The sequence below is a fragment of the Apium graveolens genome, chromosome 6 (genome assembly GCF_009905375.1).
Source record: "Apium graveolens cultivar Ventura chromosome 6, ASM990537v1, whole genome shotgun sequence".
Classification (NCBI taxonomy): Eukaryota; Viridiplantae; Streptophyta; class Magnoliopsida; order Apiales; family Apiaceae; genus Apium; species Apium graveolens.
Genome location: NC_133652.1, coordinates 247,733,564 through 247,805,652, shown reverse-complemented (window position 1 = coordinate 247,805,652; position 72,089 = coordinate 247,733,564). Strand labels below are relative to the sequence as shown.

Below are 72,089 nucleotides of genomic sequence, written 5' to 3'. Positions count from 1 at the left end.
ATTCATTACAGCTTCTATCTTGGCTGGGTCCACTTTTATTCCTTCTTTATTAACTACATGACCAAGAAATTGCACTTCCTTTAGCCAAAATTCACACTTCGAAAACTTAGCATACAGACTCTCTTTCCTCAGAATTTCCAAAGAAATCCTCAAATGCTCCTTAGGATCTTCTTCCGTCTTGGAGTAAATCAGTATATCGTCAATAAACACAATAATGAACTTATCAAAATATTGCTTAAATACTCTATTCATAAGATCCATAAATGCGGTTGGCGCATTCGTCAAACCAAACGCCATTACCAAAAACTCATAGTGTCCATATCTCGTTTGAAACGATGTCTTGGGTATGTCTTCCGCTTTAATCTTTAAATGATGATACCCCGATCTTAAATCAATCTTGGAGAACCATGAAGCTCCTTTTAGCTGATCGAACAAGTCATCGATTCGCGGTAGAGGGTACTTATTCTTAATCGTCAACTTATTCAATTCGCGATAGTCAATGCATAACCTCAAACTTCCATCCTTTTTCTTTATAAACAACACCGGTGCGCCCCATAGGGATAAACTCGGAGGAATTACTCCTTTATCCAAAATTTGTGCAACTGTGCTGCCAATTCCTTCATCTCTACTAGCGCCATACGATAGTGAGCTTTCGATACTTGTTCCATTCCAGGAGCCAAATCAATCGTAAACTCGATCTCTCTATCTGGAGGTAGTCCAGGAAATTTATCAAGAAATACATCAGGAAAATCTCTTACTATTGGAATATCTTCAATCCTTACGGATTATTTTTCCACGTCTTTAACGTGAGCTAAATAAACTTCGCATCCTTGACGTAATAATCTTCTCATCTCGATAGCTGTTAGAAACTTCTTCTCTAGCCTCTTCCCTTTGAATATCACTACCTCACCATCCTTGGTTCTTAACTTCACCTTCTTACTTTTACACTCTATTTGTGCCTCATGGTTTGACACCCAATCCATTCCTAGTATAACCTCAAATTCTCCTAACTTAAAAGGAATTAAGTCAGCAGAAAAGTGCCAACCTTCTATAATCACATCACAATTGAGACAAACTTTATTAACAATAACTTTCTCTTGATTTGCTACTTCTATAATCAAATTAGGTTCCAGAGGATACGCAACAAAATTTAACTTATCAAGAATACTTTCAGAGATAAAAGATCTATTTGCTCCAGAATCCATCAATACTTTTACTTCTACTGAGTTAATAACGAGCATAACTGCTACCACGTCCACATCTTGCACCGCATCTTTCATTGTCATATTAAAGGTCCTAGCTCTAGGTTGAGCTGATGGTGCTGGGAAAGACGGCGGTCCAGCAATCCTAAGAACATTGGCCTTCTGAACAGGCTCCTTACAATTCCTGGCCATATGGCCCACCTTTCCACACTTGAAACAAGCCAAGTCAGGCTTCCTTGTTCCATTTGGACACTCTGAAGAGTAATGCCCTTTCTGGTTACACTTGAAACAGGTCACGTCCAACTTATTACACCTCCTCGAGTGTCTCTTTCCACAATTCTTGCATTCTTGAATCTGAGGTCTATTATCCTTTCCCGGTTGTCTTGCTTTCTGGAAATGGTTCTTTTGGGTTCCGTTACCGGGTTTAAACTTCTGAAATTTTTGGTGCTGACCTCCACCATTCCTTCCAAACTTTCCTCTAAACTTTTAACTTCCTTGCTCTTGCTCCGAGCTTTCAAATTTCCTTTTCCTTCCTTCATTTTCTCTCCTCGCAGCTTCACGCTCTCCTTCTACTATCATTGCCTTATGTACCAAGGCAACATAATTCTTGATCTCCAACAGCGCTACTTGACTCCTAATCCAAGGCTTAAGTCCCTGTTGGAACCTCTTGGCCTTCTTTGCCTCCGTATTTACATACTCAGGTACGGACCTAGACAGCTCCAAAAATTTCACTTCATACTCTGCTACCGACATATCCTCTTGCCTAAGGTCCAGAAATTTCATTTCCAACTGATCTTGCATATAACTCGGCAAATATTTCTCCAAGAACATTTCAGTAAACTTCTCCCATGTTAAGTCCTTTCCTTCCAGCAACGCCTTCGAATATTCCCACCAAAAGCTCACTTCATCTTTAAGGTAATAACTCGCATACTGGGCTTTCTTGTCATCCTTAACTTCTTCTAATTTAAATGCTTTTTCCATTTCTCTTAACCGCGACTGAGCTTTTATCAGATCGGGTACTCCTAAGAATTCTGGGGGATGAACAGATTGAAAGTGTTTGAAGTTTCCAACTTTAGGGGCCACAGGTTATTGCAAAAGCTGAGCAAGTCTGCTTATCATGGTGGTTTATGGGTTTACTTCTGGGTCTTGGGTTGGAATTTCTTCTTCTTGGTGATCTAGTGAGTTGGCCATTTCTTACAAACCTGATTGAGCAATTATTTAGCAATACGATAGCACGGCCTATATAACAACATTTTATTATGGAATCTCTTTTGCGGGTTTTAAGCTTTACCCAATTTTGCACATGCAATCCTATTACTACATAATTCTCATATCAGTGTTGTTTTCTCATGGAACATGATAGGGTGTTACGAATTTTAAACATGGTTATACAAAAATATGGTATTTAGAACAGTTTATGCAGATCTTTAGGGTGTACGATAGAAAACAAGATAATGGATTCATTTAAACAAAGGGTACATAAATAAAAGTCTGGTTACCACAAGTTCTGAAATAAGGTACAATAATATAGAAGGGTTAAATAGAGGAAAAACTGGAAAATATCCCCATATCTACCCCTAACTTCTAACAACTACTACTACCACAAAGTTCCGAAGTATAATACAACAAATGAAAAAGGGATCCCGGCATCTGACCAAGTATCCCAAAGCCTACCGGCGCTGAAAAACAACAACTACGGGCTCGACCAACAGTCCCGCCTAACAACTAATCATCCAGAATCTCTCTCAACACAACCAACATCCAGCGAATGATCTTATGGAGCCTCCGGGCCTCAGCATCAGCATCACTAGTGGATGGTCCCTCATCTAATCTCCTCCGGGCGACTTGCTCCACCAACTGAATCCTAGCTCTCCATTCCTCCATCACTCCTGAGGTCCTCTGCCTACAATCTCAAATCAACCTATCCACAAATGTAACGCCTGGGAAATATTAGGTAATTATTTTTATCAATAAATAATTATTATGTGAGTTTTGTGTGAATTTTTGGTGAATTATTTGATGATGGATAATAATATTTGGATGTTTAAAATTGAGATATCTTAATTTCCAATTACCCAGAATTAAATCTAGATAATTTTGGTATTTTTCTGGTAATTTTTGGATAATCGTATGATTTTTAAGGATTTATAGAATTAAAAATGATTATTTTTACATAATTATAAAATTACTTTTTAGAATCATAAATTGTCCCACTTCAATCGTTTTTGCGTTTTTACAACCCGAAACTCTTCCGAAAACTCCTTCCTAACCTAATCTAATAATTCTGAACACTTTTCATGTTTTGACTTTTTCGATCCGGGGTACGGTTTGACCTGTACGAGTCCCGGTGTGAAATTTTCGATACGCAAACCATTTTATATATCAATAAGAACCCATATTCTCAAAAGGCGAGACATTATTACCTTAATTTAGTATAAAGTATTTTATAGGAAGCTCTGTTTTGATAATTATCCTCGTCTTTCCAGTTATTTAGCGGCTAAGTAATCTATTTTCGGATCCGATATGTAAATGTAATCATTAAATTATTAAATAAATAAAATAGGGAATAGTTCTGTCAGCTGTGTGTTGCTTTATTATAAATTGTGTGTAATTTTTTCAAAGCAAGGATTAATTTTATAATTAATTATTGAGCTGTATGACTTTAATTTGTATCAAAATGATTTTTTTATTAAATATTTATTTTTTTCTGCTCATAAATGCTAAAAATTGCTCCTAAAATTATTTTTGTTATTTTATATATTTATTTATTATTTTTTGGAGTTTATAAAATTTAGGAATCAATATTTTATTGATTATTTATCTTTAAATGATTTTCTGATTTCATTTAATGGTAAAATCAATATTTAATTCCAGAATGCTTCAAAAATTATGAAAATTTTATTTTATTAAGTTTGGAATATTTCAAGAATTTTAAAATTATTTCGGAAATTTTCTGGCTTCCATTTAACCGCACGTGTATTCGTTAAAATCGTAAAATACGGGTCGGATGTGCGTTTCAAAAATGATTTTTAAAATTATAAATTTTTTTATGATAATTAGTTTTAATTATCTTGGGAATTTTAAATCTGTTCTGATAAAATTTTCGGGTGGTTGTTACCCGTAAATTATTTATTGAAATGGTTAATTAAAGTGCGAAACGGGATAATAACGGGATTAAGATAAAATAAACAAAAAGAAAAAAAACGCAGCAGAAGGGGGGAGGGTTTTTAATCGGGTAACCCGTTTGTTCATTTCAGGTCAGGTAATTCCTTAATCAATCTCTCATCTCTCTTCTTATCTCTTCTCTCTTCCTCTCTGATTTCTCCTGCGATTCTCTACATCTCTCTATCTCTTTTTGCCTCTTTGTGTTCTGCCCCTTCCTCTCGGTGATTCTGGCCGCCGGAGTCCTATTGTTTCCGGTTTCTTGGTCACTGTTTTCTTCCTCTCGGTGACATCGCCGCCTTGATTCAGTTTTCGTGGCGGTATTTATACACGCACGCGCGTGTGTATGTATGCATCGTGTGTGTGTTGCCGCTGTTGAACTGTTAAGGTGAGGCTGTGGATCGATTCTGGTGTTCCGCCGTTGTATTTCCGTGTATATGGTCTGTGTAATTGTTCTGGTCTGTGGTTGTTTCAAATTTGGGATGGTTCTGGTGGCGCGTGAATTGCACGCGCGGCTGTGTGTTTGTGCGCAGTTTGTGTGCGGGAACTTAATATTTTATTAATTTTTAATTCTGTTTTATGCATGTATTAAATGAATAATATTCGTAATTAAACATACTTACCGTGCGGGAATTTGATTTGATTATCAGTGAAATTTATTTGGACACCCGAATAATTTCGGGCACCAATAAATTTTACCGTCGTCGGCTCGCGATGATGATTTCTATCTGAGTCCTAAATTATAAATAAATAAAATTAGTTGAGAAGTTAATTTTGAAACGAAAAGAAAAATAAAATACGAATAACAATAATTGAATTTATATCGGTGATTGGGATTGATAATCGAATTGTGAATTGGATTGGTTGTCGTTGTTGTGATTGACGTCGAGATGACTCGACGGGTAGGCCGATAAATAGAGGAAACGCTGCCCGATTTTCAGAAAATTAATTCCGAAAATACGGGAACGTAACCTGTAATTGTTGGAAACGTTGAACGAAGATATAATTGAACTTTATGAAACCGATTTCCGTGACGTAACAAAATATTTTGTGAATAATCGATTACCCTATTTTTCAAAATGACAAATATACGTATTTTTCGAAATTAAATACCGAACCGATTTTTGAAGATGTGAACCATAATTGCTATGTGTATTTCGATAATACATATAAATATGAATTCGGTTATGAAATCGTATGGGTAGAATAGGATAGTGGTGTTATGTTAAGCGAGATGATTATCTGAATTAGGGTATTTCAACCCTGTAGGTCTTAGTCGGAAGAGCCGAGACGTGACGTTGGACTAGGAATGATCTAGTGATTAGACGTTGGGATCAATGAAGTTCCAATCGAAGAACCTGAGTGCTGGGATCGTGTCCAGAATAGAATAGTAGTTTGACAATAAAGCCGAACGATGAAAGTCGAACCAAAGTCAATAGCGGTTAAAGCTTATTGAGGCAAGTATTCCAGAACATTCTTTTATATACCGCAAGTATTCTCGAATTTTCTTTTAAATACTGCAAGTATTCTTGAATTTTCTTTTAAATACTGCAAATATTTATTCGCTCCTATTCTAAGTTCAAAATAGTTAAATGTTTTACATTTTGCTGCAATTACTCTGATTATGCATGTTCTTTTATTCTTGATCCTGTAATTCGATTGCTCTCTTGAGTAGATACCCATTCTTTCCGGTTATTTGCGAATCCTGAATTGGGAAGTTTTCACTTCAAAATGATTTGACATCAAAACACTCTACGGGCTGGATAGTGATACTTTAGGGATTAAGTTTTACTTAATCCTAAGGACCGAAACATAATCGGTGCCTTGAGATGGGTCGTAGTGCCTAGGGACCCGACTGGATCTATACAGGTAGGTATAGATCTACACTGTATCCTGACTGATCAGCAGGGTATAAGTGTGAACTAGTGTCCAGTCTAATTTATTGTTGATCTCCATTAATGGCATTCCTTCTCGAAAAAAAATAGGATTATGGATTAAAGTTATTCTTTCTTAGTACTCAGTTTCAGAAAATTACGGTGTTTCTAAATAAATTCGAGGTTCAAATTGTTGCTGCAGCATTAGTTGCGAAGTGACAATTAGAATCTTGAATGAATTGAGATCTTCTTAATTATTCAACCCGTCCTTATCAGGCTGGTTTAGCAGGCTAAGTTATGAAAACTTAGTCGATAATGATGGATACTGAATAGTTAGGAATTTCTTGAATGTCGTTTTATAATTAGTTATTGCATTCATTGCTCAAGTATGAAGTGTTACCAGGAGCTATTTTGAAAATACGCTATCTCTGAAGCTCTTATAAAAATGTCGTTATTCCCTATGTGATTTATAGCAATGCAAATCAAATTGATTTTAAATAGATGAAGTATATCCTTTAAATGATTTTGTGTTTCGCTCTTCAAAATACTTCAGAGATTTTGTCCGGAAGTTTTTCTTTGATATTAATGTTGAAACTCAAAATATATACTTGCTGGGCATTTTTGGCTCACTCTTGCTTTGTAAATTCTTATTTCTGCCAGAAACAGATAAAGATTAAAGTGAATAGCTTTGATAGACAGCAGAAGTTAGAGAAATTTCCGTTGCAAGAGATTGAAGGTGTAAGAAGAATGTGACAAGAGCATTAGTTCAAAGGTATTTACACTTGTATTATAGTTAAAGTGAGTTGTAGAAGGTTAGATTCTTGTTTCATACCATAACCTGTAAACGATCCGGATTCAAGGGGTTATTTATTTATTTCTTTACTTTATGTAATAATTGTTTAGTGACACCAAATCTTGACCCCGGATTTGGGGCGTTACAGTTTGGTATCAGAGCTGCAGGTTATTGGTCACTGAAATAAGAATAGGTGAGAGCAAGATAGGAATGATAGGTTGTACAGGATAGGAAAGACCCTAGGCATACTCAGGTTAAGTTGAGTGGAGTGCGAATTAGGATTAGCGGATCGGATCTGGAGTTGCTAAGATAGGATCGTTGAGAAAGTGTAAGGCGAATGTCGCAACGCTATAGGTATACTGAGTTCTCAGATTTTACAGTAATGAGGAATCGACAGATCGACGGAGACTAGGTATGTTACCCTACTTTTCATGTGGTTTTGAAGATTATGCGACCGATTCTTGTGAGAATTTGTGTAAGAGAAGCTACGATTTAACTTAGAATTAGGTATTAGGACGAGTTCCACATCGAGGGCAACCAGTCGATGGAAGCTGATGAAGAACCAACGTTGCACGTTTCGAAGGCACCGCCATGGTGAGAAGGATCCTATCACTTATTGGAAGTTACGCGAGAAATGATATCTACCTTCCTAGATATAGGTAAGACTAGCAAGAAGGTACAACCCTATCTACACATAGAACATCGAATCGCATGTGTGGTTGTAAGCATAACATCAAGGACGACGACAAGAATATGAAAGATAATGGCAGACGTCAGCGTTGGGTCCGAGTTAGGAATAAAATTATATACAACGGTAAATGAAGTTTCATCGACTAAGAAATGCAAACAGAGTCCAAGGAAAAGCATGAAAGGCGTACCGAAGTAGAAGGACCTTTATATGGATATTCTTTTAATTAGACATTTCATTGGTAAATCAGGAAAATAGCAAGTAACTTATATAGTAATGACGACCAAATATTTGAATTTTTCAAAACTTTAAAATGAGATTTCGGAAAAGATTTTCTTAATCAACTTTCAGAAGATTTTTGCATGAAATGAGTTTTACAAATTGGTTGTCAAATTACTACTTATGTTCTTGTTATTATAAATAGAAAATGATCTAAAAAGAAGAATGGAATTAGACTCAGTGATGTTATTCAAAAGGCCTAGTAGACCCATCAGCAGGAAGAAGGTTTAAGGTTTGCTATGCAAAATGAAAGTAAACGTTGTTTAATAAAATCAATAATTGAATCAATGTATTAAAATATTATTTACCCAATTTATAAGATTATTAAAATTTAACGAGATTCGTGATTCGAATGAACGGAGGATGATTGAAGGAAATGGCAGAATCTTGCAGATGATTGGAGAAGAATCGTATTTCTATCGACGAAATAGAGGCATTACGTGATCAATGGGTATTTTACACGACATAGATGCAATCTGAAGCCGTGATTTTAACTTTGGAATGACACGATTAAGATTAAATTATTGAAGCATTTGGTGTGAAGGCATTTCCAGGAAGCATTTCAAAGCAATGATGTGACTTAAATCGTGAACCTGTATCCGCACGATCCTGAAGGCATACGTAAGTGAAGCGTGGAAGGTGATCGGCATTGACATTCTTTCTTCTAATATGATAGCATATATTCTTCTCGAGTTTGAATATGTATGAGCTTCTTCTGTTAATAAATCATATGAGGCGGAAACGAAAGAACATTCTTGTATCCCTTCTGAATTGTTTCTCTTCTCAAACTATGGATTTCTGATTGAGACAACAGTGTTGTGATATGACATTTTGTCGAAATGATGAAAAGTCGGGTGGGACGCCACCTAATCATGTGTTGTATGCCATATAGTATGAAAGACTGGCCATCTTAAGTACGAATATGGTTGTCTCATTCTTCACTCATTTTTCATCCTTCAATTTTCTGGTTTACAAATTTTTTCAATTGGTTGTTGCATTGTTATTCCTTATTCCGTTTTTAATCAAAATCATGTTCACAAACTCTCCTCTTACGCAAAGTTTGATCTCTGATGATTTCATAAGAAATGAAATAGGGTGATACGTGGAACCATACAACGAACATAGATACGACTGCAAATCAATAAATGGTGGGCATCTGCGAGCGAGGAAGAAAGGGATGCACCGACAAATGTGGACATGACAAAGATCTCATCAGTATGGTAGATTGCGTTAACGTAATGCACTTCAAACCAGAGGATTTCGACGCGAAACGAATGGTTAGCGAATCGTACATTAATTACGAAATAAGGAAGTGATTGTTGGATTTTAAACGCAGCGGGGGCATGGCAAAACACTTTTACACATATAATATCCAAATAAAAGCATACATATCATGAATAAAAATTCGAGGGATCGAATCTAACCTTTAAAAATAATTCGGAGACAACGATCAGAGATCCTTAGCAGTTGCTCCTCAAGTGTGAAGCACTCCACTGGTATCCACCAAGAAAACGATGTTAAGGAGGAGGAAGGAGGTGGAGAGAATTAGGTTTTCCAAACTTTTTGGGTTTTGTGTGGGTTTTAATAAAATTAGGGTCTATAATAGTGTATTTATAGGCAAAATTTTCAGCTAAAATTTTCCCATAAATATTATTATTATTATCCCATTTATTATTCTCATTAATAATTAAAATACCTTTTAATCATTAATCCTTTTTCTAAACACTTTAGAAATAATTCTCTCTCTTGATTTAATTTCCAAAAATTAAATCCTTTAATTAATAATATTAAGAACTTTTCTTAATTAATTTATAATCAATTAAATCTCATTTAATCAATTATTAAATTTTCCAATTAATTATTTATTTCATAAATAAATAATTATTAGCCATTATTAATTAATTCCTCCACCATTAAATCATTCTCTTTTTATGGTGTGACCCTGTAGGTTCAATATTAAGCCGGTAGTAGAAATAAATAATAATAAAAATATTTTATCATTATTTATATAAATTCTCTAATTTATTAAATATGATTAATTAATTAATCACATTTATTCTACATCGTGAGGGATACTTCTCAGCATATCGCGACTATCCGGATAATATGAATTCACTGCTTAGAATACCAAGAACCTATTCAGTGAATAGTTACCGTACAATAAACTCCTTCTACCCTACAATGTCCCGATTAAATACAAGGCATTGATCTCGTGTCAAGCCTATCTAATTTAATCACTTGCTTACCATTTACTATGCGTAGTTCTATGCAAATTAGAAACTTCTTTCTAATTTCATTTACTCTGGCCAGAGATTCCTGAACTAGCATAAATGGATCAGCCTTGAACATTCGCTTCCTTCACTGGAAGGGGTAGATCCTTTATTGATCATACACTATCTTCGTGTACAAATTCCTATACCCAGTAGAGCCCTAATAATTATCCCTAGAGACTAAGAACTAAACCAAAGCATAGTTCAGTGTACACAAGATGACTATGATGACCTCAAGTCTAAGGATACTTGTACAACTATCACTATGTGAACAACTGTTGACACGTGAGTGAACTCCATCAGTTGTTCAGCTGTGCGAGTCATGTTCAGTGAACTTATTCCATAATAAGCACCTACATACTAGCTATAATGTCACCACACAAATGTCTATGAGAACAGACATCCTTCATAATGAAGCAAGCATAGTATGTACCGATCTTTGCGGATTATTAATTACCAGTTAGTAATCCTATGACCAGGAACTATTTAAGTTTAGAGTTATCATCTTTTAAGGTCTCACTATTATGATCTCATCATAATCCATAAAAAGCTTTACTCTAAACTATGGTATATCTTATTTAAACACTTAAATAGATAGAGCCCGTAATAAAAACAAAACAAGTCTTTTATTAAAATCAATGAAATCAAAACAGATTACATAAAGAGTTTTTTTTAAATCCTAATACATGATTGGACTTAGGACATATTCCTTTCAATCTCCCACTTGTACTAAAGCCAATCACTCTGGTATCTAATACCCATCTAGTCTTTATGACGATCAAAGTGACTTTCAGAAAGTAGCTTTGTGAGTGGGTCTGCTATGTTGTTATGTGTGTCAACTCTATTTCAATACAATACAAGAAATGTTACCGCGCTCCCACTAACCCTTTTGTAGACGCATGGTTCATCTGCGTTTTTGATAAAATCAAACTCTTTGATTGTCTCATCAAAATGAATGTTCCATCTTTCGAGAAGCTTGATTTAAACCACATATGGTTCGCAGTAGCTTACACACTAGGTTTTCATTTCCCTTGAAAAGAAAACCATCTGGCTATATGCCAGATCTCATAGTCGTAGTAAGCAGCAATCGCAAGCAAAATCCGAACTGATTTTAACAGGGCTACGGGTAAAAGGTTTCATCAAAGTCAATCCATTGCCTTTGTTTGAATCCTTTTTCCACAAGCCTGGCCTTATAGGTCTCCACCTGGCCATCTGCTATAATCTATCTTTTATATACCGTATACATAGATTCCATTCTGGATTTCATGGCACTATGCCATTTCTCTGAGTCAACACTACTCATAGCCTCATTATAGGTTACAGGGTCGTCATCATCAATGATCGACAACTCATTGTCATTCTCAATGACAAGGCCATATTACCTCTCAGGTTGGCGAGACACTCACCCTGATCTATGAATGGGCTATTCCACAAAAGGCTGTTCAGTCAGAACAGGTGTTTCCACTTGATCCGTAGTAGTTTGTGCTTCTTGAACTTCATCAATTTTGCTCCCACTATTTCCTTCAAGGATAAACTCCTTTTCCAAGAAGGTAGCATGTTTGGAGACAAACACCCGATGATCGGTGTAAAAGTAATACCCTAAAGTCTCTTTAGGATATTCCACAAAACTACATTTTACGGATCGATATTCCAGCTTATCTGGGTCAACTAACTTGACATAAGCTGGACATCCCCAAATCTTAACGTGTTTAAGACTCGGTTTCCTTTCTTTCCATATCTCATACGGAGTTTGAGGAACAGATTTGGAAGGCACCTTATTCAAATAATATGCTGAGGTTTCCAATGCATAACCCCGTAGGAATACTGGAAGATTTGCATAGCTCATCATGGACCGAACTATGTCTAACAAAGTTCGATTTCTCCTTTCAGATACCAATCTGGAGGAGTCCACTGGGAGATTATACCATTTACTTTGAGATAATCTAGAAACACTCCATTAAAGTATTCACCACCTCGATCTAATCGAAGAATTATAATACTATGTTTGGTTTATTTCTCCACTTCATACTTATACTCTTTGAACTTTTCAAAGGGCTTCAGACTTGTGTTTCATCAAACACATATCCGAATCTAGATCTATCATCTATGAAAGTAATGAAGTATGAAAATCCACCCATGTCTTGCTTAGACATTGGTCCACATACATCTGTGTGTACCATTCCTAGCAAATTTGCAGTCCTCTCTCCATGTCTACTAAATGGAGACTGCAGTGCCACTATAAAGTGAGATTTTCATCATCCCTTTTCTTTTATTAGTTTGTTCAATCTGAAGTAAATTATGTCACATATATACAGACCATTATTTAAAGTACCACGTCCATAAAGAATATTATCTCTAAGAATAGAACATTCATTATTCTCAATAATAAATGAAAATCCAGCCAAGTCTAACATGGGAATAATATTCCTCACAATTGAGGGAACACAATAACAATTATTTAAAACAATAGTCTTGCCCGTAGGCATATGTAAATGAAATGATTCTACATCTTCAGCAGCAACTCTTGCTCCATTTCCCATCAGTAGAATCACCTCCTCTTCCTCAAGAGTCCTACTTCTCCTTGGTCCCTGCAACAAATTGCAGATTTGAGAACCACAGGCGGTATCTAATACCCAAGTAGAAATTTGATTTAATGACATATTCACTTCTATCATGAACATACCTGAATCAGAAGCGGTAGTCTCACTACCCTTCTTCTTCTTCAATTCTGCAAGGTAAACCTTGCAGTTCCTCTTCCAGTGCCCCCACCTTGTTACAGTGAAAGCAAACAACTTTGCTCTTGGGGTCTTCAGCTTTTGGTGGAACCGGCTTTTCTTCACCTACTTTCTTCTTCTTGGAAGGGTTCCTCTTCCTTTTCTTAGGGTTGGAACCTTCACCAATTAGAAGAACAGAACTCTTCTTAGGGGGAAAATTCGATTCCGCAGTCTTCAACATGTTGTGGAGTTCAGGCAGGCTGACATCCAACTTATTCATGTGAAAGTTCACAACAAACTGCGAGAACGAACTCGGAAGCGATTACAAGACCAAGTCTTGGCTCAGCTCCCCATCCATGGCAAAACCAAGTTGTCCAAGACGTTCAATCAAATTGATCATCTTAAGTACATGGTCATTCACAGATGATCCCTCAGACATCCTACAACCGAACAGCTCCTTCGATATCTCATATCGAGATGTCCTCCCCACCACATCATACAACTCTTGTAGATGCATTAGGATAGTGTGAGCATCCATATGCTCATGTTGCTTCTGTAGCTCAATGTTCATGGAAGCTAGCATGATGCATTGAGCAACATTTGCATCATCTATCCACTTACGATACACAACATGTTCATCATTATGTGCATCACTAGCAGGTTCAGTAGGCTTAGGTGAGTCAATCACGTATTCTAGCTTCTCAATCCTGAGAACAATTCTCAAGTTTCGAAGCCAGTCAACATAATTAGGACCAGTCAATTTGTGAGCATCTAGTATGCTCCTGAGTGATAGTGCAGAAGACATAACGTACAAAGTAAATCTGTAAATGATAAACACATAACAACACTTAGCAAATATTCGATTTCATTTCAAAACACTATATGAATCGGGTCTTTATACATAAGTGGCTCTCACTAGTTTTCCTAATTTATTCAACCCCCTACATGAAAAATTAAGCATTCATAATGCTAGTGGGAATAGGGATCCTATATTCCATTACACAACCCCAGCTGTGGCACGAAACGCCATGTAATGTTCAATAGGCAGACAACTCTTGTCAATTACATCTAATGTTATTCCCTAATCAAACTTTAGCCTCTTGAATAATTGAGTCACGGCTGTGGCACGACAAACTCAATATTCTAAGTCAAGTCTAACCCAACATTCCGTACAATTGAATCAGTCCCCAAAGGCCCACGGTTGTGGCACGTAATGACCTTTAGATTCTTATTCAATGTACACATATCTATGTAATAGACAAGTATTTCTTATTTCGAAATCAAAGCCCTCGGCTGTGGCACAAAATGACAATGATTCAAAAATAAGAACTACTTTCTACCATGTTGGAAGGCTATGATCGACACAAGCCCGTTGTGTCATTGGCCAATTACTACTTGATATTGTTTAATTTTAGAGGGATTATATTACGTTACAATCATAATCAAATTATAAAGAGATTCTTCCTTTTAAATTAAATATTTCAAATCAATAATCAATAATCATATGATTCCCAGATCGGGTGGAGCATTGTCAAGAGGCGTCACTTAATAACCCTTTCTTACAGATAGAAATCTGTTGTTGACAGAATCATCCTTTCTCTCATATTGAAAATTCATATTCAATTACGTGTTTCATAAACACAAGAATCTCATGATTGTATTCATAATATTATTATTAAGGTTATGAAATAATTTCACTATACTAGGTTGTCTAACAAACGCCTTATGTTTATTTAAGTTCACCTAAATCTATCATCGCATGATAAACTAAGCATATATCACATATATCAACATGAATAAACATCAAGGTAGGCATGTTACATCATCTAGCACATTATAACAACCAATATACATCTCTATATATCACAAGAAGCATTTAAAATCAATTCAAACGATCAAAAACAGCTTTAAAACACTTCATGGAATATAAACAGTTCAAAACTTTTATATAAACTAAAATTGATCACTCCATTAGATCCGTCTTGGAAAAACGAATCCAACGGTATATTGCACGCCCAAAACGGAGTTACGAAACTCCCAGAAAATCAATTTTAAAATCAACAGACGGGCTGTAACGCATTACAGGAACGCGTTACAATCCCTGTACCGCATTCCGGTGATGCGTTACACACCTTTTAAGCCATTTAAGGGTGTAACGCATTCCGTGAATGCGTCACAGGTGTGTAACGCATTCCCAGAATGCGTGACACCCCTATTATTTTTTTTTCTTTTTGCAGCCGCCGCCGTTGCTGTCCTCCTCGAACTCCGTGCCAGACAGCTGTAGACAGCCGTACCTGCTTCTCTTTACTCCCGTGCCTCACAGACAATAGTACAGATATATACAAACATATATATATATATATACTTTATATACATATATTTATACTTATTTAATTACGAATTTAATTACAATAACTTCAAAAATTCATAATAAAAAATCTATACATCATAAAATTATGAGAAAAATACCCAGACGATCTACAACACTTGTAGAACCCAGATCAACATTCAAAATTATTCTGAGAAACGATTTCTCATCAGACAAAATTAATCCATAATATAACTTGTAAAAATTATAATTAATTCATACAAGCACATAAAATTCTGAAATTTTTACCACAGATCTATATGCATACAACCTGTGCTCTGATACCATTGTTGGATTTTAAACGCAGCTGGGGCATGGCAAAACACTTTTACACATATAAAATCCAAATAAAAGAATACAGATCATGAATAAAAATTCGAGGGATCGAATCTAACCTTTAAAAATAATTCGGAGACAACGATAAGAGATCCTTAGCAGTTGCTCCTCAAGTGTGAAGCACTCCACCGGTATCCACCAAGAAAACGATGTTAAGGAGGAGGAAGGAGGTGGAGAGAATTGGGTTTTCCAAACTTTTTGGGTTTTGTGTGGGTTTTAATAAAATTAGGGTCTATAATAGTGTATTTATAGGCAAAATTTCCAGCTGAAATTTTCCCATAAATATTATTATTATTATCACATTTATTATTCTCATTAATAATTAAAACACCTTTTAATCATTAATCCTTTTTTTAAACACTTTAGAAATAATTCTCTCTCTTGATTTAATTTCCAAAAATTAAATCCTTTAATTAATAATATTAAGAACTTTTCTTAATTAATTTATAATCAATTAAATCTCATTTAATCAATTATTAAATTTGCCAATTAATTATTTATTTCATAAATAAATAATTATTAGCCATTATTAATTAATTCCTCCACCATTAAATCATTCTCTTTTTATGGTGTGACCCTGTAGGTTCAATATTAAGCCGGTAGTAGAAATAAATAATAATAAAACTATTTTATATTTATTTATATAAATTCTTTAATTTATTAAATATGATTAATTAATTAATCATATTTATTCTACATCGTGAGGGATACTTCTCAACATATCGCGACTATCCGGATAATATGAATTCACTGCTTAGAATACCAAGAACCTATTCAGTGAATAGTTACCGTACAATAAACTCCTTCTACCCTACAATGTCCCGATTAAATACAAGGCATTGATCTCGTGTCAAGCCTATCTAATTTAATCACTTGCTTACCATTTACTATGCGTAGTTCTATGCAAATTAGAAACTCCTTTCTAATTTCATTTACTCTGGCCAGAGATTCCTGAACTAGCATAAGTGGATCAGCCTTGAACATTCGCTTCCTTCACTGGAAGGGGTAGATCCTTTATTGATCATACACTATCTTCGTGTACAAATTCCTATACCCAGTAGAGCCCTAATAATTGTCCCTGGAGACTAAGAACTAAACCAAAGCATAGTTCAGTGTACACAAGATGACTATGATGACCTCAAGTCTAAGGATACTTGTACAACTATCACTATGTGAACAACTGCTGACACGTGAGTGAACTCCATCAGTTGTTCAGCTGTGCGAGTCATGTTCAGTGAACTTATTCCATAATAAGCACCTACATACTAGCTATAGTGTCACCACACAAATGTCTATGAGAACAGACATCCTTCATAATGAAGCAAGCATAGTATGTACCGATCTTTGCGGATTATTAATTACCAGTTAGTAATCCTATGACCAGGAACTATTTAAGTTTAGAGTTATCATCTTTTTAGGTCTCACTATTATGATCTCATCATAATCCATAAAAAGCTTTTCTCTAAACTATGGTATATCTTATTTAAACACTTAAATAGATAGAGCCCATAATAAAAACAAAACAAGTCTTTTATTAAAATCAATGAAATCAAAACAGATTACATAAAGAGTTATTCCTAAATCCTAATACATGATTGGACTGAGGATATATTACTTTCAGTTGTGTGCCCAAACGGAGCAAACGAGTAGCGGGACAACGATCAAAGATCAAGGAAATTATGAATAATCACTCCGACATGCAATTACGACGTGAAACATTTCTTCGTCGCTGGAAGATACTGGTCGTGAAGATTCAAGATGGAATAAATCTTAAATGTAATCAAACTTCGAGCGTGTTCTTCAAGAAATTATGAAAGTCTCTAACTTGCGTAGATAAGTGATTGTGAATTCAATGCTCATACCCGAGTCAGTGACGAAAGTTCGATACGAAGCCATAAGTGGAGATGAAGCAATGGTGACTCGATTGTGAAACTTTTCAAGAAATAATGATCTAACGATTGAGTTTCCACCATATTGTGACAGTAATAATGAAGACCATGCGCAGTTATTAAAAGATAAACCGATTAATAATGGTCAGAAATAAATTAACAGAATCATGAAATCAAACCTTAAATTCATTAGGGACAATTCGTAATATTCTAAAAAGAATTGAGAAATGTATGGTTATATTAATCATTGTGGGTTTCAGACCCAATCCCAATTAAAAAGAGATATGTTATGCTAGTCAGATGCTGATCAAAGGTGAATTGTGGGAATTGATGTTTTGGTTGATTGATGGTATCGGCTTGAGTCCGACTGGTAGTCAATGGTGTAGGGGGAAGTGCTGCCCAAATTTTCAGAAATTACCCTATAGTTAAGAACAAAGAAATATATTGTCGTTCTCGTCAGTACTTCAAATAATTGCAATTTTGGTTCTTGAGAAAGTTGTTATGACTAAACCGACTTTATGTAATTGGTCTTTGATTCCAGTTAGCTAGTCAGCACGTGGTTTAAGTGATCATTTAAAGGAGTTGATTGATCCACTTTGCCAACTAATGGTTAGTTAAATGGAAATCGATTCCAATTAGATTGAGTCAAACTCTAACATGATTTCCAGATCCGAAATTAGAGTGATAAGAAATTTGGAGAAAGTAATGGCGTTAATGTAAATTAAAAGGCCTAGTTCAATTAGCGTGATGTTATTGTAATCAGGTGCAAGGTGTGATCCAGAAAAATATGCTCTTTTCAATGAATAAAAAGGAATAGGAAGTTATTGGTTCATGCTAGTAAGAAGAATATTTCAAGACCTGAAGGTATGAGATAAAACCAAGAGATTATATCATCTGCAATAGCGTTCCAGGAAAAACTGGGGTGTGTACCCATATCAAATGACGAATTAATAAAATATTTGAATGTACACTTCTTTTGAACGGCGGTTGAATAGAAGTTGTTGTAGAATAATGGAAAGCTCGTAAATTCAAGCATCCAATGAAAGACGGAGATTGATGAAGTCTGCATTTGAACTCAGGAAAAGAGATGATAGTCAATGAAGAGAAGTCAAACACGCGATTTGTGATACGCCAAGCAAGGCTAAGAAACTAGCTACCGAGGAAATTCGATAATTCTATTAGTAAGAATTTAAACAGTACAAATAAAAGCCTTCATTCCGGTGTGAACTTCAGAAATGACCTATCCAATAATAAACAGAGTAATATTACTAAGAAAAAGAAATTTGTTATGTATGAAAAAGATAATGAATAATGAGAACGAAGAACTAATCAAGACAAGAAGTGGAATCAAAAGGATGATAAAGAAATTTTATAGAATAATCCAGAAAATATGCAAGTTGGGAACGTCGATTGTGCCAGAACAGTTGGAAAATGAGGCGAAACGCCGATCGTTGGAGATAGGAAATTTTTTTCAAGAAAGCGTGTAAACAGGGAAAGTGACGCAATGGCATTGGTGGCAAACTGCTAGAGAAGAACATTACAATGAATCTGATGTCAGAATTCTTTAAAATTAAAGTAAAGTCCCGGAGATTCGAGCAAATGATTTGCTAAGGTTACCTCGGGGAATGAGGTAAGAATTTCTCGTCGGTTACTGCACAGAGTCAAACTGGTATCAAAAGCCCTGTATCGTCTAACTCAATAAGGATAAAATAATAAGTAAAGGAAAACTTCAGAAATGTTGAATGAAAGAATAATGAAATAAAGGGTACCGTGCGCTATGCATAAAAGCGGTCATAGAAAAGAAGATGAAGGTATGAAGTTACGCATCGATTATCAGAAATCTTAAATTTGAAGATTAAGTGGACACAATGTACCCGGAGTATTGGGATAGTATGATTGTATTTATTGATAACATCCTCGCTAATTCAGGGACTAAGGAAGACCAAGGTGAATGCCTGAAGATATGCTTGTGAAGAGTTGAAAAATAGCAGCTGCATTCTTAGCCTCAAAGTTATGAATGCTGGGTATAATTGATTATGAGCTCCAGTGTGTGGTTAACTACCAAACAGGAAAGGTCCATTTAGGAATAGATGTTTCAAGTAGAAATAAAAGAGTGAATACCATTAAGATTGTTGAGAAATGGTTAAAAGAATCGGAAAAGTTAGAAATTGAAGAATAGGTTTTGATCCGTCTTCTGGGTTATGCTGATACTTACTTTGTTGTTGAATATCAAAGGTGGTATTAATGCAGATAATTGATGTTGACTTCAGTATGAAACATTGTGAGCATCAAAGTTCGTATTGATATCTAATTTGATAGGACAACAAAATGAGTATTAGTACCAAGAGACCGGGTTTTGAATAAAGTTATGATTCATTCCATTCCAAATTAATATTTCCTTTCGGATAATAGCAGATTCTCGCTTGATGAATCTACTTGATGGTGATTGAAAAGAAATTGAAGTATACCCCAAAATGGTAAGTTAAATGCAATTGCCGAGATTTCTTTTAGTTTTTGAATAAATATAGAACATTCCGAATTATCAGGCGTCATGAGCTCAGGATATCGGGCGCAGACGAATAAAAAATGCAAGAGACTGATTAAAGATTCTCGAATACGATTAGAAACGATCATAGGCCAGGCTAATCGAATAGAAGGAGACATGAAAAGTAGAATAGAATAGCCAGTAAAAATAGAAAGTTCATGAACACGAACTATCAAAATTGGAAAGAAAAGAAGGTTAGTGTAAAATTAAGTTAGTCCTTTGAAACAGTGAGATAGATAGAACGATTGTGAATGAGTTGGTCTTGTTGTCACAGGTGTACCGAGTCCATAAGGCAGTCCTGTGTGTATGACTATGAAGAGTAATTTAGCTCTCAATGTGAGAAGTAAAAGATTGAATTAGGGCTTGCATGAGAAACTGATAAATTTGATGACGGCAGGAGACCGTTAAAACGTGATTAAAGTAGTGAGTCCTGAGAAATTTTAAGTAGATACTCGAAGTGTATCAGTGTCTGTTCTTTAGCGTGATTCTGAGGACAGAATCCTTTTAAGGGGGAAGAATGTAACGCCTGGGAAATATTATGTAATTATTTTTATCAATAAATAATTATTATGTGAGTTTTGTGTGAATTTTTGGTGAATTATTTGATGATGGATAATAATATTTGGATGTTTATGTTATTCCTAGAAGACTAACAATGAGATTTACAGAAGGGGGGTTGAATGTAAATCTCAAAACTTTTTCAAGTTTTGAGCAGTTTATAAAGTTGTGTGTTCAAGAAGAACAAGTGTGTGAATTGCTTTAAGCTAATACAGACAGATATATATTCAAGCACAAATGTAAAGAACACAACAGACCTTAAAAACTTTTCTGGTGGATTTGTTGTTCCACCAGAGATGGTATATTAGAAAATCTGTGTTCAACAATGTTGATCACAGCTGCATCCTAGTACAAACTAGATGAATTTTCTCTCAAGATATTTCTTAACAGCTCTGGAAAAATCTCTCTAATTACTAGCTTCTTCTTGGTTCATATATATTACCAAGTGTACAAGTGAAAAACAATATAAAATTACAATAGTAAAATAAGTTCTTCACTTGCTTCTTTTCCTGTTCACTCAAGTACTTTGTTGACTATTGCAACTTTGTACAAAAGAAGAACGGCTGCTTTTTCTGTTGATCCTGAAATTCGGCTACCACATCTCAGTTTTCTCTGTCAACCCACGTGCCTCTGCTTGTAGGTACAACTACCACTTATCAACGGCTGATTAGCAGAACATCCGTTGAAGCTTTCATCCGTTGATGACTTCATCCGTTGAAGGATGTTATCCGTTGAAGCTTTCATCCGTTGATGCTCTCATCCGTTGAAGGATGTTATCCGTTGAAGCTTTCATCCGTTGATGCTCTCATCCGTTGAAGGATGTTATCCGTTGAAGCTTTAGAGACATCCGTTGAAGCTTAGCTTCTCATCCGTTGAAGGTCTTTTAAGTCATCCGTTGATACCACTTCATTTATACAAAATTACAAGGCATGAAATATTTACAATTGGCCTTCCTATCTGCATATCATCTAGTAGTCAACATGACTCATAGTTTCTCTCAACTTCTAAGAATTACAATTTTAAATACAGAGACTGAAATATGCTACAATACTAGACTTATTTCTAAGTAAAGCTACACCATCAACGGATAGCCAAAGTGGTCTTATCCGTTGAGGCTACAGACACTAAATTTCTACTTAAGTGTTTTGTTAAACATATCATCAAACTAATGCACATATATTCCTAACAATCTCCCCCTATTTATGTCTATAAGAACTGTAGGCATAAATTCAGAGTTAACTTGATGATAACAAAACACTTAACAAATATTTGAATTGAAACTAAGTAGAAATATAAAAAGTGCTGCAAAAGTGTATGTACTAGGAGGTAATTGAAGATTTACAGTATTTCCAAGGGTGCTCCTCTAGCCTGAGCAAAACATCATTTTCTTCTTTGTTCCCTGGTTTTCTTTCCTAGCCCTTTGTCATTTCCCTCAATTTGGAGTTGGAGTTTTCTGAAGAATTCAGCTTCATCTTCATCACTGATATCCAACTTAGATTGCATTTCCTTGAGAGTTTCATTGCTGGCAATCTTGAGTTGGTCTTCAAGTCTGAAAAATCTTCTGACTCCTCTGTCATCTCTAAATTCCATCAACCAATGAGGTGATTTGTGAATTTTAGTTCCCCTTTCTTGTATGAGTAAGGTTCTGGGCAAAGCATTTGGTTCCCTCCAAGTCTTCCTTATGTTGGCAATCTTGTTGAGAATTTCAGTCTTGGCTGTTCTGGTAAAGCCAGAATCCTTTTTGATGGCTGAAAAGACTCTGATCAAGGTAGAGTAGCCTTCATTTAGAATCCTGTGGAGAGGCCATGTTCTTTCCCCAGCTCCTTTATATCTGAACACTAATCTTTCTGGTAACTGTCTGTAGGCAGCTATTCCCCTTACATCCTCCAGCTCATCCAGATAGAGTTCAATGTCTGAAATTTCTTTTATGTCACAGATGTGAACATAATCATCTTTAGAAATGGGTGACTTAGGTTTAGGTTTTTGTTTTTGAGTGAATTTCTTAGAGGTTGTGGGAGGTGTAGATTTTGGTTTTCTTTTCTGTTTCTTTGGTGGTGGAAGAGTGGTTAGAAAGGTAGGCAATGTGATGTTGTCCCAATCAATAGGTTCCTCTTTTGGAATGATTGGTTCACCATGGATATTTATAGAGGGATCAGTAACAAAAGGTTCAGGTATGGAAGGTAGTGGTTTAGATGTAGATTTGGTATCTTCAGGGTTATCTTCACTCCTTCTGTGTGCCTTGGCCTTTCTTCTGTTTCCCTTCTGCCATTCCTCTCTTTCCTCCATATTTTCACCAAATATGCTCCCAAGAACCTCATCTAAGTTAGCAATCTTTTCTTCACCCCTGACTTCAATTCCTTTCATTTCTTCAACTTGGCTTGACTTTAGCTGTTTTTCAAGCTTTGCTTGTGCTCTTTTGTCAGCCTTTAATTGCTTGGCTTCTTCTTTCTTAGCTATTGAGAATTTGGGATGTCCTTGCATCACACATATGCTCTTTCCCTCTCTAATGATAATAGCTCTATTTCTCCTTACAGCCTCATCCATGGACTTTTTGAGATAGGCAATACTCCTGCCTAAGATCTTGTTCTCATCATCTTTTGAAGGAGGAAAGTCCACTTCTTTTAAAGGATTCTTTGTTGAGTCCTTATTGGATCTTTCATTGGGCTTGAGGATTATAGCTTGTAGCTCTTTGGAAGAAGCTTCTCCATCCTTAAGACTCCCTACTGGCATGAGCTCCATGTTGATTGGTTCAATCTTTGTGCTAAATTTCACAGATGTTGATTTGTTTTGTGTAGAACCAAACACCAATTGCAACCTTTCATCAATTCTCCTCCATTGTTCTTTCATTTGTATTTCAGCTGCTGCTAGCTGAATCAAATCAATTCCATCAGATTTTCCCTTGATTTGAATGATTGGAGAGGTAGTGATGGCAGGAACTAGCACTTTAGATATCTGAATCTTTGTAGAGGGCTCTCCTTCCCCTTCCCTGTTATTCTCCCCCTTTTTGTTATCATCAAGGAGAGGGGTCAAGCCTTGTGCTTTTGCCAGCTGCATTAGGAGATTGGTTTGAGATTGTTGGTTGAGAAGAAGGGTGGCCACAGAATCTTCAATTCCTTGAACTCTGTCTTCCAACTTGGCCAGCCTTTGTTCAGTAACTGATTCCTTTTTCAATCTCGAAACCAAGTCCTGCAAAGTACCATAGGGCATGACTGAATCCAATTTTTCTGAAGTGAAGGATTTCAAGTCAGCAATATCTTTCCTGAGATCATTTAGACTCATATCTTGCTTTACTTTCTGCAACTTCATGAGATGCAGTGAGTCCAGGTGAGCTTGGAGGATAGCCTTGATATTTGCATTTGAAGTGTTCTGAATGGCCTGTTGAATAGTGATGATTTGTTTGACCAGGTGGACATTGAATTCACCTGTTCTATGCTCCTTAGTCAGGGCCCATTCAGGTAGATTAGAAATGGAACTAGGGTCTTCATCTCCCCCTATGTTCATGCTTCCATCAGAAGAAATAGAGTCATCATCATCAGAATTTACTCCAAATTCCTCAGATGGCTCACCAGCTGTAGAAGGCATCCTGTTAATAGCAGCTTTATCCCTTTGAAGAGATTCTGTTGAGTGCACTAGATGTAGTGTCCTCTCTGCCTCCTCATTGCCCTGAGCAGCCAACAGTTGATAGGCTGTCACAGGATGAGTAAAAGTGTCAGCATCCAAGGAAATGTTATCAATTACAGCTTTGTAATGTTGCTGAAATTGTCTTTCCTTTTCAGCATCATCCACAATCATTGACTCATGAGCAATGGCTGGTTCCACCCTTGTATCAACTGTACCTGCTTTTCTCTCTTTTTCTCTATGTTCTTGCATCAGGGGCTCCCCCTGGCTCACACATCTCACTCCCTCACCTTCACCTTCTAAGGTGGTACTCCACTCACTGACTTTTGCCATGCTGGAAGAAATAGCATGCATTTTTGTGCTCTCAATCTCTCCTTTTGCCTGGGAGCAACCCAGCCTCTCACTCAAATTTTCACTCCCTGCCCTCAATCCTAAAAGTGATTGCACAGTATTCATGTCTTCTACACTTGGAATCATTTCAGTTGTTTGTGTAGAGACTATCAACGGATGTGGAATATCCGTTGAAGTTGAAACTGTTGTTATCAACGGATAACTGCTGTTAAGCTTATCCGTTGAAGAGCAACCACTTGTCAACGGATGAGTGATATCCATTGAAGAAGGAAAAGAAGATGAAATTGAAAGTGATATAACTGTTGAATCTGTATAGATTGATTTGATATGTGTTGATACAGATCCTTCAATTATATCTGAAAGAATTTGCGGGTGATCCAACAAATCATCTAAAAGATGATGATCACCTGTATTTGAGTGGGGCTCCTCCCTGAGTTGTAAAGAGGGAGAATCAGGAATTGATGGGAATAGCATATCCACATCCAGAGATGGTGAAGAAGCATTTGGTGATTGATGTGTAGTTATTGTGAGAGAATGGGGCTGTGACTCCACATTTATTGGAGTCACATCAAACTGAGTTTGAGAAGGCACAGAGACAGATGGATGTTTCTGTGCAGTGTGTGCACCCTGTGTAGAAGATTGGGTTCTAGCCTTCTTTCTTCTAATAAAGGCTTTTGTAGGTGAGTGTTTGGCTTTAGTGTCCCTCCCTCTTTTGTTCTGTGTTCCTGGATGGGAACTCTTTTCAATAGTAACATCCTTTTGGGAGGATGCTACTAGGGATGTGCTAGAGACCTTTTCAACCACCACAGCTTTTTGAGAAACTGGGGCTTGGCTAGCTTGGGAAGCACTCAACTCTCCTTCCTTATCCTGGGGGTTTCTTTGATGTTCACCCCTCCCCTCACCACTCACACCCTGATCACTTCCCTCAGGGTTAATGGTTGTTGTTACAACTGTTGTCTTTTGAGAAACAACAGAGGTGGTTTTCTTTGTCTTGGATTTTGAAAGTTTGGATTTGGTGACTTTGGTAGAAATCTGTTGGGGCATTGACACAGATTTCATGGCCACACTAGAAGATAAAGAAATAGAGGGGTTGGAAGAAGTAGGAGTTGTAGAAGCAATTACCTCACCTACCTGGGGTGCATTCATGATTGGTAAATATACCAATTGCACACTGCTGTTAAGATCCATTCTCTTCAAGTCTGCAAGAACTCTTTTCTCTTGTGCCCAGCACTTGAGTTTATTATTCTCATTGATTATGACTAAACCTTCAGCAACATGGTTAGCCAATAACATAAAGAATCTAGCATAATAGATGTTATTAGGTCTATTAGCTTTGTTACCTAATCTAGTACCTAATTCTAGCATCACATAGTTGCTAAAGTTAAAGTACCTATCAGAAACAAGCATATAGAACATGTTAACAAGAGATGAAGTTATGGCATCAAAATTACTAATTTTCCCAGAGAAAACCTTTATGAAGGCATCCCCAAGAAAACTCCATTCTTTCCTAAGGCCTTTTCGTCTAATACCCCCTAAATTAGCAGAGTTAAGAGAGTAACCTATGGAATCTAACATGCTGGATACATCACTATCAGTGTGTGGTGTCATGGCATTGTTCTCAGGTAATTTAAAACATGCTTGTAAGTCATCACAGTTTATACAGTGATTTTTACCTTTGAGAGTGAAGGAGATAGTCATATCCATGGAGTTGAACTCAGCAGTTGTCCAAATCTCCTCAACTACTTCACAGAAAATCGTTGGGGCTTCCAGCATTGCATAGCTAAGTTTACAGTTTTTGATGAAGTCCATCATTTTGTGATAATCTGAGTGGGCTTCATTCTTCTCTACCAGAGCTATGAAATTATTCTTCTCGTAGATGAACCCAGATTGAGACATAATCTTCACGACTGGTGCCATTGTTGTGAGTAGAAATTGCAGAGAATAACTTGAGGGTTTTGCAGAGAGAAAATGGTAAATGCTTGAAATTCTAAGAAAGCGTAAAGTAATAATGAACAATCAGAAGGGCTTATATGCTTTCAAAAAAAAAAAATAAATAAAGGATTAATCAATAAATAGGTGTTAGTGAATTTCAGCCGTTTAAGAATAAACTGTAAGTATTCTAATAACTACCTTTAAAACCAATACATACAGATGTATGTATGGTATCAACGGTTAAGAAAATAGAATCAACGGCTGTGAAACACCTCAAACGTCTGATGTGACATTTCAACGGATAATGTAAATTGTCATCCGTTGAAAGGTACTTCAGCTTTATCCGTTGACGGATAAAAGTTCCAGAGATATACTTGTCTTTCAACGGATAATGAATATCCGTTGATAGAGCAATTTTGACTTTCAACGGATAGGGAACATCCGTTGATGGAATAAACTTTGTTAAAAGTCAAATTTGTTCTAGCAACTAATATATTTCAGGCTCCACATCAAATTGCAAAGAAGACATGAATTTTAAGAGTAATTAAGCATACCTAGCTCACTTACCAATCTTGTGAATGTTGATTCATCAAGTGGCTTGGTAAATATGTCAGCAATTTGTTGTTCACTTGGAACAAAATGTAGTTCTACTGTACCATTCATGACATGCTCCCTGATGAAGTGGTACTTAATATCAATGTGCTTGGTCCTTGAGTGCTGCACAGGATTCTCTGTTATGGCTATGGCACTTGTGTTGTCACAAAAGATAGGTACTCTATCAACATGAAGTCCATAATCAAGGAGTTGATTCCTCATCCATAACATTTGAGAACAGCAACTTCCAGCAGCAATGTATTCAGCCTCAGCTGTAGAAGTAGAGACTGAATTTTGCTTTTTGCTAAACCATGATACAAGCTTGTTTCCCAGGAATTGACAGGAGCCTGTTGTACTTTTCCTGTCTATTTTGCAACCTGCATAGTCTGCATCTGAATAACCAATTAGATCAAAGCCAGATTCTCTAGGATACCAAATTCCTAAATTTGGTGTACCCTTGAGATATCTGAAAATTCTCTTGATAGCAATTAAGTGAGACTCCCTAGGATCAGCTTGAAATCTCGCACACAGACATGTAGCAAACATTATATCTGGTCTGCTAGCAGTTAAATATAAAAGTGAACCAACCATGCCTCTATAACTTGTAATGTCCACAGACCTTTCAGTCTTATTTAATTCAAGTTTGGTGGCAGTGGCCATGGGAGTTTTTGCAGATGAACATTCCATTAAGTCAAACTTCTTTAAAAGATCATGAATATATTTAGTTTGACTAATGAAAATTCCATTACTAACTTGTTTAATTTGTAAACCAAGAAAATAGGTTAGTTCTCCCATTAGGCTCATTTCATAATTGCTTTGCATTAGCTTAGCAAACTTCTTACAAAGATTATTATCTTTAGAACCAAATATTATGTCATCTACATAAATTTGAACAAGTATACTAGAGCCATTAACATTTCTAAAGAAGAGAGTTTTATCAACAGTACCTCTAGTGAAGTGATTCTCCAAAAGAAATTTTGATAATGTTTCATACCAGGCTCTAGGTGCTTGCTTCAGTCCATAGAGTGCTTTCAACAGATAATACACATAGTCTGGAAAATTTGGATCTTCAAATCCTGGAGGTTGACTTACATAGACTTCTTCCTCTAATTTCCCATTTAGAAATGCACTCTTGACATCCATTTGATAGACTTTGAAATTGGCATGGGCTGCATAGGCTAGAAAGATTCTGATAGCTTCAAGTCTTGCAACAGGAGCATATGTCTCATCAAAATCTATTCCCTCTTGCTGAGAATAGCCTTTAGCAACCAATCTGGCTTTATTCCTTATGATAATGCCATTTTCATCCATCTTATTTCTGAATACCCATTTTGTATCAATAGGACTCTTGTTCTTTGGTTTGGGTACCAGCTTCCAAACTTGGTTTCTCTCAAATTGGTTTAGCTCTTCCTGCATAGCTAATATCCAATCTGGATCCAATAAGGCTTCTTCCACTTTCTTAGGTTCCTCCTGAGATAGAAAACTACTATACAGACATTCATCTTGAGTAGCTCTTCTTGTTTGCACTTTAGATGATGCATCACCAATGATCAGTTCAAAGGGATGATTCTTGGTCCATTTCCTTTGAGGTGGAAGATGAGCTCTAGATGAGGTGATCTCAGTATTGTCATGATGTGAGATAGAGTTTTGATTAGTTGAAACTCCCCCTGAGTTGTTGGTCCTTTGCAGGGAACTTGGAGTTCCATCAATTAATGATGTAAATTGATTATCAGTTGATGAGCTATGATCAACGGATGTTTCATTAAGTACTTCAACGGATGATGCACAATGTCTTTCAACGGATGCTGAATTTTGTGCATTATCCAGGAGCAAATTTTGTATTCCTTTTGAAGTGTCGTCTCCATCAATCTCTTCTTCACTATCATCACAATATATTTCAATATTGTCAAATTTGAGTCTCTCATAATGTTCCTCATCTGTTAGTCCATCAATCTTTTTATCATCAAACACAACATGCACAGATTCCATAACAATGTTGGTTCTTAGATTGTAGACCCTATAAGATTTTCCAGCTGAATAACCAACAAATATTCCTTCATCAGCCTTTGCATCAAACTTCCCTTTATGGTCAGATTGATTCCTTAGTATAAAACATTTACATCCAAAGACATGAAGAAAGTTTAGAGTTGGTTTTCTTTTCTTGAACAACTGATAAGGAGTCATGCCTTTAGCTTGATTGATCAGAGAAATATTTTGAGTGAAACAGGCACAATTAACAGCTTCAGCCCAAAAATATGTTGGTAACTTTGATTCTTCAAGCATTGTTCTGGCAGCCTCAATTAAAGATCTGTTCTTTCTTTCAACTACCCCATTTTGCTGAGGTGTTCTTGGAGCTGAGAACTCATGCATGATTCCATTTTCTTCACAGAACAGCCTTAATGTCAAATTCTTGAATTCAGTTCCATTGTCACTCCTGATGTTTCTTACTTTTAAGTCAGGATGATTATTGACTTGCCTGATGTGATTGATAATGATTTCACTTGCTTCATCCTTTGATCCAAGAAAATAGACCCATGTGAACTTTGAGAAATCATCTACAATCACTAAACAATATCTTTTTCTTGCTATTGACAATACATTGACTGGTCCAAACAAATCCATATGTAACAGCTGTAATGGTTCATCAATTGTTGTTTCAAGCTTCTTCTGAAATGATGCTTTCCTTTGTTTGCCTTTCTGACAAGCATCACACAGACCATCCCTTGAGAATTCAACAAGAGGAATTCCTCTTACTAAGTCCTTTTTGACTAGATCATTCATTGTCTTGAAATTCAAATGGGATAGCTTCTTGTGCCATAGCCAACTCTCAACTGAACTTGCTTTGCTGAAAAGACAAGTAATAGATTCTGCATCTGTAGAGTTGAAGTCAGCTAAGTACACATTTCCTTTTCTAACTCCAGTTAGAACCACTTTGTTGTCTTTCTTACTAGTGACAACACAGGCTTCAGAATTGAAGGAAACTGTATTCCCTCTATCACATAGTTGACTGATACTCAGTAAGTTGTGCTTGAGACCATCAACTAATGCAACTTCTTCAATGATGACATTCCTTGTTGAAATCAAGCCATATCCCATAGTAAACCCTTTGCTGTCATCTCCAAAGGTTATGCTGGGGCCAGCTCTCTCTTTAAACTCTGTGAGCAGGGAGAAATCTCCAGTCATGTGTCTTGAACAGCCACTGTCCAAGTACCATAGATTTCTTCTATTTTCCTGCACACCACAAAATCAATCAATTTGATTTTGGTACCCAAGTTTCCTTGGGTCCATTCTTGTTAGCCTTTCTCCTAGACTTCATTCCTCCTGCATCTTTAGACTTAGGTGAGTTTGAGTCAACCTTGGTCTTAGATGTGGTTGGTTGAGGTGTAGGGTTAGTCACAACATTATCCAGCACATTTATAGTATTATTAGGCATGGATTGTGCATACATGTTATTCCACATTGGCATATTGTATGGAAATTGAGGCATACTGAATGCAGCAAGATAAGAATTGTTAAAATATGGCATGTTTGCAAAATGTGCATAAGGATTTTGTTGAGACATAACAGGCAGAGCATGTAGAGGTGATACAGACATGTTAGGCATGGAAGAGGGTACAGTTATGGGAGATTTCTTAATAGATTTACAGTTAGCAGATAGATGATTAACACTACTACAATGCACACAGCTTTTTCTAGGAGCATACTTGTCAGGTGTGTAATTGTTATGTTTGTTAACTCCTACCTTCCCATTTCTGTTGGATTTCCTTTTGGATTCCTTTTTATCCTCAACCATCTTGAGCCTATTGTTTAACTGTTCTAAGGTCATGTGCCCTACATTCACCTTTCTGACATCTTTGGATGTGCTTGCTCCTTCTTTGACAAAGTTCTTTGAAGTTGAACCAAACTTTTTGTTGAGTTTCTTTAGATTTTCTCTTTTAGAAACATCTGCCTGTTTTAATTGAGGAACCTTCAACGGATGTTCCTTTTCTTCCTTCAACGGATAACTTTCATCATCCGTTGATTCCACATCCGTTGACAGTCCATCAATTAATTCCAGTTTCTTTTTATTTTTATCCCAGGCAGTTTCACAGAATGATTCAATTCCTTGGACTTTGGCAATTTGAGCACTTACATCCCTAGATGTTTTCCAGGCTTTAATCACCTCTTGCTCTTTCTCTAATTGATTGGAAAGTATTTCTACTTTCTTAATAGATTCAGCTAGTTCATTTTCAACAGATACACAATGCAGCTTAGTCTTTTCTAGGTCAATTAACTTATCTTCTAACACAGCATTTCTATTACTTAAAAACAGATTGTTCTCTTTAATCCTACTATTTTCTTTAGCAAGAGATTTAAGAGATACACGCAAATGATACAGTTCAGTAGACATGTCATTAAAAGCATCATTGCACTCTTCTTTAGTAAGCTGTGTTATATCAGTAGTAATTACCTGGTTGCTTGATGAACTAACTTCATTCTCCTCAGAATCAGCCATGAGAGCCAAGTTAACATATTCCATGTCTTCATCCTCTTCTTCTCCATCAGCTGCCCAGTCTCTTTCTTGAGTAATGAAAGCCCTTTCCTTCTGTTTGAGCAGATCAAAATATTTCTTTTTGTAATCTACTTGTTCAAATTTCTTCTTTTCAGAGGTTGGCTTTCTGCACTCACTTGCAAAGTGTCCACTCATACCACAATTAAAACACTTGAACTTGGATTTGTCCACCATGTTCTTATGGGGTTTAGTGGCTCTAGTGTTTTTCCTGAACTTCATCTTTGCAAATCTCCTGGACAGAAATGCAAGATGCTCATCAATACCATCAGAGTCATCTTGACTGGAGTTGTCTTCATTTTCAGCAACTTGCCCTTTACCCTTGTCTGATTCTGGATTTCTTACACCATCTTTGGAGCTTGATGTAGATCTCACAGTTTCTTTTCTGCATTCTTTCTCATTTTCAGCTACCAATGCAACTGAACCTCCTTTCTTTCTCCCCCTCTCCAATACCTCATCCTGTTCCAACTCTAGTTCATAAGTCTTCAAGATTCCATATAATCTTTCAAGAGTAAAGTCCTTATAATCTTGAGAGTTTCTTAAGGAAACAGTCATGGGTTTCCATTCCTTTGGTAAGGATCTCAAAAATTTAAGATTTGAATCCTTCACCTGGTACACTCTACCATACAGCTTCAGTCCATTCAACAGTTTTTGGAATCTATTGAATGTGTCATTTAAAGATTCATTTTCTTCAAAATGAAAGTGCTCATACTGTTGAATGAGAAGCTGCATTTTGTTCTCTCTTACTTGTTCTGTACCTTCACACAGCAGCTGAACTGTGTCCCAAACCTCTTTGGCAGTTGAACAATTTATCACATTATCAAACATATCCTTGTCAAGACCATTAAACAAAATGTTCATAGCCTTCTTATCCTTGTGGACTTCTTCTGTGTCTTCCATTGTCCATTCTGCTCTGGGTTTTGGAATGGATTGACCAACAGCAATTGTGGCCGTAGCAACTGTGGCTACTTTGTGGGGAATGTGAGGACCATTCTCAATGCAGTTTACATAACCTTCATCTTGGGAGAGTAGATGAAGGTGCATTTTCACCTTCCAGTGGTGATAACTGTCTTTGTCAAGAACTGGGATCTTTACTCCAATATCCTTCTTACTCATCTTTGTTAGATTCCAAGATCTTTAAACTCTTTGTGTGTCAAGAGCCTGCTCTGATACCAATTGTTATTCCTAGAAGACTAACAATGAGATTTACAGAAGGGGGGTTGAATGTAAATCTCAAAACTTTTTCAAGTTTTGAGCAGTTTATAAAGTTGTGTGTTCAAGAAGAACAAGTGTGTGAATTGCTTTAAGCTAATACAGACAGATATATATTCAAGCACAAATGTAAAGAACACAACAGACCTTAAAAACTTTTCTGGTGGATTTGTTGTTCCACCAGAGATGGTATATTAGAAAATCTGTGTTCAACAATGTTGATCACAGCTGCATCCTAGTACAAACTAGATGAATTTTCTCTCAAGATATTTCTTAACAGCTCTGGAAAAATCTCTCTAATTACTAGCTTCTTCTTGGTTCATATATATTACCAAGTGTACAAGTGAAAAACAATATAAAATTACAATAGTAAAATAAGTTCTTCACTTGCTTCTTTTCCTGTTCACTCAAGTACTTTGTTGACTATTGCAACTTTGTACAAAAGAAGAACGGCTGCTTTTTCTGTTGATCCTGAAATTCGGCTACCACATCTCAGTTTTCTCTGTCAACCCACGTGCCTCTGCTTGTAGGTACAACTACCACTTATCAACGGCTGATTAGCAGAACATCCGTTGAAGCTTTCATCCGTTGATGACTTCATCCGTTGAAGGATGTTATCCGTTGAAGCTTTCATCCGTTGATGCTCTCATCCGTTGAAGGATGTTATCCGTTGAAGCTTTCATCCGTTGATGCTCTCATCCGTTGAAGGATGTTATCCGTTGAAGCTTTAGAGACATCCGTTGAAGCTTAGCTTCTCATCCGTTGAAGGTCTTTTAAGTCATCCGTTGATACCACTTCATTTATACAAAATTACAAGGCATGAAATATTTACAATTGGCCTTCCTATCTGCATATCATCTAGTAGTCAACATGACTCATAGTTTCTCTCAACTTCTAAGAATTACAATTTTAAATACAGAGACTGAAATATGCTACAATACTAGACTTATTTCTAAGTAAAGCTACACCATCAACGGATAGCCAAAGTGGTCTTATCCGTTGAGGCTACAGACACTAAATTTCTACTTAAGTGTTTTGTTAAACATATCATCAAACTAATGCACATATATTCCTAACAGTTTATTTCTGATAAAATTGAGATATTTTAATTTCCAATTACCCAGAATTAAATCTAAATAATTTTGGTATTTTTCTGGTAATTTTTGGATAATCATATGATTTTTAAGGATTTATAGAATTAACAATGATTATTTTTACATAATTATAAAATTACTTTTTAAAATAAGAAATTGTCCCACTTCAATCGTTTTTGCATTTTTACAACCCGAAACTCTTCCGAAAACTCCTTTCTAACCTAATCTGATAATTTCGAACACTTTTCATGTTTTGACTTTTTCGATCCGGGGTACGGTTTGACCTGTACTAGTCCCGGTGTAAAATTTTCGATACACAAACCATTTTATATATGGATAAGAACCCATATTCTCAAAAGGCGAGACATTATTACCTTAATTTAATATAAAATATTTTATAGGAAGCTCTGTTTTGATAATTATCCAAATTTGGTATTAAAATCGTATCGTCTTTTCAGTTACTTAGCGACTAAGTAATCTATTTTCGGATCCGATATGTAAATGTAATCATTAAATTATTAAATACATAAAATAGGGAATAGTTCTGTCAGCTGTGTGTTGCTTTATTATAAATTGTGTGTAATTTGTTCAAAGCAAGGATTAATTTTATAATTAATTATTGAGCTGTATGACTTTAATTTGTATCAAAATGATTTTTTATTAAATATTTATTTATTTCTGCTCATAAATGCTAAAAATTGCTCCTAAAATTATTTTTGTTGTTTTATAATTTTATTTATTATTTTTAGGAGTTTATAAAATTTAGGAATCAATATTTTATTGATTATTTATCTTTAAATCATTTTATGATTTCATTTAATGGTAAAATCAATATTTAATTCCAGAATGCTTCAAAAATTATGAAAATTTTATTTTATTAAGTTTGGAATATTTCAAGAATTTTAAAATTATTTCGGAAATTTTCTGGCTTCCATTTAACCGCACGTGTATTCGTTAAAATCGTAAAATACGGGTCGGATGTGCGTTTCAAAAATGATTTTTAAAATTATCAAAATTTTTATGATAATTAGTTTTAATTATCTTGGGAATTTTAAATCTGTTCTGATAAAATTTTCGGGCGGTTGTTACCCGTAAATTATTTATTGAAATGGTTAATTACAATGCGAAACGGGATAATAACGGGATTAAGATAAAATAAAGAAAAAAAACGCAGCAGAAGGGGGGAGGGTTTTTAATCGGGTAACCCATTTGTTCATTTCAGATCAGGTAATTCCTTAATCAATCTCTCATCTCTCTTCTTATCTCTTCTCTCTTCCTCTCTGATTTCTCCTGCGATTCTCTACATCTCTCTATCTCCTTTTGCCTCTTTGTGTTCTGCCCCTTCCTCTCGGTGATTCTAGCCGCCGGAGTCCTGTTGTTTCCGGTTTCTTGGTCGCTGTTTTCTTCCTCTCGGTGACATCGCCGCCTTGATTCAGTTTTGGTGGCGGTATTTATACACGCACGTGTGTGTGTATGTATGCATCGTGTGTGTGTTGCCGCTGTTGAACTGTGCGGGAATTTGATTTGATTATCGGTGAAATTTATTTGGACACCCGAATAATTTCGGGCACCAATAAATTTTACCGCCGTCGGTGATGAGCCGACGGTGGGCGATGATGATTTCTATCTGAGTCCTAAATTATAAATAAATAAAATTAGTTGAGAAGTTAATTTTGAAACGAAAAGAAAAATAAAATACGAATAACAATAATTGAATTTATATCGGTGATTGGGATTGATAATCGAATTGTGGATTGGATTGGTTGTCGTTGTCGTGATTGACGTCGAGATGACTCGACGGGTAGGCCGATAAATAGAGGAAACGCTGCCCGATTTTCAGAAAATTAATTCCAAAAATACGGGAACGTAACCTGTAATTGTCGGAAACGTTGAACGAAGATATAATTGAACTTTATGAAACCGATTTGCGTGACGTAACAAAATATTTTGTGTATAATCGATTACCCTATTTTTCAAAACGACAAATATACGTATTTTTCGAAATTAAATACCGAACCAATTTTCGAAGATGTGAACCATAATTGCTATGTGTATTTCGATAATACATATAAGTATGAATTCGGTTATGAAATCGTATGGGTAGAATAGGATAGTGGTGTTATGTTAAGCGAGATTATTATCTGAATTAGGGTGGCAGCAAGAACGGTGCAGAATCATTACGTGTTGGATACGATTGAGCCTCGCAGGAAACAGACCGCCGGTGCCGGATTCTGAGCAGCCGGACGGCTGTTCTTGGCGACCCGTGGTCGACCCGGTTTCGACCCGGTGTACGACCCGGGTTTGATCTTTAAAACCCGAATTCAATAACCTATTTTCTGTTTCTGGATTTTTAATTATTTAATTATATTTTATAAAATCCAAAATCAGATTTTAGTAATTTTAAAAATCAATTAAAAATCAGTTTTAAAATCTGATAATTATTATAAATAATAATTTTTAAATTATTTTATTAATTTAGAAAATCGAAAATATTTTTTTATTTTTTTATTTATCTAATTAATTAATTATTATTTAATAATTAAGTAATTAATTAATAAATAAAATTAAAAATAATCGAATAATATGATTTATAATTCGATAATTATACGAGGAATGCGAGTAGCTCGTATTTATACGAGTAGTTGATCGTTGAGTTAGATTATAGTGCGAATAATAATTACTTATTCGATAAATAATGTAACAGTTAGTTGTATCGATTAGTTATTTGTAAATAATCTATCTAATCGAGTAAGTAATAATAATTTGTAAATAATTGTAATAAATTTTAATTAATCCTAATAATTAAGGATTGATTATTTTAAAATATAATAATTATTAAATAATTATTTAAAAATATAATTAAGGATTATTTAATTATAATCAATTAATTATAATTGATTATTAATTAATTAAACCTTGTTTAATTCGTAGTAATTAAACCGTTAGTCCGATTTGAGTGAAACGAAAGCCCTTTGACTCAGAAAAATGAGATAATTTCATTAAAATAATATTAAGACCTAATTTCTTCTAGAAACTACTTGACTTTGTTATTTGTTTGATTATTAGTTGAGTTGCGTGCCGAGACAAGTCCGAAAATAGGAAACGAGTCAGATAATGATCATTTGAGCGATCAGCGAGTCGATTTTGATTCTAAAAATTATTTTTAACTATAAAAATGATTATGTGCTTATGTGTATTATGTGGTTGATCGAGTCTTGCTTGCTAATATGTAATATACGAGTCAGTCATAAGCGCATGGGTAGACGATAGGAACGATATGAAGTCAATTCAAGATGCAATTGAAGTACGAAATGACTAAACCAGTCTATTTCTCTAACAGAAGCTAATCCAGCAAGGCAGGTTGAGACGGTGATAGATGAAGGTGACATATTTGCAATGAGTCGCGCAAAAGGCAAGTTTTTTCCCTATTCTACTTTCAGAATAGTGATATTTCTTCATATTCTTATCACGCTTGCTCTCTTTTGATTCGCTTGTTCATATTTCATTTCGATTCTTGATTTCTCCTTTTCATTTGAATTCGTTGTTCATATTCCAATTGTTACTCACAAATATTGATGTATTCTGGTGATTAGAATATGTTAAAGCATACCGATTGTTCCGGTTGCTATTCCATGGACTGGATAGTGATACTTTGGGGATTAAGTTTAATTAATCCTAAGGACCGGGACATAACCAGATCCTTAAGATGGGTCATAGTGCATGGGTGCCCGACGGGATCTATATAGTGGGATATAGATCTACACTGTATCATGGCTGATCAGCAGGATATAGATGTGAACTTGTGTCCAGTTTAGTTCATTTGTATTCGCCAGTAATGGCCTTCTTTCTATTCTCGCGGGGTTATATCTTTGGAGATATACCCAGGTTATCGTTTCACTTAAACTGCTTAAACACTATTTATATTTTGCGGACTTATTGAGCAATTTTTGGCTCACCCTTTTTGTTGTTATTCACCTTATTGTTTTCAGTTAAGAAGGAATATGAAACCCATCTGGACTCGAGTGGTAAAGAAGCGGGTCAAACCTCGGGATCCTCTCATACCCAAGGTATTGATCCCAATCTAGGAAGAAAGCTTTGAGTTGCCCGAACAGGTGGAGTGTAGATAGTTAGCGTGTGTGTTTGAATAAAAGATGAACTTAGTTTAAAACTGGTTAGACAATGGTTTGTAATAAAGAGAGTTTGTAAGAATTTAAATTTGGTTTGTAATAAAGTAGTTAGTGGTTCTTGTTTTCGTACTTCAACCTAAAAAGATCCTGGTTAGTGTTAAAGGGGTTTAGAATCAATTCTTTATTATTTGTTAATCAGATTGTACAGGTTTGGTGATTAGCGAGTAACCCCCAGACTTATACCCCGGGTCTGGAGGGCGTTACAGCTATGCCTGAATATTAGACTAGAAGCAATAAAATTCCTCATAGCCTAGGGGGTAGTGCATGTACTACTCTTCCCTATGACTGGTTGAAGGATCGTATTTCTAAAATAATTTCTCCGCATAACATAGTAGCCATGGGACCGGTGTAATTTCAACACTGGAGCACATTATTTATAAAGACTTTGAAAATTTCTCACTTGTTGATTTGTACTTGCTTACTTTTTTACATGCATATGTAGTTAATGATTTTTATCAACACGAGAAGAGATGTGTCCCGCTAAAGGATTAAATAGTCAAATGCAGAAGATTGGAGAAATATTTAAGTAACATGTCAAAATTCATATAAGATCATGACGCGCCCTTGTCTTTACAATGAAATGCAACAAGATGGAATTTTTACAAATACTTGGAATTACTCTATAGTGGTTTATCTTTTTCAAGGAGGAATGCGCACCTTAGCTATAAGGCGCCCTCATGATACACTACTGGAGTATTAAAATAATCAAGTTAAACATTGAGAAAATATGCATGAATTGCAACATACAAGAATGAGGGCATATCTTATACGAGGATGCGTCCTCCTGTGGTATAAAATCAATAATGCAAATAACATGAGTTATTTCATGTTATTATATTCTATGAGTAAAGAAAGACGCACCCTAGTTCGAGGACATGCCCTACTCTGTGATATGCACTTATGTGATAATATAATATAAATGATGGAAGATATGGAAAATAAAACCATCACACATGAAATAATTCAAGGCACAAAGGACTTAAAGAGTTATCATCCAGCAACACTAAATAAAACCATAAGTTCACAAATTGCAAGGTTTAGAAGGATCTGCACCCATAATCGTTTAAAATATTCAAGACAGATGGAGATGATGCACCCTAGGATGGGGGCGCTTCCTAGTTCTTGCCTTGGTTGCCATCTTGATAACCATCTTTTGGAGAAGATTGGTGAGGCTGAGTTTGGAGCGGTGAAGGGGTGGAGATGCGTCATCGTCCTCTTCAGCTTCATCCAATCCAAGTATGATTCTTTTGTTCTTGGTGGAATCATCTGCTCTTACCCTGAAGTCATTCACCTATTTTTGGCTTCTTCATCAAACTTTGAAAATGTGTACTCTGGATCATTGGCGTTTATCAGTTTCGTGTTATCTGATTAGTGTCATCACCATCACATGCTAAGGTTAAGAACAATAAGGCTATTGAATGAAGTAGTAATGAAGTTAGAATCCCATGTTTGTCATATATAGTAATTCAACCTCAATTCTCTTAGTTAATGTTATTTAGTATAATCTCTTAGTTTAATAAAAACCCAATTTGTTATTTGTCTTAGCATTGAGCGATAATCATACATTATTACATAGGTGCATAAATTGAACTTAACCTAAACCAGTCTCTGTGGGTACGAATATGATTTATATCTTATACTACTTGCGAATGCGTATACTTGCATGAATATTAGCACGTGTTTTGGCCCTAACAAGTTTTTGGCGCCGTTGCCGGGGACTCGGTGTTAATTTTTAGTTTATGTGCTTGTCATTAGTGGTCGTTATTGTTCACTGACTCAGACTCTTTTACTCTCACGGTTTATTTGTTTGTGTTTCAGGTACTCAGTACAATAGGAGATCCAACAGCATGAACGAAAGCCTTGATGGATTTTTCTCAACCCAAGATCAATGACATTCAATCTAGCATTGTCCGGCCAGCTATCACAGCTAATACCTTTGAGATCAAGCCTGGCATAATTCAATAGGTGCAGAATTCAATCCAGTTTGGGGGTTCTCAACAGAAGATCCCAATATGCACATTAGGGATTTCATTGAGATATGTGACACATTCAAGTTCAACGGTGTTTCTGAAGATGCTGTGAAGTTGAGACTGTTCCCATTCTCTCTGAGGGAAAAGGCTAAGAGCTGGTTACACTCTCTACCAGTTGGTTTGATTACTAATTGGGAAGATCTTTCTCAGAAGTTTCTTACTAAATTCTTCCCTATGGTGAAGACAGCTGCACTCAGGAATGTTATTACTTAATTTGCGCAGCAATCAGGAGAATCTTTATATGAAGCTTGGGAGCGCTACAAGGAGATTCTTAGGAAGTGTCCTCATCATGGAATGCCTGATTGGATGATCATCACTTGTTTTTACAATGGGTTGGGAGCACAGTCCAGACCCATGCTCGATGCAGCAGCAGGCAGAGCATTATGGGCAAAGAGCTATGAGGAAGCTTATGATCTAATTGAATTGATGGCTGCTAATGAATATCAGTATCCAAACCAGATATGTCCACAGAGCAAGGTAGCAGGAGTTCTTGAGGTGGATATAGCCACGGCTATCACTGCTCAACTAAAGGTGTTGTCTATGAAGATTGATTCTCTGGCTAACTATGGTGTTAAGCAGATAATTAGTGTTTGTGAGCTGTGTGCAGGTCCGCATGCGACAGAGCAATGCGCTATATCTAGTGACTCGGCTCAGTTTGTGAGCAACTTTCAGAGATCGCAGCAGCCAGTTCCTTCCACTTATTATCCTGACAACTGGAATCATCCTAACTTCAGCTGGGGTAATAATCAGAATGCGATGCAACAGCCGTTCCAGCAGTTTGGAAATAATCTATTCAACCCTCCTGGTTTTCAGCAACAATTTGCTCCAAAACAACAACTCCAAATTCAACAACAAAATCATGATGCAGGTCTATCTTCGAATGAAAAATCTGAATTGGAGGAGTTGAGGCTTATGTGCAAAAACCAGGCTCTTATATGCCAAGGCCAGGCTATTTCTATCAAGACTCTGGAGAACCAAATAGGGCAAATTGCTAATGCCTTATTCAATCGACCACCGGGAACGCTTCTTAGTAATACAGAAGCCAATCCATACAAGAGGGAAGTTGAAGAACAGGTGAACGCCATCACCCTAAGGTCTGGAAAGGTTGCAAGCCCCCAAATTCAGCAAGACAAAGAGCCTGAAAAGTCTCAAGTTTCAGAAAATGCAGTTGTGGCTGAAGAAGAAGTGCAGATTGAAGCAGAGGTGGAACCAAGGAAGACTACTGTGGAACACACTCCTCCTGAGGGTAATATAGGGGAGAAACAGATCTATCCTCCACCTCCTTTTCAAAAGAGGTTGTAGAAGAAAAAGTTGGATAAGCAGTTTGAGAAGTTTTTGGAGGTGTTCAAGAAACTTCATATCAACATACCTTTCACAAAAGCTCTTGAACAGATGCCTAGCTATGCGAGTTTTATGAAAGGTATTCTCTCTCGAAAAGTGAAGCTCGATGACTTAGAGACCGTTGCTCTAATGGAGGAATGCAGTGTTGTGCTGCAACAGAAGTTGCCTCCGAAGCTTAAAGATCCTGGAAGCTTCACTATTTCTTGCACCATCGGAAACTTGTCATTCGACAAATGTTTATGTGATTTGGGAGCTAGCAACAATCTGATGCCCTTATCTATCTTCAAGAAGCTTGGTCTGCCTGATCCAAAACCAATATACATGTCATTGCAACTAGATGACCATTCCATCGCTTATCCACGAGGTATAGTGGAGGATGTCTTGGTCAAGGTGGATAAACTCTTCTTCCCTGCTGACTTTGTAATTCTTGATTTCGAGGAAGATAAGAAGATTCCCATCATCTTGGGAAGACCATTCTTGGCTACAGGCCGAACTATGATCGATGTGCAAAAAGGAGAGCTTTCGATGAAGGTTTACGATCAAAAGGTCACTTTTAATGTGTTCAAGGAAATAAAGTTACCCACGGCTAAAGAGGAGTGCTTTAAAGTAGAGCAACTGCAGGTTTTGAATGCACCTCCGTGGAAGAGGAAGTTGGATATGCCATTCGATTCTCTTGGGTTAGCAGAGCTGAAAATTTCTTAGGAGCATTTTGAACCATTTACTCAAGAAGCTCCCATACTTGAGCTCAACCGAAAGCCAGATCACTTGAGTTATTCATTCTTAGGTGCACCCCATGATAAGGGGTTGGGATATATTTTTGATGATGTAGAGTGTGGCTGGACGGATCTTCCAGTGCCTATAGAGGGTTCTTCTCATGCGCCACAGGTAGTTGATAGGACTGTTGTTGGTGATGAGTAGTACAGGCGAGTGACTAGGTGTATGGAGGCCATGCACGACATTCACCATCATTTTACTGAAGATTTGACACACGCTTTCGATACTGTTGTCCGAGACACTGGTGGCGAGGTTGATTGGCCACCTGATCCTCCACCCGACGAGGGTGACTCTTCCGCTAATTAGGTATGCCTGAAAGCCTTATTATTACCTTCAATGAGGACATTGAAATTTTAAGTTTGGGGGTGATAATGTATGGATTAGTAGTGTGTGTGTCCATATAGATTCATATAGATTCATATTGCATGTTTAGTTGTAGTTCATTCATATTTTTACATGATTATTCATTTAGGACATATTTGTTTGTTTTTATGTGATTTCATATAGTTGCATTTGCATGCATATTTAGCATGATCCCTTAAGATGAACTATGATATTTGATAAGTTGATGTTGATTTGAGTGTGGTGATGACGAATAAAGGGATGTTTAAGTCTTAATGAATTGATTTGCATGCCAGAAACAAAAATTTTCACAAAGTCTTATAGGGTTGCTTTTGATCTAGATCATGATCATACTTATTTGTTGTTGAGATTTAATCACTTGGTTATATTTAGAATTTGTGATATTCTCGTAATGACGTAAAAACACTAATTTTTTTATCTGGAGAAAAACTTGGATTTCATTGCTAGTTGTTGTAAGGCTATGTGTCAAATGGCTAGTAGCCGGCTCACATTTTTATGAGTAGTCTAGGGTTGAATGAGATGGAACGAAACGCACTCATTAAGAAATTGTTGAAAAAAAAGGGAAAAAAAAAGAAAAAAGAGAAAAAAAAGTATGTATTTATGCATAATTGACCAAGAGTGAGCTCTTTAATACTCGAGTTATTAAGTTCTAGGGGACTTTGTGCCTAGTGACCAAAGGCTTTTATAGTCTGGGATCCGCTAACCTAACGCTCGCTACATGGGTATTATTGCATAAGTCTTTTGGGACCTCCTTCATTGCACGGTGAAATAAGCATCATTGTTATGTGTTCAATAATAGTGTGAATCCTTGTATAACTCTAGTAGAGAGGAGGTGTTGTGAGTCATAATACATTTATTTTCTATTCTGTTTATAAACTTTTGATTGTTTCGATGATAGATAAGTTATGGTTATTGATCTAGTATCGAGAGATATCTGTTAAGCATTCCACACACGCACGTTTCTGGTTTATGAGTTGGTTTGTGGGATTTATTCGAGCTCTGTTTTAAGTCATTGCATTCTTAGAGGCATTGGCTTATTCATTTGGTTATGGTTATTCTGAGCGGATCCATTGCATTATCATTTAGTTGCATTCATGTAGTTGTATTCATGCATTAGGTTTGTTTTGTAGTTTTGAGTCTGTTTATGCTTGAGAACAAGCATCGATTCAAGTTTGGGGGTGTGATAAGTGAATTTTATATCCACTTGGAATGCTTCATTACAAGCTTAAATTGGTCTTTTGGACTCAAGTTGTTGGTATTTTGATGTGTTTTTGTGTTATTGCATTTCAGGTATCAGTTAAAGGAAGAAAGGAGCTTTTAAAGGAAATATGATAAAAAGTGATCAGATTTGGAAGCTAAGGCCATTGTCAAGTTGTAGATAATCTCGTTAGTTTCGCGTGGGCAGTTGAATCGCCTAATTCTGACGAGTAGAACTCAAGTTATGGCCAAAATAAGATTCATCAGAAATTTTTCCAGACAGGCTCCAGGCGCCCGCCCGGGAGAGCTGAGCGGCCGCCCGGGAGCTGAGGCGCCCGCCCGGAAAGCTGAGCGGCCGCCCAAGGCGCGGCTGATCGCTGATTTCGCTGAAAAAGCCTTTTTTGAGTGGAATTTGACGATTTTAAGGGTCCAGGTCCACTAGGGGCGTATATATACTTAAAAAAAGGGTTTTCATCATCCGGGAAGATTGGGATACCAAGGAGAAGACCTAGAAGCACATAACAACTCTGAAAAAAAAGATCTTGTTTTCAACTTGTGATTCTTTGAATTAGTTGTAACTTTGGATGCTCGTTTTCATTCTTGTTGAACCTAGATCTCGTTTATTCATACTTTAATTATTATTCAGTTTATTAAGACCTTATCTATACCATGCTTTCATTGGAACCCATGGTGACGATGAGTTCAATTATGAACTAATCGTTGTCATGGGATTCTAGCGAATTTACTTATGGATTCCAATAAATAAATTGCTCTGATATCTTGGTGTGTGGTGATTGATTGATATCCTAGTATTGGTTGTGCTTATTCGTCTTATGTGCGTAGCTAACATATAAGATAGTGTGTTAATCTCTATTGAAGCGACAGTGAATATAGAGGTTTAGAACTTGCCATGCTAGCATAGGTTCATGTATGTGTATGCATGATTCATAGGTAACTCTAATCGTTTTACTTGCCCTATGTAATCAATATAAATAACTTATGCTTAAACCGTTATGTTGTCAAATTCTATAGACATATAGGGTCTCAATATAATTGGTGCCTATTCAGCTTCTATCTCTTTTGTGGATGTCTGGTAGAATGGTACTCGTGCAACGAAAGTTGGCATTTATCAGTTTCGTGTAATCTAGATTAGTGTCATCTCCATCACATGCTAAGGTAAGAACAATAAGGCTATTGAATGAAGTAGTAATGAAATTAAAATCCCATATTTGTCATATATAGTAATTCAACCTCAATTCTCTTAGTTAATGTTATTTAGTATAATCTCTTAGTTTAATAAAAACCCAATTTGTTATTTGTCTTAGCATTGAGCGATAATCATACATTGTTGCATAGGTGCATAAATTGAACTTAACCTAAACCAGTCTATGTGGGAATGAATCTGATTTATATCTTATACTACTTGCGAACGCGTATACTTGCATGAATATTAGTGCGTGTTTTCGCCCTAACAAGCATCGATAATGTTTGGAGAAGAAGGAGAAGGGACAATGACAGCAGGGGGTCTTAAGTTTTTGGGTCATTTTTTGTACCCACGTGTTTTGTTCTACCATTTTTTGGCTTTTTGGTGGCACCAGTAGCAAAGCTCTTTGAAAGAGAAGTCATTTTTACAAGGAAAGAATTAAGAAAGTCAGAGCAGAACGCACCTTTAAAGGAAGACACGTCCAGTATAGAGAAAGAGGGATTTTTATAATAGAAACCAGTACAAGTCAAATCACAAAATGATGACGCACCCTCCGAGGAGAACGCGTCTAACATCTGACAAAAAAGTGATGCATTAAGCGCAGGATAAATAATCAAGCAGCAAAAGTATGTAATATTACCAGGCACGTCTGAGCTAAAAGACGCGTCAAGTCGATGCAATATAAGAAACAAAAGTAAACTTAGGTATGTTTGTGCAAGTTAAAGTTAACTAGGACGCGTCCTCAATAAAGACGCGCCCACGTCTGATTAGTATTACCTTCAAGATCAATTTTCTGTTGATATCAATTTGGACTAATTCTTTAATGCTAAATCCCTTAGCCTTTTCATAAGTAGTGGGAACAGGTTTCCCATTGTAGAATTCATGATACTTGTAAATGGAACCCATACTCTCAGAAAGAGTACCAACCCTTTTTAGGTTGGCCTCTGTAATCATCTCTTTGAGGTTGAAATTTTTCTTGGCAAATTTCAAGACTTTACTTGGTTCTACGTTGAAGTGAATCTGAGTTCTCTTCGCATCATATAGATAAAAGAACGGTTCATTCCAATATATTTCATGGCTAATCTTTCCCTCGTTAAACGCTTTGTTGTTGAGCCATTTATTAACGACAAAGAAATAATACCCGGGGATGGACTTTCTGATACTAAAGAAAAAACTAAATTCCTTCATGGGAGGAACGCCTAACTTCAATCATGATACATCATGAAGAGAGCCTACACGAGCTTGTAAGAGTTTGGAGAGAGTTGAATTGGCGCAATATTATACCACTTCAAGATCTTCTTAATGTATGGATGCAAGGGTGCGCCCACACCCAATGAAAGTAATTTTGGGCTTAACACCATTCTAGAAATTCTGAGATTTTTGACATTGAAAAGATGGGGCCTCATTTTGTAAAGAGGATGCACCCAGATGCCCTCATTGTCATAGTACTTCATGCTCCACCCTATCTCCAAGTCTGTAACGGTGGAATTAAGACCAATGCATGCAAGCTTCCCTTCTTTCCAGTCAATATCCAGTTCAACATCCTTGGGCACCCAATGTTCAAATGGGGGATCAGATTTTTGAGGAGAATGAAGATATCTATTAGGAGCCCTCTTCTCAAACTTACTTTCACTATGAGGTGAGGGCGCATCCTGAACAGGTGACACGTCCTCATGCATTGTTGCGTCTTCATCATCCTAAATGGGTGGATGAGCCGACTCTGGATCAGATTTGATAACTTGAGGTTGTGATTTATAAGAAGTAGAAGGGATGATTTTGTCATCGGTCCAATCTTCTATGGCTAATAATTTGGTGGCTTAAGGGAATCTTTTATGTTTAAGCCCCTTCTTCTTCGTTCTTATAATTAAAGGAACATCATCGATAGGGTCATGACTAGAGGTTGACATGATGGAGCCTGGGATTTGATTTCTTAAAAAGCTCGAGCTATAGCCTCAAGGAAAGAGTTAGTTCTATGAAACTCGGGTAATTTGGGAATAAAAGATAAGTAATTTGAGAATAAAAGATAGGGAAAATGGGGAATCAAAGCCCAATCGTCTGTTAAAAACCTCAAAGGGGTGAAAAGAAGAAGACGCGCCTTCACCTTCCAGCTGAAAAAAGGGAAAACAAGAATGCTGAAGGCGCGTCCAAAAGAGATAAAAGATAAAAAAAAATGCAGGACACGTCCACAAAAAAGACGCGCCTAAACTTGTAAGAAAATGGTAGAATGGAAAGAATAAATGAGGACGTGTCTTACTTATCTATTCTACATTATATAAAATGAAGCCTAACTAAATGTACTACGCAGAGAGAAGCAAAATCCATTAATACACAGATGCAGATTTTGCAAACTTGGGATTATGGTATCCTAAGGGAACAGGCTTTGAAGCTGTTGGACACACATATGCAAATTTTGCTGGATGCAGGGTTGACAGAAAAAGTACCAGTGAAAAAGTACAAATTTGGAGTCCCCTTTAGAACCTTTATGGGTCACTCCACATGAGATGCCTCTACGGAGATACCCCTCGTGAGATTTCTCTATGTGAGCACCTTAGCGGGTCATTTCGCATGAAATGCCCCTCATGGGATGCCTCCCGTGAGCACCTTTGTGGGTCACTTTGCATCAGATGCCTCTATGGAGATGCCTCGGTAAGATATTCCCCCTCGTAGGATGCCTCTATGTGACGATCTTGGTAGATCACTCTGTATTAGATTCCCCTATATCGTATTGCTCTATGTGAGCACCTTAGTGAGTCGCTCCGCATGAGGTACCTCCTTTGGAGATGCCCCTCGTAAAATACCTCCACGTGAGCACCCTAACGGGTAACTTCATGTGAGATGCCCCTCTTAGAATGCCTTCTTAGGGGATGAGACGCCTTCTTAGGAGATGTCTCATCGTAGGATACTTTCGTGTGAGTACCTTGGAGGGTTGCTCTGTATAAGATACCCCGCGTGAGCACCATAGGGGGTCGCTACGCATGAGAGACCCTCTCGTGGGATTTCTCCTTAGAATATAAGATGCCTCATTAGGGGATGCCCCTCATAGGATATCTCTGCATGGGCACCTTAGCGCGTTGCTCCGAAAGGGATGCCTCCGCGTGATCAACTTAGTAAGTCGCTCTACATGAGATTCACCCTCATGGGATGCCTCAACGTGAGCACCTTGGTGGGTCATTCCGCATGAGATGCTTCCTTAGGAGATGCCCCCTCGTGGGATGCCTCTATGTGAGCACTAATGGGTCACTCTGCATGAGATGTATTTACATGAGATGTCTCTACGGACATGCCTTTACGTAAGATGATTTTACAGTAACGCTTTTTTTTGTGCACCTAGCAAGGTTATCTTTATGGTACAATAACCTATCTCAGAGAGGCCTCCTATTTGCTCGACCAGTTGTAAAGCATAATGTAATGTAACATGTAATCGAGGAATTATAACTCACCATGAAACATAAACAGATAAACAATATTAAACTGTGAAGCACAGGAACCCTAAAGATGAAAGCATGATACATACAAAGAATCAAAAGATGCAAATGACTCTCTAAGTCCACAATCAAGTCTTGGGAAGAAGTTCATTAACATGTTCAAGTATCCATGAAGAATAAGACATCAAAGGACTTCCAGTATCAATTACATGGTTGATTTGAAGTATTGAAGATTAGGGGTTCAGTGATTGAAGCTAGAAATAACCTTCCAAGATGTATCAGCTTTACAGAGAAAAAGAAACTGAATTATATCAACTCATGTTAATTGTTTGTGAACCAGACCAGTGCACTAAACATCAACAATACCGAAGAGATTTAATTCAGTAACACGAGAAAAATAGAATTGATACATCAATTGGAGATAAAGAAATTCACCAAGGCAAATGTTAGTCGCAGGTTGACATATGAGTCGCAGGTTGACATGTCAGTCGCATGTTGACATAATTAGTCACAGGTTGGCATGTTAGTCGCAGGTTGATATGTTAAGTCGCAGATTGACATAATTAGTCGCAGGTTGGAGTTGGTCGCAGGTTGAGAACTTAGCCAATTTAAGTTCTTAGTCGCATGTTGATTCCTCAGTCGCGGGTTAACAAATACTTAGTCGTCAATTAGTACTTGGAGGTTTTCAGAATTAAAATGCAGTAAATTCAAATAAAATAAGTGGTCCAAATTAAGCCACCTATCCAAATGAATTTGAAGACTACAAAGCAGCAAAATGAATCTGTATTCATTTGGTTATCTTCTTCAGTTCAACAGAAAGTGTTTACGGGAGCTCCATTAAAGAACCTCATTCATTAAGCTTATAAAAATAGTATTTTGCTGCTAAATTTATTGTAGCTGTGGCGCCCTCTAAACCCGGGTCAGAAGTTTGGGGTCCACAACACATACTCAATATATAAACCTGTATATAAAATATTATTTGCAATGACCCTGCTTTACATAATCAAGGATCGTAATAGGTTAAAGTATAAAAACAAGCCACAACCTTAACTTTTGTTACAACGTACCATATCCCAACTAATTTAATTTACAACTTGATATAAAATTATTCTTACAACCTTGCTATCTCACTACTGCCATAAGCTTCTGCTAGCTCGATCAATCATAATCTGGAATCCTAGCTCGAACATTGAACTGGGAAACCTCGCTATCAACCGTATCCTTCTTAACTGTAGAATACATAAAAAGATTCGCAAGAGTGAGCTAACTAGCTCAGCAAGTCATATTATCAATAACTGAGGTTAAACAATAATAAACGAGATGATTCAAAGGAATCAAGTTTCTTGATAAACAACCAATAGAATTGGATATTCATTTTAAGTTTTTAAAACCAAGGTTAGGCTGCTGATCAGTCACGCACTAACCCCGAGCAAAGCACACAGCATTGCTCTGACTACTGGATCCAAGGCACACATTGGCCTAACTTGACCATTGATATGGTCTGACCACGAATCTGGTCCATACAAAGAAAACTATCCAATTCTAAAGCAGTTCAGTATGATAAACAATAGAATTCAATAAAACCATATCATAATCCATAACAATAAAACATTTATATAAGAGCATGGTAAAAATTCATGGTTACTGAAAGGGTATGTCAAAGTACATAAAAGAAGTGGCCTCCTGCTGGTTAGGATAATCGGGGATTAGACGAATAGTGTTTTTACAAGGTTTTTGTACTTTGATATCATAGGGTATGGTTGAGTATAAAAGTTTCTATGTGTTTAAAACAATTTTGTTCCAGTGTTTGGTATGTGATGGTTATATATTTGTGGAGTAGTATCATATTTGTGTGGTTTAATATTTGGTAAATCAACAAGAAATGGTTCACGAAGAATAAGGCTTACGGCTCAAAGATCAAATGATGTGGCTCAGGTTTAAGGCTGAAGGATTCAAAGTATGTATAGTATAAAACAGAGCTATTTTGGGTATTAACAGTATATCACAAGAGAATTTAGAAATATTTGTATTGTATCTTGAGAAAGGTTTAGAAATACTTGCCTTATCACAATCGATTTCAACTTCACTTGTACTCGTCTAGCGACTCTATTCAACAACCACTCATCTGCTTTCCCTATGCCTCGCTTCTATCCTCTGATCACTTGCTGTATTTTATACATGTCAATTCTATTTTCTGATCACCTGCTTCCCTTTTCTTACGCCTTGCTTACTCTGCTAGGCATTATAAATATCTATCAATATTTAACTCATACGATTCTATTCGACGTACACTTCTATCTATCCTTCGTTTCACCCAAATCCGATTAACGGATTGAAAGTTATGCTATAAACAAGTAATCACCGAATATATAGACCGACAGTCAATCGACAAGTCACATATAACACATAACACGTCCAATAATCAATGGTATATCATTTATAAAGAAGTCTCGGGTCGTAAACAAGCTTTCAGGTATTTAAAATGATTTTTAAAACATTTTTTCGGAATTAAAACGGGTCGTTGGATCAATTTCAGAGTGATAAACAAGGTTCGGTCGGCCAAATTTGGCTTCGAAACAATTTTATAATAATTATCAAGCCTTAGAAATAATTTAAAAATAATATTTTAAAGCTCGAAACTATTTTTCGGAATTTTTAAATCATTTTTAAATCATTTTTAAATAATTAAATAATTAAATAATTAATTAAAATCAATTAATAAGTAATTAAATTAATTAATCAATTAATATTTAAATTAATTGACCAATTAAATAATTAATTATTAACTAAAATTAATTAATTACAAATTCAGATTTCTTTTTGGACTTAGAAATAATTTTCAAAATTAAAAATAATGATTTTTGGAATTATAAATGAATTTTAGAAAAATAAATAAAGGATTTTTGAATTTATTCATAAAAATGAAATACAGAAACAGTTTTACTGAAATGAACTAGGACTCAGGTGGATCAAAACCGGGTCAAGTTATCAGCTAAACGGGTCGCCACCGGGTCAGACGGGTTGTCAGGAACTCGCCGGAAAATCTGCAGAATCCGGCGAGGTTCCGTTTCCCGGCGAACCCAATTACGGCCACAGATACATTGGTGGATCTTTCTTCTCGTCTAAATAACATTAGCAGCACAAATACTACTCAGAACCGGTGGAAATACGAGGGCATCGTCCCTCAAGCTCCTTCTCCGATCAACATCGAACCGGAGTTCGAGTTTTTCGGCGATGGACTAAACCAGCAAATTCGAGACCATACTCAAGGATTCTTGTACGAAATTAAAGCTTGAGGCACGAGTAATCTATTGAAATCATTCAGTTCAACCCAGGTTTAACAGAATTAAAAACCCCAAATTCGAATGAAGAACATTCATATAATTTAAACCCTAATTTCAGTAAACCGAAAATCAAACTCAAATTTACCCATGTTATTGAACTCCAAAATTAAAGTATAATATACCAAAATCATCAGGAAAAAAAGATCTTTAACATGCAAGCATCAAATCACACAAACAACTTCTCGAACAAAAATTCCTAATTTAAATATCAATAAATTCGAATTAAAACAATTAATTATAGAATCACCTGATGTTTCTGGGTGTGTTTTGATGAAAGATTATGATTCTTGATTTTCAGAGCTTCGATTTGAGTATAAGAGCGTCAAAATCGGATATCGATAACGCCTCCGAATTTGTATTTGATTACGAAGAACAAAATAGAATTATAGTATTTTCTCTGTAAAAATTCTGTAAATACTGTTTGCAAATGATTTCCGGTATAAAATAAAATACGGTAGAGGCTATTTATAATTACGGGAAATTAGTATCCCTCTGGATCATTCCGGATATAAAACGGTACGTTTATTTATAAAAATTGATCCAAACGGTATCGGTTTTCGGGATAATTATCCAAATCAGTACAATTTGTACTGCGGTCTTGGTCTCAGCGCCTGGTTACACGTATTACAAGGTGATAATTGTGATAGTTTAATAAAAAGCTCCCGTTTCTCGAAAATACGAGTTTTATTGATTTACCGAAACGAATAATGTATCGAAAATGTTGCGCCGGGACCCGCGCAGGACAAACCGTACACCGGATCGAAAAAGTCGAAACACGGAAAATGCTCGAAATATTGCAATTAGGTTAGGAAGGAGTTCTCGGAAGAGTTTCGGGTTCTAAAAACGTAAAAACGGATAACGTCGGTTGGTTCCCGTTTTTATAAAATAGATTTTAAATACCCGGAAAAAGATTTTATAAAATTCATATGATTCCTATATATTCATAAATCAACATAAAAATAATTAGGAATATATGATAATTATCTATATTTTGTTTTGGACATATAAAAATTAAAATACTCAATTAATATTATTTTTAAACATCCAAACACATTTAACACTTAACACATAATTTACAAAATAGATACTGAACATACATAATAATTATTTATTAGCAAAAATAATTACACGATATATCCCGGATATTACAACAGGTAGACTTCAAGTCAGCTACGAACACATTACCTTTCCTTACTCCCTCTCAAGCAAGCTTCTCATATTTCTGTGAGTGATCAAACATCTTTCTGGCCTAAAATCAACATTATATCCTTTATCACAAAACTGGCTGAAGCATCATTGAAAATATCTCTCTAGTGGAAGGATTGAAGCATAATATTTTGAGCGTCAGCCAGTTTTGTGATAAAGGATATAATGTTCATTTTAGGCCAGAAAGATGTTTGATCACTCACAGAAAGATGAGAAGCTTGATTGAGAGGGAGTAAGGAAAGGTAATGTGTTCGTAGCTGACTTGAAGTCTACCTGTTGTAATATCCGGGATATATCGTGTAAATATTTTTGCTAATAAATAATTAATATATATGTTCACTATCTGTTCTGTGAATTAATTGTTAAGTGTTAAATATGTTTGGATATTTAAAAATATTATTAATTGAGTATTTTAATTTTTATATGTCCAAAATAAAATATAGATAATTGTCATATCTTCCTAATTATTTTTATGTTGATTTATGAATTTATAAGGATCATATGAAATTTATAAAATCTTTTTCTGAGTATTTAAAATCTATTTTATAAAAACGGGAACCAACCGACGTCATCCGTTGTTACGTTTTTGGAACCCGAAACTCTTCCGAGAACTCCTTCCTAACCTAATTGTAATATTCCGAGCATATTCCATGTTTCGACTTTTTCGATCTGGCGTACAGTTTGTCCTGCGCGGGTCCCGGCGCAACATTTTCGATACAATATTCGTTTCGGTAAATAAATAAAACTCGTATTTTCGATAAACGGGAGCTTTTTATTAAACTATCCCAATTATCACCTCGTAGTGCATGAAACCAGGCGCTGAGACCAAGACCGCAGTACAAATTGTACTGGTTTGGATAACTGTCCCGAAAACCGATACCGTTTGGATCAGTTTTTACAAATAAACGTACTGTTTTATATCCGGAATGATCCAACGGGATACTAATTTTCTGTAATTATAAATAGCCTTTTTCCGTATATTATTTCATATCAAAATCATTTGCAGACAGTTAATTATATAATTTTCCAGAGAAAAACCTTATATTCATATAATCTTCCAAGAATCAAACAGCAAAACGAAGGTGTTATTGATCTCTGTTTTCAAACCTCGAGTACTCAATCCAAAGGTCTTGAGGTGTTCTATCAGATTCTGTGCTCCAAATCACTACATAAATCAAGGTTTATTTTCTGAAAATTTATTTATTTTTGAATTAATTTTATTAAAAATATGAATTTTTGTTCGGATGATTGTTTGTATGATTTGATGCTTGCATGTTGTAGAGCTTGTTTTCCTGATGATTTCCATATGTCATACGTCTGATTTGGAGTTCAATAACATGCTCAAAAGTGGGTTTAATTCTCGAATTTCAAAATTAGGGTTTATAACCCGTATGAATGTTTTCAATTGAAATTTGGGGATTTTTGATTTAGGGGTTATTAGCTGTTGATTTATAGTGGATTATGTTCCTTATGAAATTTGCAATCGATTGGTATATAGCTCGTTAACAGAGGATGCTTGAATCGTAGGGAGTTGTCTTTTTAAGTTTTCGAAGTTTCGTCGGAAACCGACGATATTTTTGGCCATTTTCCGGCCAGAACAGGGATGATTGTTATGTTTTGATTGCATGAATCAATTCCTGGTTGCCTGAAGATCATATCTGGAGCTTGTGGTGGGGTGAGGATGCCGGGAATATATTCTCCGGCCATCCCCGAAGTTTTTCCGGCGACCCCTGTAAAATTACAGTTTGGTACCTGAATTATTGGGGAAGAAACAGTTAGGTCCCTGAACTTTCCAGAATTTGCAAAAATAGAATTCCTGTTTTAAAAATATTCAAAAATCATATTTCCTATTTATTTTAATTATAAAAATTCAATTTTAATTTCTGAAAATTCCAAAAATTATTATTTTAATTCCAAAAATTATATTTAATTCAAAAATGAATCTGAATTAATTAGTTAATTAATTTCAGTTAATTTTTAATTGATTAATTAGTCAATTAATTCGAAAATTAATTGATTAATTGGATTAATTAGTTATTAATTGATTTTAATTAATTATTTAATTAGATTTAATTATTTAAAAATGATTTAAAAATTCCGAAAAATAGTTTCGAGCTTTAAAATATTATTCTAAATTATTTTCAAGGCTCGATAATTATTATAAAATTGTTTTAAAGCCAAAATAGGCCAACCGAGCCCTCTTTATTACTCCGAAATTTATCCAACGACCCGTTTTAATTTCGAAAAATGTTTTAAAAATCATTTTAAATATCTGAATGCCTATTTATGACCCGAGACTTCTTTATAAATGATATAACATTGATTATGTGACGTGTTATGTGATATATGTGATTTGTTGGTTAACTGTCAGTCTGTATATTCGATGTTTACTTGTTTATTGCGTAACTTTCAATCCGTTAATCGGATTTGGGTGAAACGAAGGGTAGATAGAAGCATGTGTCGAATAGAATCGTATGAGTTGAATATTGATAGATGATTATGATATGTGAGAAGAAGAGGCAAGGCATAGAAAAGGAAAACAGGTAGTCGAGGAGTAAAACAGTTATGCTTGAAAGCGAGTGCAGTATAGTAAGCTAGTATCAGGCAAGTGTTCTGAACTTTCTCGAGATATTGTAGTAATTGATATTCCCGTTTTATATTGCAAGTGCTTTGGAGCACTGAACCCTAAACCTTGATTCCAGTTATTGATCTTGAGCCGTAAACCTTATTCATTCTAAATCATTGATTGTTGTACATCCAGATACGATATTGCTCCACAAATACATACAAACTAAATATCAAACACTGAACCAGATTGCTTACACACTCAAACCATTGTATCCTATACTTTAAAAGGCCAAATCCTTGAAACATTATTTCCTTTGCTATCCAATTCTTTCATTACCTAGCATCCATGCTTTGAAACTGCCATATTGATCCCTATGCAGATTGAAACCATTTTCATTATTGAATGTTCAATATTGTTAATGATGTTGTTTATTGTTTATTACTGCTTATTCTGTTATTATATTAGAATTGGATTGTTTTTATAAAATTGTGGACCAGATTCGTGGTCAGACCATATAATGGTCAAGTTAGGCCAATGTGTGCCTTGGATCCAGTAGTTAGAGCAGTGCTGTGTGCTTTGCTCGGGGTTAGTGCGTGACTGATCAGCAGCCTAACCTTGGTTTTTAAAATGAAAGTATAATATCCAATTCTAAATCATAATTCATTGTTCACTTGATATCGTAACCATTTCCACCTGATGATCATTATTCTCAGTTTTGTCATTGTGACTTGCTGAGCCAGTTAGCTCATTTGCGCGATGTTGTTTATGTTATTTTCCAGTTAAGAAGGAACCGGTTGGTACCGAGGATCCCCAGTCCAGCGCGAGAGCTAGGGGTTCATGTTGATCGAGTTGAGCTAGTAGGCTTCTTTTGGAATAATTTTAAGTTTGTAAAAAGTTTGTAATAATATTTAATACTCAGTTCTGAGTTTGGTTAGTTGGGATTTGAACGGTTTGTAATATAAGTAAGTGTGGTTGGCTTGTGTGTATACTTTAACCTGTTGCGATCCGTGGTAGTTGGTAAGTAGGGTCCCTGCATATTATTAATATTTTTATTATTGTTATAAGCAGGTTATAAATAGTGTGTGTGTGGACCCCAAACTTCTGACCCGGGTTTGGAGGGTGCCACAGGTTTGGTATCAGAGCTACAGGTTATAAGTCACTGACACAAGCCTAGGCTGACGGGAAAGGGTAGAGGGTTAGGATTAGAAGTAAGGAATAGAAAGATAGAACGTCGAGAGGTTGAGTGCTTTGGTATAACAGGTATTAGTGTAATTCACGTCATGGTTCGAGATTCTTATATTGCGATATGATTTCAGATAGCAGCGATGGCCGACTCTTTTATCCCCGTATCAGCTGATCACTCAGAGCCTTCAGTAGGAGTACCGTCTTCGGACCCACATCCTGTTGTTCCACCAGTGTTGGCTATACTACCTCCACCTGTGTTACAGCCCGTACCACTGCAGGCCATTCCACCCCCAGGCATGAGGCCACCTATCAGAGGACCCCCACCTGCTGATTCGGGCTTTACTGGTCATTCAGTTACAGGAGTACCTTTCCAGTTCTCTTCCTAGCCTGTCCCATATCATCAGTTTGAGGCTTGCCTTATGGAGCAGCGATTCCTACAGGGTCAGATTCAGGAGTTATTGCATATTATGCGTACCAGAGAGGTTGGGAGTGGTGAGAGGCGACTCAGAGAGAGGCTCTAGGCGTTTCGTAGAGCAGCTGTGGTGAGGATTGCTGAGGCTACACCTGAGGACATCACCCCTGATTTTCTAGTGGAGTGGGCTAAGTGGGTGCTAGAGGAGCTTAAGGAGATTGGAGGTCCAGATTTGCCATGAGTCAGAGATTCAGTGATAGAGATACTGATCAGTGTTGTTTTGGTTGTGTAGTATGTACAGTAGTGTGTAGTGTGTATCAGTAGACTTTTGAGTTGTATTTATAAGACTAGCTATGTTGACTAGTGAGTAGGTTGGTGTACCCTTTTTGCTTTTACTTTCGAAGCATCTTTACGCTTGTACTACCCAAAACTTTTGATCTATATATATCAGCACCTTTCCTTTCCATTATTGTCATTTATTTTACTGCACCTGTTTTACTTTACCTTATTTATTACACCAGTTATACCCCTGTGATACCATGTACCCTGCTGTCTATAACTGTTTATATTCTGTAAAGAAGCATGCAATTTACTTAGTTATAAATGTTTTTAAAAAAAATATTTCTGTTTTATAAAACTTTTCTTTTCTGCAAAGAATTTGGTTTAAAAGCTAAATAAGTTGTTTGATTCTTTACAGAAAATGCCTCCTAGAAGAAATACCCGCACCAACCCCCAGAATGAAGAAACCAACAACAACAATAACAACGAAGATGATACAAACCCGAATGTGAACCCAGGACCCATAGACCCAGCAATAGCTCAGATTCTTCAAATCTTGGCCCAACAAACAGTTCACCTGGCACAACAACAACAAAGACAGACTAATCCCCAGGTAACTTTTAAAACTTTTCAGGCAGTAAACCCACAAGAATTCAAGGGTTCCTTAGAGCCGATTGAAGCAAATGTTTGGTTAAAGGAAATAGAGAAGGAATTTGCCTTAGTAAAAGTGAAAGAGGAGCAGAAGGTTGAGTTTGCAAGTTACTATCTGAAGAATGAGGCCACCTATTGGTGGGAGATGGTGAAGACATTGGAAGGTATAGATGTTATTACTTGGGAGATTTAAGGAATTATTTTTAGAAAAGTATTTCCCTCAGTTTGTCCAGGATCAGATGGAGTTGAAGTTTTTAGAACTAAAGCAAGGAAACATGTTGGTGACAGATTATGAGAGTAAGTTTGAGGAATTGTCAAGGTATGTGCCGTCGTATGTGGATACTGACAGGAAGAAGGCTAAGAGATTCCAGCAAGGTTTGAAACCATGGATCAGAGGAAAGGTAGCCATTTTTGAATTAAATACCTATGCAGGAGTGGTATAGAAGGCTATGATCGCAGAGATAGAGAATGAGATGTCACAGAAGGAGAAGGAAAGCAAGAAAAGGAAATTTGAAGGGAATCAAGGTCAGTCACAACCAGGGAAGTTTCCAAATTTTAAGAAGGGCAAATTTCAGCCAGGAAAAATTTTAATTTCAAGAGATAGAATGCAGGCGACGGAGGCCAGGGCAACCGTCCAGTTAATGCAAATCAGCCGAATCAGTTGAGACTAACTTTTCCAGATTGTCAAGTATGTGGAAAGAAGAATGGAGGAGTTTGTAATAAATTGAATGTGGTATGTTTCAAGTGCAAAGAAAGGGCACTATTCAAGGGAGTGCCGAAATCAGCCAGCAAATAAGGATCAGCCTATCCAGAATCCAGCAGTGAAGGTTCCAGCCATTGGATTTACGTGCTTTAAATGTGGAAAGCCATGACATATAGCCATGGATTGCAAGACATCAGCCCCAGTCAGTAATGCATTGAGGATTATGGGATCTACCCCAACAGTGAATGAGACTCCAAGGGCTAGAGTTTTCGACATGTCTGTGAAGGATGCTATCCAGGATACTGATGTCGTGGCAGGTACGCTTAATATGAATTCTTTATGTGCCAAAGTGTTAATAGATTCGGGAGCAACTCGATCATTTGTTTCACAAGATTTTGTTAGTAAGTTAAATTGTCCAGTTGAGTATTTAGATGAAATAATGACTGTGGAATTAGCAAATCAAGAGCGTGTATCTGTTAACCAAGTTTGTGGGAATTGTGAGATTGAGATTTATGGTAATAAGTTTTGTGTAGATTTGATACCATTTAAGTTAGGAGAATTTGACGTTATCTTAGGAATGGATTGGTTATCTAAGCACGATGCCCAGATAGATTGTCGAAATAAAAAAGTAATGATGAAGACGCCAGACGAAAGAATAGTAACGTTCAAGGGCCAGAAGTAGGTAAAGAAGTTCTTAACAATGATTTCAGCCAAGAAGTTACTACGGCAAGGATGCGAGCATTTCGTGGCATATGTAATTGACAGAAGTCAGGAGCCAGCAAAACTTGAAGATATTCCAGTAGTGAATGAATTTCCAGACGTGTTTCCCGACAAATTACCAGGACTTCCTCCAGATAGAGAAATTGAGTTTGCAATTGACTTAGCACCTGGAACAGAACCGGTATCCAAGGCCCCGTATAGAATGGCGCCTGTTGAGATGAAAGAGCTAGCGAAACAATTGCAAGAGCTATTAGAGAAAGGAGTAATCAGACCCAGTGTATCCCCGTGGGGAGCCCGGTATTATTTATCAAGAAGAAAGATGGGAACATGAGACTGTGCATTGACTATAGAGAACTCAATAAGCTTACAATTAAGAACAAGTATTTGTTACCTAGAATTGATGATTTGTTTGATCAACTGAAGGGAGCCAAGTACTTCTCCAAGATTGATTTAAGATCGGGATATCATCAACTGAAGATCAAGCCAGAAGATATACCAAAGACAGCTTTCAGAACAAGGTATGGACATTACGAGTTTTTAGTAATGTCTTTTGGATTGACAAATGCTCCGGCAGCGTTTATGGACCTGATGCATAGAATTTTCAAGGAGTATCTGGACAAGTTCGTTATTGTGTTTATAGATGATATTTTAATTCATTCAACAACGGAAGAGGATCATGCGGAACATTTGAGAACAGCTTTGGAGATTTTAAGGAAAAAGAAGTTATATGCTAAATTCTCAAAGTGTGAGTTTTGGTTACAGGAGGTTCAATTCTTAGGACACATAGTCAGTCACGAAGGGATCAAAGGGGACCCAGCAAAGATCGAGGCAATTACAAATTGGGAAAGACCGAGAACACCCACCGAGGTGAAAAGTTTCTTGGGATTAGCCGGATATTATCGTCGATTCGTTCAAAAATTTTCAAGGATTGCAACACCATTGACAAAGCTTACACGGAAGAATGAAAAGTTTATATGGAACAACAAGTGCGAAGAAAGTTTTCAGAAATTAAAGCAACGATTAATCACAACACCTGTTTTGTCACTCCCAGACGATCAAGGGAATTTCATAATTTATAGCGATGCTTCTCATACAGGACTAGGATGTGTTCTTATGCAGCATGATAAGGTGATTGCGTATGCGTCAAGGCAATTGAAACCCCACGAACAGAAATATCCTACTCATGATTTGGAGCTAGAAGCCATAGTTTTTGCTTTAAAGATTTGGAGATTTTATTTGTATGGAGAAAAGTGTGAGATTTACACGGATCACAAAAGCTTAAAGTACATATTCACACAAAAGGAACTTAATATGAGGCAAAGGAGATGGTTAGAATTGATCAAGGATTACGATTGATCGATTAATTATCATCCCGGTAAAGCGAACGTTGTAGCAGACGCTTTAGGTCGGAAGGAAAAGTTGAATGTGTTATCAGTACCTGAAGAGATATATAAGGAATTTCAGAAACTGGAATTGGAGATTAAAGTTTGCAGGCCTAATGAAGCAAAAGTGTACAGTATAACTTTTCAGCCGGAGTTGCTAGAGAAAATAAAGAAGTGTCAGGAAGATGTAATGGATCAAGATATAAATCGTTTGGTAGGTGAGGAATTGTGCACGCAGAAGGACGATCAAGGTATTCTTAGGTTTTCTTCAAGAATTTGGATTCCAACAGTGACGGAGCTAAAGAATGAAATTTTACAGGAAGCACATAATTCAAGGTATTCAATCCATCCAGGAAGTACCAAAATGTACAGAGATTTAAAGAAAAACTATTGGTGGCCAGATATGAAGAGGGAAATTACGGAATGGGTTAGCAGATGTTATACATGTCAGAGAGTTAAAGCCGAACATCAGAGACCAAGTGGATTGCTACAGCCATTGGAGATTCCAGAATGGAAATGGGAACATATTGCCATGGATTTTATAGTTGGATTACCAAAGACAAGAGCTAATCATGATGCCATTTGGGTTGTAGTGGACAGACTTACCAAGTCAGCTTATTTTCTGCCTATAAATGAAAGATTTTCGCTCGACAAGTTGGTCCATATGTACCTAAAGGAAATTGTTGTTCGTCATGGAGTTCCTGTGTCTATCGTATCTGATCGAGATCCAAGATTTAATTCAAGATTTTGGAAAAGTTTTCAAGAATGTTTGGGAACGAGATTGAATATGAGTACGGCTTATCACCCCCAGACGGACGGCCAAAGTGAAAGAACGATCCAGAAAATTGAGGACATGTTACGTGTTTGTGCTATTGATTTCAAAGGAAGTTGGGACGAGCATTTACCTCTCATAGAGTTTGCCTATAACAACAGTTATCATGCCAGTATTGGGATGCCACCCTATGAAGCCCTTTATGGACGCAAATGCAGATCTCCAGTGTATTGGGACGAAGTAGGAGAACGCGAAATACTTGGACCTGAACTAGTACAGCAGAAAAAAGAAGTGGTTGAAATTATCCAAAAGAGATTGATAGCCGCACAGGACCGTCAAAGGAAATATGCAGACCAGTCAAGGAAAGACATGGAATTTGAATAAGGAAGTTTGGTATTACTGAAAGTATCACCGTGGAAAGGACTAACGAGATTTGGAAAGAAAGGAAAGCTGAGCCCAAGATATATCGGACCTTTTGAGATTCTAAAGCGCGTTGGCAAAGTAGCTTACGAGTTGGCATTACCTCCGCACATGGAGCACATTCACAATGTTTTTCACGTATCGATGCTTAAAAAGTATAATCCAGACTCCAGACATGTAATAGAATATGAGCCGATAGAGCTTCAGGCAGATTTGTCATATGTAGAGAGTCCGATAGAGATTCTAGAGGAAAGAGAGAAAGTATTGAGGAATAAAGTGGTAAAGTTAGTAAGAGTATTATGGAGAAACCCAAAGGTTGAAGAGTCAACCTGGGAATTGGAAAGTGATATGAGAGAAAAGTACCCTCATTTGTTTTCTTAAGAGATTCTGAGGACAGAATCCTTTTAAGGGGGGAAGGATGTAATATCCGGGATATATCGTGTAAGTATTTTTGCTAATAAATAATTAATATATGTGTTCAGTATCTGTTCTGTGAATTAATTGTTAAGTGTTAAATATGTTTGGATATTTAAAAATATTATTAATTGAGTATTTTAATTTTTATATGTCCAAAATAAAATATAGATAATTGTCATATCTTCCTAATTATTTTTATGTTGATTTATGAATTTATAAGGATCATATGAAATTTATAAAATCTTTTTCCGAGTATTTAAAATCTATTTTATAAAAACGGGAACCAACCGACGTCATCCGTTGTTACGTTTTTGGAACCCGAAACTCTTCCGAGAACTCCTTCCTAACCTAATTGTAATATTCTGAGCATATTCCATGTTTCGACTTTTTCGATCCGGCGTACGGTTTGTCCTGCGCGGGTCCCGGCGCAACATTTTTGATACAATATTCGTTTTGGTAAATCAATAAAACTCATATTTTCGATAAACGGGAGCTTTTTATTAAACTATCCCAATTATCACCTCGTAGTATGTGTAACCAGGCGCTGAGACCAAGACCGCAGTACAAATTGTACTGGTTTGGATAACTGTCCCCAAAACCGATACTGTTTGGATCAGTTTTTACAAATAAATGTACCGTTTTATATCCGGAATGATCCAACGGGATACTAATTTTCCGTAATTATAAATTGCCTTTTTCCGTATTTTATTTCGTATCAAAATCATTTGTAGACAGTTAATTATATAATTTTCAAGAGAAAAACCTTATATTCATATAATCTTCCAAGAATCAAACAGCAAAACGAAGGTGTTATTGATCTCTGTTTTCAAAGCTCGAGTACTCAATCCAAAGGTCTTGAGGTGTTCTATCAGATTATGTGTTCCAAATCACTGTAGAAATCAAGGTTTATATTCTGAAAATTTATTTATTTTTGAATTAATTTTATTAAAAATATGAAATTTTGTTCGGATAATTGTTCGTATGATTTGATGCTTGCATGTTGTAGAGCTTGTTTTCCTGATGATTTTCATATGTCATACGTCTGATTTGGAGTTCAATAACATGCTCAAAAGTGGGTTTAATTCTCGAATTTCAAAATTAGGATTTATAACCCGTATGAATGTTTTCAATTAAAATTTGGGGCTTTTTTATTTAGGGGTTATTAGCTGTTGATTTATAGTGGATTATGTTCCTTGTGAAATTTGCAATCGATTGGTATATAGCTCGTTAACAGAGGATGCTTGAATCGTAGGGAGTTGTCTTGTTAAGTTTTCGATGTTTCGCCAAAAACCGGCGATGTTCTTGGCCATTTTCCGGCCAGAACAGGGATGATTGTTATGTTTTGATTGCATGAATCAATTCCTGGTTGCCTGAAGATCATATCTGGAGCTTGTGGTGGGGTGAGGATGCCGGGAATGTATTCTCCGGCCATCCCCGAAGTTTTTTCGGCGACCCCTGTAAAATTACAGTTTGGTACCTGAATTATTGGGGAAGAAACAGTTAGGTCCCTGAACTTTCCAGAATTTGCAAAAATAGAATTCCTGTTTTAAAAATATTCAAAAATCATATTTCCTATTTATTTTAATTATAAAAATTCGATTTTAATTTCTGAAAATTCCAAAAATTATTATTTTAATTCCAAAAATTATATTTAATTCAAAAATGAATCTGAATTAATTAGTTAATTAATTTCAGTTAATTTTTAATTGATTAATTAGTAAATTAATTCAAAAATTAATTGATTAATTGGATTAATTAATTATTAATTGATTTTAATTAATTATTTAATTAGATTTAATTATTTAAAAATTATTTAAAAATTCTGAAAAATAGTTTCGAGCTTTAAAATATTAATTCAAAATTATGTTCAAGGCTCGATAATTATTATAAAATTGTTTTAAAGCCAAAATGGGCCAACCGAACCCTGTTTATTACTCCGAAATTGATCCAACGACCCGTTTTAATTCTGAAAAATGTTTTAAAAATCATTTTAAATATCTGAAAGCCTATTTATGACCCGAGACTTCTTTATAAATGATATAACATTGATTATGTGACGTGTTATGTGATATATGTTATTTGTTGGTTAACTGTCGGTCTGTATATTCGATGTTTACTTGTTTATTGTGTAACTTTCAATCCGTTAATCGGATTTGGGTGAAACGAAGGGTAGATTGAAGTATGTGTCGAATAGAATCGTATGAGTTGAATATTGATAGATGATTATGATATGTGAGCAGAAGAGGCAAGGCGTAGAAAAGGAAAACAGGTAGTCGAGGAGTAAAACAGTGATGCTTGAAAGCGAGTGCAGTATACTAAGCTAGTATCAGGCAAGTGTTCTGAACTTTCTCGAGATATTATAGTAATTGATATTCCTGTTTTATATTGCAAGTGCTTTGGAGCACTGAACCCTAAACCTTGATTCCAGTTATTGATCTTGAGCCGTAAACCTTATTCTTTCTAAACCATTGGTTGTTGTGCATCTAGATACGATACTGCTCCACAAATACATACAAACTAAATATCAAACACTGAACCAGATTGCTTACACACTCAAACCATTGTATCCTATACTTTGAAAGGCCAAATCCTTGAAACATTATTTCCTTTGCTATCCAATTCTTTCATTACCTAGCATCCATGCTTTGAAACTGCCATATTGATCCCTATGCAGATTGAAACCATTTTCATTATTAAACGTCCAATGTTGTTAATGATGTTGTTTATTGTTTATTACTGCTTATTCTGTTATTATGTTAGAATTGGATTGTTTTTATAAAATTGTGGACCAGATTTGTGGTTAGACCATATAATGGTCAAGTTAGGCCAGTGTGTGCCTTGGATCCAGTAGTTAGAGCAGTGTTGTGTGCTTTGCTCGGGGTTAGTGCGTGACTGATCAGCAGCCTAACCTTGGTTTTTAAAATGAAAGTATAATATCCAATTCTAAATCATAATTCATTGTTCACTTGATATCGTAACCATTTCCACCTGATGATCATTATTCTCAGTTTTGTCATTATGACTTGCTGAGCTAGTTAGCTCATTTGTGCGATGTTGTTTATGTTCTTTTCCAGTTAAGAAGGAACCGGTTGGTACCGAGGATCCCCAGTCCAGCGGGAGAGCTAGGGGTTCAGGTTGATCGAGTTGAGCTAGTAGGCTTCTTTTGGAATAATTTTAAGTTTGTAAAAATTTTGTAATAATGTTTAATACTCAGTTCTGAGTTTGGTTAGTTGGGATTTGAACGGTTTATAATATAAGTAAGTGTGGTTGGCTTGTGTGCATACTTTAACCTGTTGCGATCCGTGGTAGTTGGTAAGTAGGGTCACTGCATATTATTATTATTTTTATTATTGTTATAAGCAGGTTATAAATAGTGTGTGTGTGGACCCCAAACTTCTGACCCAGGTTTGGAGGGCGCCACACCTGTGATGGAGTAATGAGATGTTTCTAAAGCAAAGCTTTATCAGAACAAAGTTGGCTATGACACAAGAAGCTCTCACACTTGAAGTTCAAGACAATGAACTCTCTGGTTAAGAGAGAATTAGTGAGAGCACTACCACATATGGAATTTTGTCAAGAAGGACTCTGTGAAGTATGTGAAAAGGGGAAATCAAAGAAAGCATCACAAAGGAGAAAGGAAATGACAAGCATAAATGAACCTCTTCAGTTAATTCATATGGATTTATTTGGTCCAGTGAATATCCTGTCACTACCAAGGAAAAGATATATTTTAGTGATAGTCGATGATTACTCCAAGTATATATGGGTGTTGTTTTTGCAATCCAAGGATAAAGCACCTCAGCTGATAGTGGATCATATAAAGAAGATTAAGATGGAAGCGAAATTACCTGTCAGAAAGATCAGATCAGACAATGAAACAGAATTCAAGAATGCAATTTTAAATGAATTCTGTACAGAGAAAGGTATTTCGAGATAGTACTCAGCTCCAAGAACTCCACAACAAAATGGAATAGTGGAAAGGAAGAATCAAACCTTGATTGAAGCAACAAGGACTATGCTAAGTGAATCAAGGCTTCCTACCTACTTCTGGGTTAAAGATGTCAACACAGCATGTTATACTCAAAATCGTACCCTGATCAATAAAGATCATGACAAGACTCCTTATGAGATTATGGATGACAATAAACCAACAATGAAATACTTTCATGTTTCTGGAGCTAAATGTTTTATGTTAAAGGAAGGAAATGAGCATCTGGGAAAGTTTGATGCTAAAGTAGAATAAGGCATATTTCTTGGCTATTCTCTGGAATCTAAAGCTTACAAGGTTTATATCATTGCAGATCAGAAGGTGATTGAAAGCCTTAATGTAACATTTGACGACACCAAGTTAGCAAGCCTACAAAGAGAAAAGGATTATGAATCTTTGGAATTTGAAAATCTGTTAGATGATCCTTTGGATGAAGAAGAACCTGAGATTGCTAGAGTTATACCTACAGTACATGGCAAGGTTGTTTCTGGATCAAGTGGTGGTAATGGTGAAAATAATTATTATAATAATCATACAGGTACACCTTCAAGAACTACTACTCAAAGATCAGAATCATTAAGTCATGGTGGCAGCTACTCAGGGGGAGCATGAAGAGGATCTATAGTTCACACTCAACATCATGTTGAACAAGGGGAAATTTCAAGGTCTTATCTTCCTCGGCAAAGGGTTTGGAACAGAGACCATCCCTTTGAAATGATCATTGGTGATCCTGGCACAGGAGTGAGAACTAGACATGCCACTCAGAATGAATATCACTTTTCAGGGTTTCTCTCATAAATGGAACCTAAGAAACTGGATGAGGCACTTGAAGATCCAAATTGGGCTATTGCAATACAAGAGGAACTCAATCAATTTGAGAGGCAGAAGGTATGAAAGCTAGTACCCTGACCAAAGGACAAGTCAGTGATAGGCACTAAATGGGTATTCAGGAATAAGTTAGATGAAGATGGCATTGTAACGAGAAACAAGGCCATATTGGTAGCTAAAGGTTACTCTCAAGAAGAGGGTATAGATTATGATGAAACCTATGCACCAGTAGCTAGACTTGAGGCAATCAAGATGCTTCTGGCATTCACAGCATATTCATATTTCAAAGTTTATCAAATGGGTGTGAAGAGTGCATTCCTGAATTGGGAGCTAGAAGAAGAAGTGTATGTGGAACAACCTCCAGGTTTTGAAGATCCAAATATGGATGATTTTGTATACTTTCTATTCAAATCTCTCTATGGTCTTAAACAAGCTCCAAGGACATGGTATGACACTCTCTTTGAGCTTTTACTTGAAAATGGCTTTACTAGAGGTGTTATAGATAAAACTATGTTTCATAAAATGTATAAATATGATATGATATTAGTTCAAGTATATGTTGACAACATTATATTTGGTTCTACTAATGATGATCTTTGCAAGAAATTTTCTAAGATAATGCAGAGTAAGTATGAAATGAGCATTATGGGAGAGTTGAACTACTTTCTTGGATTACAAGCTAGTAAAAGAAAAGAGGGTATATTCATCTGTCAATCCAAGTCTATCATAGAACTTCACAAGAAGTACGATCTGGAAGATTCAACTCCGACGAAGACTCCAATGCTAACATCCACTAAGCTTGATCAGGACAAAACTGGTAAGAAAGTTGACATCACAAGCTAAAGAGGTATGATAGGCTCATTAATTTATCTCATTGCAAGTAGGCTAGATATTATATTTACAATATGCTTATGTGCTAGATTTCAAGCTGACCCAAAAGAGTCTCATCTTATAACTGTTAAAAGGATATTTAAGTATCTTAAGGGAACTCCAAATCTTGGTATTTGGTACCCTAAAGGTACAGGTTTTAACCTAGTTGGCTATACAGACTCAGATTTTGCAGGTTGTAAGATTGACCGGAAAAGAACCTCAAGAAGCTATCAGTTTCTTGGAAGAAGATTGGTATCCTGGCATAGCAAGAAGCAGCACTCAGTATCCACATCAACTGCTGAAGCTGAATATGTAACACCCCCAAATTCGGGGTCAGAAATCTGGGTTGTCACGAGTTCCATTTTCCTTAATCTCACTTAATCTTTAATCAAAACTACTACTGCATACTGTGACCCCTTTCTTTCACACACACACACAGGTTAGAGTCTCAGAGAACGCACTGATACAATACTGAACCATAATAATATGTTGATTCAACAATCATTACATTCTTCCAAATATCTTTACAAAATATTCTACTAATTACTACTTCTAATTGAAGCGTAATCAGAAGTCCAAACCTAACTTAAGGGCTGTAACGATTCCCATAATTCAACTTAAACAAATCATGCTAGGATAACTAGCCTCCTACCAGCTTAATCCCTCACTTCAAGCCAGTCGTATGGACTAATAGATAACGTCGACTTCCTTACTCTTTTTTGATAGAACGGCCACATTGCTATCTGTGGGGTTGGAAGTGTGACGCCCTCCAGACCCGGGGTCTAGATTTGGGGGTCACTATCCAATAAATCATAATAAAATAATCACAGCGGAATAATATAATAAATCGGACCCCTTGCATGCAACTGGATCGATCACAGGTTATAGTATGAAACATGCACTAATACAAACCAAATATTATTACAAGCCATAAATCTATTTAGTTTTACAAATTATTCGAATTTTTATTACAAACCTCTAGACTAATCAAGCGTCCCAACAGCCTGCCTAGAAACACACCAACTATCTACAAGCACACAACTCCTGGTCAAACCTGGAACTCAAGCCTGCTCTGGTCTAGCTGAAAGAGTTAGGATATAAAAAGAGTGTGAGCGAAAGAAGTGCTCAGCAAGCAGTATATAGCTTATGATTTAGAACAACAAAAACAATATATCTGATGAACAAAACCAAACCACAATATCTGAAAAATATCAAAATTGATATAAATTTTGGATAATGAACAACATTTGCATATATATTTTATTTTGGGACTGGAATCCTCGAACGACGGTGTGTTGCAGCCGGTGATCATTCGCGGAGCAACACCGTTATGCCGAAGCATATCCAACTAAACAAAAGGGTACCCAAGGCACATATCGGCCTAACAAAGTGTTACATCCTGTATAACACATAGCTCACACTGGACCGCCGCCACGGCCTCTTACGCAACCATCCAACCCATAAAAAAATAATTTTCAATCAAAGGAGTCGAATCAAATGACATCCTTAACTACATAACTCCCCATTTCTCATAGTCCAGAGTTATCTCAACAACCAATGGCGAAATAACCAGAATAATTAGTTATTCGCTAATATCAATTCAAAGCTTCACTGTATAGAGTAGTTTATAGCGAAATGTAAAAATATTTAACTATTCTGAACTTAGAATAATTTAGAAATTGAATAATAGAGTCAGAATAATCATCACTTGAATGATAAGTGAAGATATAGATACTTGCAAAATAAAATTTATAATAGTATCACTTGAACAATAAGTGAAGGTAGGTATACTTGCCTGGTATGCTCGATAATCTCTTACTATAACTCTGCTTATAGATTCTGGCTATTATCAGTGTCTAACACTTGACCGCACTCCTTGCTACTCAATTCTATAAAGGAAAGGACTATCTTAATTGACAGAACTAAACTCAATCGATGTAATCATACGTCTTGATGTCTGCCCGATCGTTTATAATTACTCATGGCATTTTAAAACTGTAAACATATAGCATGCATATCACATAGCATGTAATCATTTTATTCATATATCATGCAATTACATATTTCATGTAACACATAAGTCAGACCGTCAAAAGATAGGTTTCAGAACGTTCAGAATTGAAATCAGGTCAATAATAGTGTTTACTGATCAGATATCGACTCAAAAGGACTAACAAATCAAATGACATTGCAATACAAAAAAAATTAGGTCTCAAAGGTATTTTTATTGAAAGCGTAATATTTTTCTGAGTCTGTACGCGTTTGTTTCGTATTAAACGGACAAACGGTTTAATAATTATGAATAAAATAAGAAATAAATGGAATTAAATCAATTAATAATATTATTATTTGATTTATAAATACCAAAATATAATATTTAAAAGCTTAAAAATAATTTTTAGGAATTATTTGAATTAATTATAAATAATTTACATTTATTTAATTATTTATAAATAAAATTAATTAATTAAATGATTTAATCAATTAATTAAATTCATAATTAATTAACTAAAATAAATTATAAATAATTAAATCAAATTGGATTTTTTGAAAATAATAAAAGAAAATAAATTTTGGAATTTAAAATAATTAAGCAAATAATTTTTAGAATTAAAAATAATAAGTAAATGATTTTTTAGGAAAATGAAATAAATAATATTTTTAAAACAGAAAATGGATTTTTGAATTATTTTAAAAACTAAAAATCTGGAAACAGGATTTAAATTAGGGGTTAGGGTTTGGGTGGATCGAACCCGAGTTGGAATTAAACCAACCGGGCCGGGTTGGGGACTTCAACCGGGTTGCCAAGAACTCCGGTTGAATGTCGACCGGAATCTGGGTTTGTCCCAGAAACCGGCAACTTCGCCGGAGTCCGACGAATTCCCGGCGACACCCCAAACGCCTCTAATCGACTCTGTTTCGATCAATTTCCGTACTAAATCGATCCCAAATCACTCTCTGCACAGTTTCACCAACCCAGAAGTCCCAAATTCAGTCTCGAACAGGATTCCGGCCATAAGCCGGCGATTACAATCGAAAAAATACGACCCAGAGAAATTCTTAACCAAACTCACTGTTCTTCACATCAAATCAAAGCTTTAACAACATATAATCCATCTACATAATCATAAACATCCAAAACAGTCCACATAATTCCAAAAATCAGAAGTTAAAAATATCAAACTCAAGAACTCGGTTTAATCAATTTCGAACTAAAATAAATCAACCAAGTACTCAAATCGACTTTCCAGATCATTTTAAAGCTATCTATAACATCAAAATAAATCAACAATCATCATATTTCAGAATCAAAAATCAAGAACATGATCTAAAAATCGATTTTTCAATATACTTACCCTCAGATTATGAAATTAGTATCAATAGAAAGCTCTCGTCGAGAGGATGATTTTGATTACTAGAACACCTGATTTGGTTTCCTGGTTAGCTCAAAATCATGGATTAAAGGTTTGAAAAAAAAATTCACCCCCAATATTTGTTCTTGAATTTCTGAAAATAAATAAAAATAAATAAAATAATTAATCTGCTGATATTTATACTTATACAGAAATTAATACTCTAAAATAAATTAAGGGTGTTTTTATCCCCTAATGATAATAATTAGGGCCCAAATAATAATTACGAGGAATAAATTTAAAAGCAATAAAATACACAATTTATATCAAAATTTCCCAAAAATTGCGAATATTTCAAAAATGCGGAAATACTGGGTATTTTAAATACGATAAATTTTATAAAAATAAAAACACAGATTTTGTGGGGTTTTACGTCCCAGT

General features: G+C 36.0%; 1 non-coding gene across 1 annotated transcript; it reads right to left on the bottom strand.

Annotated features, from left to right (window-relative positions):
- Positions 1-40,434: 40,434 nt before the first annotated feature.
- On the bottom strand, positions 40,435-40,541 carry LOC141669806 (small nucleolar RNA R71). Its single transcript, XR_012554064.1, has one exon. It is a non-coding gene; the product is annotated as a small nucleolar RNA R71 (small nucleolar RNA).
- Between the last annotated feature and the right edge of the window lie 31,548 nt (positions 40,542-72,089).